Consider the following 67,659-nt stretch of genomic DNA (forward strand, 5'->3'; position numbering starts at 1 on the left):
ACCTACCCTCCCCCAAAACAGTTTTAAAAGGGGTACGGGAAATGGGAAGGAAAGGGAGGTGTACTGTGAAGACCTTCCTCCTCCACCTCCTTTTTCTGGAAGGATATCATTCAGTAGCCCAGGCTGACTTCAAACCCATGATCCTACTGCCTCAGCCTCCTGTCTATGTGCTGGGACTGCAGGTGAGTACCACTCCTGGTGGCTTGTGATACCCTCTGCCTGGACCTATGCAGACTCTAGATGCCTGCAACCCAGGAGATTGGGGCCTCATGGGGATTCGGGCTCTAGAGGTGAAGGAGGAGACCTGAGAGTGTGAGGGAACCTCAAGGCCTTGACTTCCCTCAGAAACGTTTTATTAAAACCCGGGGTCTAGGGTGTAGCTCCATAGTAGCTCACGAGCAGAGCAAGGCCCTGGGTTCTAGTCTAGAAGATTGAACATGCAAGGAAAGCTATTAGAAATCCCCCCAGAGCACAGTGGTGGGTCTCTAAATGCTTATTTAGTTTCTGCTCTTGTCTATGTTCAAAAGGACTCGTGATTTAAAAGCGCTTTTTAAAGAACAGCCGTTCTAACTCTTGACCTGCCAGCTGGCTACCCGGGTCCTTTTATGACAGTTCTGTACACGGCACTTTTGTTCCGTGTTTTTCTTTATGGATGTGCCATTTCCAAGTTTTTGTTTTGTTTTTCATTTCCAAGTTTTGAAACATTAAAAAAAAAAAATGAGTAGGAAGGAGGCTGAGGTCAGAAAAGCAGCCGGGGGGGTTTGGGAGTGAGGGGGTTTGGGGGAAGGGAGGTTTGGGGGAGGGAGGTTGGGGGTGGAGAAGCTGCAGCAACACAGAGGCCTGGGAGCTGTAGGTGTTGAGTGTGAGAATGTGAATGCGTGGCCCCTGAAGGTGCCTCCATCCCTGTGGCTGTCCCCTGTCCCCACAGTGTTGAGTGAGGTACTGGCACTGAGGGCATAGGACTGGCAGCCCTACTTCAGTCCTGGCCGGAGGGGAGCTGACAGGTTTAAATTACCAGAGTGGTTTAACCAGTGCCTGGGTTGGTGATAAGAGATGGGCATTGTGACCTACAGGTGGTGGGAATTATGAGCCTGGCACTCCTGGATCTCGCTCTGTAGACCAGGCTGGCCTCGAACTCACAGAGATCTGCCTGCCTCTGCCTCCCGAGTGCTGGGATTAAAGGCGTGCGCCACCACCATTGCCCAGCTGAGCCTGGCACTTCTGATCAGAGGGGATGACTGTGCTCACATGGGCGCTCAGCTCTGGCAGCAGCGGCCTCATGACTCACCTGGGGACAGAGGGCAAGCATGCCCCAGCCCAGCTGCCAGTCCTCTGCCAATTCAAAGGTCTGCTTCAAGGCTTAAGCAAAGCTGGAGGAGATCAATGCCTTGGGGGTTAATGGGGAAGCGGAGGTTTTCCCAGACAGCAAACAGTAAACTTCAACCCAAGAGGCCACAGCAGAGTGTACTGTGTGTCTGTGGTCTTTCTGAGGCAGTGACAAGAAAGTGAACCCGCATGGGCCTTTTACACACGTAGAGGGAAGGGGCCCTGACATGAGGGGGGTAGTGACTCTTTCTGATAAATGAAATTGTTAAGCAAACTTTCAGATACTAAACAACTTAGAAAGATTGTCTCAGACCAAGAAATAAAACACCGAGGATGTAATTGCAGCCCTTTTAACTTCCCTGGAAACTCCCACCCAGCGCCAGCCCCTAGACACACCCCATTTCCTCCTTTACTGAGAGCCAGCACCTGCTTTTAGTCTGTGGGGCGTGTCTCTGTCCCACAACCCCCCCCCCCCCCCCAGGCTTTCCCTAGCCTGAGTTGTGTGACTTTTCCGGGGTACGTGAACAAACACCTACTCACCTCAGACAGGACACTGACAGGCCAAAGGAATGACTCCACCCAAGTCTGCCCTGGTGAACTCCGGAGTTTATTGGGGTTACTTGCAGGAGCATGGTGACTCAGAGTCAGCTGTGCCACCAGAATCCCATCCCAGTACGGCTGATGACTCACCCAGGCTGCATCCCCAAAGTTACCTACGGAATAGTAGGTGACTCCATGTAACTTTGGGGAGGGGCCTTGTGAGTTCCGTTAGTCTCTGAGCTTCCAGAGTCTTCCACATGTTCTGAGGTTCCCCGGCCTCCTAAGTTTCATAGTTTCCTATACCTGTGAAGCTTCACTGTGGGAGGGAATGTTCCTCTTGGGAGGAAACAGCACAGTAGCAAACTCTAGAGCAGCATTTCTCAACCTGGGGTCATGACCCCTCTGGGGGTCAAATGACCCTTTCACATGGGTTGCCTAAGGCCATTGAAAAACACAGATATTTACACTATGGTTCATAACAGCAGCAAAATTATAGTTATGAAGTAGCCATGAAAATAATTTTATGGTTGGGAGTCACCACAGCACAAAGAACTATATTAAAGGGTCGCAGCATCAGGAAGGTTGAGAACTATAGGATCATTTCCCATTATTATTATTTTCTTTTTTGTTTGGTTTCTTGAGACAGGGTTTCTCTGTGTAGCCCTGGCTGTCCTGGAACTCACTCTGTAGACCAGGCTGGCCTTAAACTCAAAGATCCACCTGCCTCTGCCTCCAAAATGCTGGGACTGAAGGTGTGCACCACCACCACCTGGCTCATTTCACATTATTTTATACTTATTTATTAATAAGTGTGTGTGTGTGTGTGTGTGTGTGTGTGTGTGTGTGTGTGTATGGCTACAGGTGTCACAGTCCAGTTTGGAGGTCAGAGGACAACTTGCAGGAGTTGGTTCTCTCCTTCCACTGTATGAATCCTGGGGATTGAACTCAGATCATCAGGCTTAAGAATAAGTGCCTTTAAGCTGGGCGGTGGTGGCGCACGCCTTTAATCCCAGCACTTGGGAGGCAGAGCCAGGCGGATCTCTGTGAGTTCGAGGCCAGCCTGGGCTACCAAGTGAGTTCCAGGAGAGGCGCAAAGCTACACAGAGAAACCCTGTCTCGAAAAACCAAAAAAAAAAAAAAAAAAAAAAAAAAGAATAAGTGCCTTTACCCTCATCTCATCCACACACATTATTTTTTTTATTTAATATATTTTCAAGCCTCCTATAAATAATTGTCTGCATGCGCTCTATGTCTAGACTGAGTAGAGACATGCTCCACACTCTAAAGTCTTTCCAAGTCTACTCATTCAGGTGTATATCTTTCCTTGTTTGGTCCTTTTCTCAATAGTTTTATTGAGAAATACCATATACTCTGCTCACTTAAGGTGCCCAGTTCAGAGTTGGATATAGTGGTAGCACATGCCTTTGATCCTAACACTTGCCAGGCAGAGGCAGGTGGAGCTCTGGGAGTTCCAGCCTAGCCTGGTCTACAGAGCCAGTCCAGGACAGCCAGGACTACATAAAGAGACCTTGTCTCAAAGAGACAAAAAGTATTTGGGAACTGGAGATATGGGTCAGCCCTCTTCTGACCTCTGTGGGCACCAGGCATACACAGGGTGATACACATGCATACATGTGGACAAAACATTCGTGCACATAAAATAAAATAAATCTGAAAAAAATGGGGCTGGAGACTTGGCTCAGTGGTTAAGAGCACTTGTTGCTCTTGCAGAGGACATAGGTTCCATTCCCAGCACCCATACAGTGGCTCACTATCTATAACTCCAGTCCCCGTGTGTTCAAAGCCCTCTTCTGACCTTTGCAGGACCCAGGCACACATGTGATACACATACATACATATAGGCAAAACACTCATTCACATAAAATAAATAAATTTTGAAAATTGAAAAAGTCCAATGTTGTGGAATATTATTTTAAGATGTGTTATGTTTGTTTATACTGTGGAACATTTGTTTAATGATGCAAAGATGTGTTACATTCTTTTATGTTGCATTTGTTTAGCTCTGTGAAGCTGTGTTACTGTGCCTGTCTAAAACACCTGATTGGTCTAATAAAGAGCTGAACAGCCAATAGCAAGGCAGGAGAAAGGACAGGCAAGGCTGGCAGGCAGAGAGAATAATTAGGAGGAGGAACCTGGGAAGGGAAGATGAAGGGGTGAGAAAAGAAGGGGCCAGCCACCCAGACGCACAGCCAGACATAGAATAAGAAGGGAGGAAAAGATATACAGAAATAGAGAAAGGTAAAAGCCCAGAGGCAAAAGGTAGATGGGATAATTTAAGTTAAGAAAAGCTGGCAAGAAACAAGTCAAGCTCAGGCCGGGCATTTGTAAGTAAGAACATGCCTCAGTGTGTATTTATTTGGGAGCTGGGTGGCAGGTCTCCCAAAGAGACAAAGAGTAAAACAACCAACTACACCCCAATCTAGTGGCTTTTAGTCTAGTCAGAGTTGTACGTGTGTCACCACAGTTATAGAAGATTGCTATCACCAAGATGTAAACCCATACCCTTCTCCCCTTACCCTCCAAGCCCGTGTACTCTCAGAGCTAGGCAACCACTGATATGTCGTCCGTCTCTACAGATAAGCCTGTCTGGAACATTATGTGAAATCCTGCTTTCAGCTAAGATGGAATTAAAGAGATCATATTTATCTTCCTTCCTGGAATGAACAAACAAACAAACAATTAGAAAACCTGTAAAAATGTATGAAACAACACTTCTAAACACACCTAGTGTTAGGCAACCAAGGCCAGTGTTATCTAAGAGATCAGAAACAACCCATGGTCACCCCAGTCTCAGTGCTTATCAGTGGTCTCAGGCTGTGAACAGGGAAGGGGGACCACATACAGTAGTGTAGATCTCCCAAGAAAAGGATACATTTGGACATCCAGGAGGCAAACATGGATGCAGACCCAGGAACACGACCACAGTGACCTCACTGTGGAGACAAGAGAGATAAGCCGAGATACCTGTAGAGGCCACGCTTCAAATCCTCAGCTGAGAATACTACCTGGTACCAGGGAAGAGAGTCATCTGAAGGAATTGGGACAATCCTGAGACCTCACATGGGCCTGGGAGTGGAGCCTGATGCAGCATCCAGACTGGAAAGCCTCATAGTTTAGGGGTCATAGTGTATTATACCCAGAGAAGTTTTGCTACAGTAGCAGAATAAAAGTTAACTCTAGACTAGATATTGTTGTAGTCCTACCTAATAAAACTTAGAAGCAAAACCCAAAGGAGCCATTGGTTTCCAAGAAATTTAAGCATATTGTAGAATGAAGTTTAAGAATATCTATGGAACTAGAAAACAAACCATTCAAAGTCAGGCGTGGTGGCACATGCCTTTAATCCCATCTCTTGAGAGGCAGAGGCAGGTGGATCTCTAAGTTTGAGACCAACCTGGTCTACAGAGCTAGTTCCAGGACAGGCAGGGCTACACAGAGAAACCCTGTCTTTAAGAACAAAGAAAAATAAAGAAAGGAAGGAAAGAACAAAGGAAAGAAAGAAAGAAAGGAAGGAAGGAAGAAAGAAAGGAAGAAAGAAAGAAAAAGAAGAAAGAAATGCAGGCAGGCAGGAGAGAGATAGAGAGAGGAAGAGAGAGAGAAAGGAAGAGAGGAAGAGAGAGAGAGAAAGGAAGGAAGAAGAACGAACGAATGAACGAACCAAACATTTGAATAGTTGGATGTGATGACTCCCATCTGTAATCCTAGCACTTGGAGGCAGAGGCAGGGAGATCACAAGCCTTTTAAGGTTAGTCTAGTCTACATAGCAGGTTCCTGGCCAAGAACTACATGGTGAGAATGCACTCATTCAACAATTATTCAACACTCAATAAGATAAAATTGACAATGTATGGCATCCATTAAGAATTTGCCAGGTTCCAGGATGTAGGCACATACCTATATCCCAGCACTAGGAGATGGAAACAAGAGGGTCCCAGTTTGGGGTCATCTTTGACTACAAAGGGAGCTGGAGGCCAGCCTGGGCTACATGAGATCCTGTCTTAAAAAAAAAAAAAAAGAGTTAAAGCCAAAGAAAAATTATTCCAGATGGAAACAGGAATCTACACAAAGACTGGAAACGATGATTTCATAGATGATGGACTAATAGTGTAGCTTCAGTGAAGTCTTACCTAGAACTGCACAGGCAAGCCCCAGAGGTCACATGGCATGACATGACATTATAATGTACATGCCATCACTGTTGGAACACTGTACACAAGCCGTAAAACTGTTTCTGTGCAGCTTAGTCAGACAGTCCTTAGTAGCACATCTGTGTGTCACTCTCCCACCCACAGTCATGAAGTCTTCTCAGATTGATCCATCAACATATTGCTCTTCTTTTTTGTAGCTACCCACTTTATTGAGTAGCCATTTATGTGGCCTCTGCCCTGTGCAAAACAACATGCCCCAGTATAAGAAGAAAAGCAAGCTGATCCAGAAACGTCCCCAAGCATTCAGTATTTCACAGTCTACAACACTTCACTCTAAGGCGTGGTTCTCACCCTTCCTAATGCTGCTACCCTTTAACACAGTTCCTCATGTGGTGGTGACCTCCACCCCCAACCATAAAATCACTTTGTTGCTACTTCATAACTGTAAATTCGATACTGTTATGAATCGTTACGTAAATATACGATATGCAGGATGTCTGATACTCGACCCTCCCAAAGGAGTCAAAACCCACAGGTTGAAAACCACTTCTCAAAAGGAAGCTGAGAAACACAGAGGAGTGGGAGAGAGCTCTCCCCAGCAGAGACTGGCAGCCCTCACGTGTGATAATTTAGAAGTATGTAGCTGCGATGCTGAAGTCTTATTGACACCCTCGGTGGGATTTACAATCACTCAAGATCAACCTCTGGGCACACCTGTAAGGGTGTTTCTATAAAGAGTTAACCGAGAAGGGAAGACCCACTCTGAGGGAGGGTGGCGCCATTCCATGGGTCTGAGAGACTCAGGCGAGAAGGAGAAAGTGAGCTGAGCACAAGCACGCATCTCTCTTTGCATTTGACCGCAGATCCAATGGAACCAGCCACCTCATGTTCCTCCCACCATGCCTTCCCCTCTCTGACGGACTGAACCATCAGAATGAAACCTTCCTTTGGTTTGTTAATGAGAGAAGGAATGACTTTTTTTTTTTTTGAGACAGGGTTTCTCTGTGTAGCTTTGCGCCTTTCCTGGAACTCACTTTGTAGACCAGGCTGGCCTCGAACTCACAGAGATCCGCCTGCCTCTGCCTCCCGAGTGCTGGGATTAAAGGCGTGCACCACCACCGCCCGGCTAGGAATGAAATTGTTAAGGTAGGCTGTCTCCCAGGTTTTCATCATTGACAACTTTGAATTAAAATATTTAATTTCTTTTTTAAATATTAAAAGTTTTCCATCCTATCACCTGTCACTCTGTCATGTTTGGAACTGCAGGAAAGAGAGAGAGAGAGAGAGAGAGAGAGAGAGAGAGAGAGAGAGAGAGAGAGAGAGAGAGAGAGAGAGAGAGAATGAGAATGAAGAGATTTTATGCAACCAAAATGTACATTAATCTGGAAATTAGGACCCCATTTTGGGCTAGCATGCAGATTTCTCAGGTGGGATGTGTGTACATGGAAAGACTCTTTTTGGAAGGTTTAAGAATGTGTGGAGGGCTGGAGAGATGGCTCAGTGGTTGAGCACTAGCTGCTTTTCCAGAGGTCCTGAGAAGACTCACAACCATCTATAATGAGATTGGGTTCCCTCTTCTGGCATGCAGGCATACATGCAGGAAGAACACTGTCTACATAATAAATAAATCTTTATAAAAATGTATGGAAAATCCAGTTAATGTTATACTTAAGATATTCCACAGCTTTATTTCCTTTTGATTCATTTTTTATTTTCTCTTGGCTTAGTAGACGTCTTTTCAGAAGTTTCATCTTGTTGTCTGTGCTAGAGAATGCTGCAAACCAGATGTGGTGGAGCACTTTTATCATCCCAGCATTTTAGGGGTGGAGGCAGGAGGATGAGGAGTTGAAAGTCATCGTCTGCTTCATTAGACAATTTGAGACCAGCCTGGGCTATACGAGCCCCTGTCTCAACAAACAAGCAATCAAGTGCAGCGAGGCATTGTCTTAGACCTGCATTGTCCTGTCACAGATGGGAAACTGCATTGTCCTCATCAGCCAGATTCAGAGGGTTGTTGGCCTGGAGGACAGGAACTGTTCATCTGTTTGTCTGTGGCTTTCCTCTGTGCAGGGCCTGGAGATTGGATTGGCTGGATGGACCTGGGGTGTAGCTCAGTGGTAAACGGTTGCCTACCGTGTACAAGGCTCTGGTTCTATCTAGAGAACTGGGGGAAAAATAGTTCAGAGCGGGGGAAGCAATCTGCTTTTGAAGAAGCAAAACTGGTAGTTTCTTCAATCTTTTCAGATGTGTTTAGACTCTAAATTATTAAGGTTATCTGGGATGGAACATAAATTTGATAATTTATTCAATAATCACTTATCTTATGCAAAGTCATATATGTGTATATTATATATATAGTTTCATTTTTTTAAAAAAAGATTTATTTTAATTACTTTTAATTATGTGTGTGTGTGTGTGTGTGTATCTGTGTGTAGGTGCCCACAAAGGCCAAGCACATGTGTACAGGTGTCCACAGAAGCCAAGTCCATCTGTACAGGTGCCTACAGAAGCCAAGCATGTGTGTACAGGTGTCCACAGAGACCAAGGGCATTGAATTTCCTTATACGTGGAGTTACAGGTGATTTTGAGCCATCTGATGTAGGTGCTGGCAGCTGAACCCACATCCTCAGGAAGAGCACCGAAATATCCCTCCAGCTTCTTTATTTTTTTAAATTCAAAATTATTATTTATATGTGTTCATGCCCAGGATGTGTGTGTGTGTGTGTGTGTGTGTGTGTGTGTGTGTGTATGCACGTGTGACACATGTGTGGAGGTCAGAGAACAACTTTCCAGAGTATGTTCTCTCCTTCTACCTTTCCATGGGTTCTCGGGACTGAATCGTGGGTAGCAAGTGCCTTTACCCACTCAGGTATCTCACCAGCCCTGACATTCTTTTAATGATCATGTGTCATTAAAACAATTCTCAAAGCCGGGTATGGATTATACTACTGTAATTTCAGCACTTGGGAGCTGGAGGCAAGAGGATTTCCATAAATATACAGCTCAGATTACATAGTGAAACCCTGACTCAAATATAAAACAAAACAAAGTCAATCTCCTCAAAATAAACAAAACAAAAAAACAATTTTCAATAGGTTTAGGTCACACGAAACATGTTTTCTGACCACATGGCATTAAATGGTGGACAGTATAGGCAGATCTCTGGAAAGTCACCAAATATTTGTCACCTTAAATAATATAATGCAAATAATCCCTGAATAAAGGAAGAGATAAAAGTAAGAGTTCCTAGGGTAGATGCAGCTAAAGTAGCATAGGTTAGATCATGTCTTAGTTAGGGTTTCTATTGCTGTGAAGAGACACCTGACCACAGCAACTCTTATGAAGGAAAGCATTTAATTGGGGTGGCTCATTTACAGTTCAGAGGTTCAGTCCATTATCATCATGGCGGGGAGCATGGTGACATGCAGGCAGACATGGTGCTGCCTACATCTTGATCAGAAGGCAACAGGAAGTGGACTCCCAGACACTGGGATGTATCTTGAGCATAGGAAACCTCAAAGCCTGCCCCTGTAGTGACACACTTCCTCCAACATGGCCATACCTACTCCAACAAAGCCTCACCTGCTAATAGTGCCACTCCCTATGAACTTTGGGGAGGGTGGTTACATTCAAACTACCACAGATAAGAAGAACAAATCCCCTGAACAACGCATTGCAAAAACTTACCCAGGGAGAGGTAAATAGCCCAGGTAGTCCTGCAGCTGTGAAAACCATTAGGAAACTGGGTTCTGGGTTTTGTTTTGTTTTGTTTTTGGTTCTGGGGATTAGACCTAAGGCCTCATGCATTCAAGGCAAGTGCTCTGTCACTGAGCTACAAACCCCAGGCTGAAATTAGAGAATTCTTTCAAAGCATTCAAAGTAAGGTGTGCTCACTTTACTTTGAGGTACATACATTAAAAATGGAATGCTCCAGAGAAGATTAGAGTGGCTGGATAACATGAAAATTTATGAAGCATCTACATCTTCCTCAGAAAGACAAATAGCACATTTTCTCTTGTATGTAGAATCGTGTGTATGTATGCGTGTGTGTGTATGTGTGTGTGTGTGTGTGTGTGTGTGTGTGTGAAATGAAAGCAAAAGCTGGATTGTTTGCTGCAAGTTAGTGGACCAGTGTTGGAAGCAGGAAGAGTTAAAGGAGAATGATATGATCAAATGATAATGATCTACAAACGTTATGATCAATATCATAATGAAATCCACTGTTTTGTGAGTTTTGTTTAAATATTTATTTATTTATTTATTTATTTATTTTGGTTTTTCGAGACGGGGTTTCTCTGTGTAGCTTTGTGCCTTTCCTGGGACTCACTTGGTAGTCCAGGCTGGCCTCGAACTCACAGAGATCCACCTGGCTCTGCCTCCCGAGTGCTGGGATTAAAGGCGTGCGCCACCACCGCCCGGCTAAATATTTATTTTATCTTTTGCGTGTGTGAGTATTTTACCAGCATGTATTTCTTTGCACCATGTGCACGGAGTGTCTGTGGAGGCCAGGAGAAGGCATTGGATTCCCTGAGACTAGAGTTATAGCTGGGCGTGAGCCGCTGTGTGGTTGCTGGGAATTTAACCTCCATTATTTTCTATATGAACTAAAGAATGTAATCATTTTAAAAATTAAGTAAGGGATAATACCAAGACTACAATTAAGTGATGTAAAGGGTTATTTTTTAAACTACATTTTTTAGAGTAGAAAGCAGTATTTTCCTGAATATACATACAAATTACATACATATGTAATTTTTAAAATTTATTTTTGTGTGTGACTGCTCTACTGACTTTATGCCAGAAGAGGGCGCCAGATCCCACTACTGATGGTTGTGAGCCACTATGTGATTGCTGGGAATTGAAATCAGGACCTCTGGAAGAACAGCCAGTGAGTGCTCTCAATCTCTGAGCCATCTCTCCAGCCATATATGTAATTTCTTTTAGAGAGAGAGTTCTCATTATGTAGGTCACACCAACGTTGAGTTCAGATCTTACCTCACCCTCCAGAGTGCCAAGATCACAGGTGTGTCACTGAGGCAGGCTTGCTTGTTTGTTTAATGTTCGTCTTTCACGTTTATTTCTAGTAGTAGTAGTAGTAGCAGTAGTAGTAGTAGTAGTAGTAGTAGTAGTAGTAGTAGTAGTAGTAGTATTGTGTGTGTGTTATGTATGATGTGTGTAGGGGGTCCAAGAATGTCATGCGGTGTGTATATACAGGCCAGAGGACAACTTTGGAGACTCCGTGGGATCCAGGGATCAAACTCAGGTTATCAGGTTAGCTCAACAAAGGCTGTTCTTGTCTAGGCCAAAGGCCAACTTTCAGAGTGGGTTCTTTCCTTTTCTCATGTTGATCCCAGGGACAGAATTCAAGTCATCAAGCACAGTGGCACATGTCTTTCCCTGCCAAGCCATCGTGCCAACCCTCTGATGGTGCCGTCGCCTTTTATGGTCTCAGAGGTATTAAGTCTTCACAGATGGGGTTACATCTTGACTCCTCTGTGGCCATTTTCCACCATTCCAATGTTTAATAGAACTAATTTTACACAGAGGACAGCTATGGGCCAGTGCTCTTATCGAAGCCAGATACTTACGGCTCAACACATTCTCAGGCTAGAGGCTTACTGCTCTGGGGTAGTCTACTGGGCTCAGCACTTGACAACTACCATCCAGCCCTTCCTACAGCAGATACAACAGAGCCAGCAGCACCTTCTAGTGTCCCAGCTCTGGTACGGCCCTGTTTTTACCTTTACTTTTATTTATGTATTGATTTTTCAAGACAGGGTTTCTATTTGTTTATTGATTGATTGATTTTTTTTAAAAAAAGATTTATTATGTATGCAGTGTTCTGCTTGCATGTGTCCCTGCAGGCCAGAAGAGGGCGCCAGATCTCATCACAGATGGTTGTGAGCCACCATGAGGTTGTTGGGAATTGAACTCAGGACCTCTGGAAGGAGTTCTGGAAGAACAGCCAGTGCTCTTAACCACTGAGCCATCTCTCTAGCCCTAATTGGTTGATTTCTTTTTGAGATAAGGTTTCTCTGTGTAATAGCCCTGGCTGACCCGGAACTCTCTGTGTAGGCTGGCCTCAAGCTCACAGAGATCCACTTGCCTCTGCCTCCCCAGTGCTGGGATTAAAGGGATGGGCCACCATACCAGGCCTAATTTTACTTTTAAAATAGCCATTGTAACAGAGACGAAAGTCTCTGGTGGCTTGGATTTGCATTTTCCTAGTAACTGGCAATGGTGAACATTTCTTTTCTGTGCTTCTCGGCCACCGTGAACTTTTAGTATTGTTGAAGTCTACCTGCTGCCCTGATTTGCCCAGTTCTAGAATTACAAATGCATGGCATGACACCATGCTAGCAAAATCTGCATGAAACTGCAAGGTAAACGGGAATCCCCCAGAGTCAAGGTAGGCCTGGGACAAGCAGCTTTAAGGCTCTCATCAGAAGCCTGGAATTCAATGTCTTCTTGTTCTTGGTTGAGGACCCAAGAAAACAAGGCTTGCTTGGAATCTCAGAGTTGTGGGTGCAGGAGCCAGGGCTGGACTCTGGGTTGCTCATCTGGGAGTCTCTTCTTGCTTTTGCTCTACGGGTCAGCATATTCATACTATGAGATCAGGTGGATCCAAGGGCTGTGGTCCTCTAAGGGAGGGAGTGTCTTGTGTGTAAGGGAAGTACAGTCCCTTCTGGTAGGTGGGGGATTTGCCTGAGGCCACCCAGGATGGACTCCCCATTCCCATATGATTGGCATCTCTATTCCCTGCACCAAGGCCCCATCTCCCAGCCTCAGTCTGCTTGTGTACATCCTCTACGCAAACTGGGTGTTTGGTTTTTCCTAAATAGGGTGCTCCTGCAGCAGGCCCCACCCCCTTCTCCCATCCTCCCGTCACTCATTCTCATCCAAACCAGGCTCTACCTTCAGACTTCGCTTCAATCCCCCCTCCTCAAGAAGTTTCCGCCGGCAGGGCGGTGGTGGCGTTCGGGAGGCAGAGGCAGGCGGATCTCTGTGAGTTCGAGGCCAGTCTGGGCTACAGAGTGAGTTCCAGGACAGGCACCAAAACTACACAGAGAAACCCTATTTCGGAAAAAAAAAAAAAGTTTCCGCCAAACCCTTTCCTACGGTCAAGCTCCCTCCCCCCACTGTCTGGTGCAAACTTTTGTTTCTTGTGACCAAACTGACAACTGACTATTGCTTTCCTTAGCTTGGCCTGGATAGGAAACTGAGAAGAAAGTGGAAGAGACTGCTGAGGAACTGAGAGTTTGGGGCCAGGACACAGAGCAGAGACTGCAGGCGGGGGAGGGGGGGAGGGGGGGCGGGCGGAGGTGGACTGGGGGTGGGAGCTCACTCACAGCCTTGCCTGGATGCTAGGATTCATTCCCAGGTAGGAGTTGGAGAGTGGTTCTGTCAGCTTCTAGAAGATTCCCTGGGCTTGTGTTGTGTGTGGGAAGTGTCAAGAGACAGCTGGGGTCTGAGGAGATTGCTCAGTGGGTACAGCACTTGCTAGGCAAACATGAGAACCTGAGTTCAGATTCCCGGAACCCATAGTAAAGCAGGCAGGCGTCTGTAATACCAGTGGTCCTGTGGAGAAACCGCGGGTGGAGACACTCGCTAGAAGCCAGATTCCAGAGGTTGTCCTCTGGCTTCCACAAAAATGCCTACACACACCTTTTTTTTTTTTTTTTTTTAAGCTTTCTGGGTGTGGTGGCATAATCCTTTAATCCCTGGGAGGCAGAGGCCCGAAAATCTTTGTGAGTTCAAGGCCGGTCTGGACTACATAGTGAGACACTGTGGAGAGGTTTGCCCCGTTGGGGAGAGCTGTAGGTCTGGAGACTGGAGACCTCAAACAAGGACTTCTCTTCAGAGGAAACAAGTAAATGGCTTATTCTGAGGCAGATAAGAATTCGAATGGCTGGAGAGATGGCTCAGTGGTTAAGAGCACTGACTGCTCTTCCAGAGGTCCTGAGTTCAATTCCCAGCACCCACATGGTGGCTCATAACCACCTAATGAGATCTGGCGCCCTCTTCTGGTGTGCAGGCATACATGCAGACAGAACACTGTTTATATAATAAATAAATAAATCTTAAAAAAAAAAAAGAATTCGAATGGGCCGGGCGGCGGCGGTGGTGGTGGTGGTGGTGGTGGTGGTGGTGGTGGTGGTGGTACACACCTTTAGTCCCAGCACTCGGGAGGCAGAGCCAGTGGATCTCTGTGAGTTCAAGGCCAGCCTGGGCTACAGAGCGAGTTCCAGGAAAGGCACAAAGCTACACAGAGAAACCCTGGTTTGAAAAAAAACCCAAAAACCAAAAAAAGAATTCAAATTATTTTTTTTTTTGTTCTGTTTTGCTTTTTTATGGTGTTTGGAGTCAAGATCACATGATATAGCCCAGGCTAGCCTTAAACTTAAGATCTTCTTGCCTCAGCCACCTGGATGCTCCGATTACTTTAAATAATGTGTTCCACCATGGAGGAAAAAATGTCCACAGACACAGAACAAAAAGAAGTCATAAACCCAGGCTGGAGAGATGACTCAGCTGTTAAGAGCACGGGCTGCTCTTCCAGAAGACCTGGGTTCAATTCCCAGCGCCTACATGGCAACTCATAACTGTCTGTAACTCTAATTCCAGGAGATTTGACACCTTCACACCAATGAACATAAAATAAATGTTTAAAAAAAAAAAAGAAGTCATAAGCCAGTACATGAAGCAAGGTTGTAGGTAGGAAGCAGCAGGCTACTGGCTGCTAGAGAAACCTCTCTCAAAAATTTCAGATGCAGGGGTTGGGGATTTAGCTCAGTGGTCGAGCGCTTGCCTAGCAAGCGCAAGGCCCTGGGTTTGATCCTCGGCTCCAAAAAAAAAAAAAATTCAGATGCAATCTAGTATTCTTAGCTTTAGGGTGGGTCAGGGCCAGAGGCCTGCTCCGGGCAGTGCTGCATTCTTAGCAGTTTGCCTGTTAGTCACAAGAATGTTAGATCAGATGCCGAAGTTTAGTTAGATAGCTGTTAAAGGGCCCAGGGCGGAAGAGGAGCTCAGGGTAACTTCGTTCCGCTGCTTTTTGTTTATTTCGGATTTTTGGTTTTTTTTGAGACTGGGTTTGTCTGTGTAGCAGGTTTCTCTGCACAGCTCTGATTGTCCTAGAACTTGCCCTGCAGACCAGGCTGGCCTCAAACTCAGAGCTCTCAGAGATGGACCTGCCTCTGCCTCCTGAGTGCTGGATTTAAAGGCGTGCCCAGCTGGTAACTTTGTTTCTCTTTTGTTTATTTGATTTTTGTTTTTTTGGAGACAAGGTTTCTCTGTATAACAGCCCTAGCTGTCCTGGAACTAGCTCTGTAGACCAGGCTGGCCTTGAACTCACAGAGATCCACCTGCCTCTACCTCCCAAGTACTAGGATTAAAGATTTAAAGGTGAGTGGTGTTGGTTTTCAGTCTTTTGGACATACAGTAGAGATGGAGATTTCTAGAATTTAAAGTGTGAGATACGGATATTTTGTTGTTGTTAAAACTCTGTCAAATGCCCTTCCTCTATGAAAATATGCAGAAAACATTTATTGAGTATGGTCAGGTCTGAAGTCATTGCAGGGGACGTGATCCATGTACAACTCTGTGGACAGAGTCTCACATTTGAGTCTAAGAAGGAGATGGAGGTAGAAATGGACTTTTAGGTACTGATTTTGGAAATGATTGCTGTTTGGTAGTTAGGGCCTGGATGAAGAATGGGATCTGGGCTTCCTTCTGCCCTGGGTCTGCATCTGTTAGGGGTGGTCCGTGTGTGTCTGGTGTGTGTGGGGGGGTGTGGAGGAGTGCACGCACATGCATGTACTGGTGTACTCACCTGCAAGGGTACACGTGGAGGCCCACAGTTGGTGTCACGTGTCTTCTACAATCCCTTCTCCCCCTTACTTTTTGAGACGGTCTCTCACCGAAACGGAAGTTGTCATTTAAACTAGAATGGCTGGCCAGGAGACCTCTGGGACCTGCCATCCCGCTCCCTAGTGCTGCGTTAGACACACACCGCCTGGCTTTCATGTGGAGTCTGGGGTCTGAGGTCCTCATGCTCACACAGCAGGCACTTTACCCAACCAAGCTGTCTCCCCAGCCTCCCACTTCGTGTTTGAAGACTCTGCCCTCTCCATTTCAACCCCAGACACGTTCCCCTTTCTCTTAAACCTCAAGTTCCAGACTGCTCTTGGCTTGTGAGGAAATGGGCGAACCTAGAGATGCCAGACTTGGGGACTGCCATTTGGCCACGTGACAGGCTCCAAAATTCCTATCTAGAAGCCACATCCTTTGTTCTCATCCACGCCTCTCGCCCACTGCACCCCCGTGACCCTTCCCTCCCCTTCCCCCTGTTAATTCTCACTTCTGCTTTTCTATTACGTCAATTCCATTATCTCCTCTAGTTCCCACCCTCCCTTAAGAGCTCTTCCACTCTAGGGTCCCTTTTCTAGCTCATTGACCTATAAACACACATCTGAATATATATATATATATATATATATATATATATATATATATATATATATATGTGTGTGTGTGTGTGTGTGTGTGTGTGTGTGTGTGTGTGTGAATATATATGTGTGTGTATGTATGTATATGTGTATATATATATATATATATATATATATATATATATATATATATGCACACGAATTTAAACTCAGTTTCCACACACAGGAGCATGCAGTGTCTCTTCCTGAACACTCAGGCCTCTGAGGTAAAGTCGCCGTCTTCTTCAGTCAGCTATGCCTGCTTTTGGGGCCTGCCTGTTGGAGGCGGGAGGGATGGTCACTGGACCCCCACCTGGAAGTCTGGCCACACCCAATTGTGCTCCTTGAAGTATTCTGTATGCAATTCTGTCCTAACTGCACATACCTAAAGGGTAGGTGCTGGAGCATATAGGTGGGGGTTGACAGGAGGGAAGGAAACTCTATGTGGCTACAGGCAAGCCATCATTCATGTTGGATGAAGGCTGTTTGGGGTTCCGAACGCTCCTCCCAGCAAACCCTTTGGGTTTTTCATGATAGGGTCTCTCTGTGTAGCCCAGGCTGTCCTGGAGCTCAGAGATTCACCTGCCTCTGCCTCCTGAGTGCTAGGATTAAAGGCTTGTGTGCCTGCTTCTATTTTAAAATTTATTTTTATTTTATGTGCATTGGTGTTTTACCTGAACGTATGTCTATGTGAGGGTGTCAGATCCCCTGGAACTGGAGGTATAGACAGGTTGGAGCTGCTATGTGGGTGCTGGAAATTGAACCCAGGTCCTCTGGAAGGGCAGCCAGTGCTCTTAACCACTGAGCCTTCTCTCCAGCTCCCAGTTTTTTTTCCTATTCTCCCTTTTCTCCTTCACTGGCTCTCACAGATGTGGCTGCTAGCCTCCATTGTGTTTTATTATGCAGCCAGAGCCTAAGACTGGCATTCCTGTGGCTTTGGATTCCTCCCTACTTCTGGACATTATCAGCCCAGCTTTGCAGTCAGCAGTGTGGATCCCAGCCGTGAGGGTGGTAGGTAAAGGACACATGTTTCCCATTCAGAGATGATAAAAAATGTTATACAACTTGATGAGTTGTAAAAAAAACCATTGACTTATAGTTTGAAAGGGTGACTTGTATAGCATGTCACTAGATCTCAATACACATGACAGGGCTGTGTTAATAACAGTCATCATGCCTAACAACCAAGCATGCTGGGCAGCTTCCTGAATTCTGGGCCTGACTCATATTGCAGACAGCCCCATGTCTGTAATCACAGGAAACCTGGTGCTAAAGGCTGCTTGCCTTGAATGAGCTGCTAGGAAAAGCAACCTCTTTGAGCCCTTCTCTGTCTGACAATGCACTAATGGTATTAATTAATGCCTCTTACTTCATCTTCCCAGTGGCCGAAGGAAGCTGTCATTATTTAACAGATGAGGCAGCAGGAGCCCTGGAGGTGGGGCTCCACAGACCTGTTCCTCCTGAGTTGTGATGTGGAAGCTTTGTGAGGGCCCCCTGCTCTGCCACCTGTGCAGCTGGAGGCTTAGAAACGAGCCAGGTCACAGGGCCTGACATCACATGGCCTGGCTGTGTGGTGGTGTGGAGGACAGGAGCTGTGCTCCCTTCTGCCTGCTGCAGGAGGCTCTCACTGCTGTAGAAGTCAGACTTGGGGCCTTTGTGCAGCCTGGAACCTTGGCCCTGAGTAGGCCCAGGAGCTACAAGGATGCCTCCATGCTCCGTCCAGGCTTCTTACCTTCCCAGGGACTGAAGGAGGAGTGCAGGGTTCCCCAGACTCTCAAGGCCTAAGAGTCTGGGATTCCAGCACACTCTGGAATCCTCCACAGCCAAAAAGCAGCAGCAATTTCACTCACTCCTCAGAGCCCCTGGGTCCCTAAAGGTCATGGTTTCCTGAGTCTTTGATGTTGTAGGACTGGATCTAAGTGACTGTGCCACAGGCCTTGGGAACTCTGCTAGCCTGCTCCCTCCCCAGGCACCTGCCTGCCTGCTCCAGCTCTACTCCTTGGAGAGCGTGTGGGCCTTGGAGAGGCCGGGCAGCTGAAGATGAGGGAAGCATCCCCTCCTGTCTCCGCTTTGGAAGTCAAGTGTTCCCCCGACCCCACCCCTTGCTGGCCTAGGGACTGAATCCAGAGCCTTACACAAGCTAGCAAGTGGTCTAGCCACTCCTACCTGCTCCTCAAAGCTATCTATATCCAAGTCTGCTCTCACTGTACTTGACAGCTGGCACAGGCACCTATGAAATCCATTCTCAGAGCCCTGCACCAGCTCAAGCCCTAGCACCTCCAGTTCTCATCCGTCTGCCTTGCATTAGTTAATCCTGCTCAAACCCTTCAGCTCACAGTAGGTGGAGGCTAAGCAGAGCCTCCTAGGTCCTACAGCGGAGTGTACTTGTCCCATTTTGCTCTTGGAAACATCTTTACGTGGGCCTGGAACCTCTAGAGAGCTCAGCAACTTTGCAGACACACACACGGGCACTAAGCTGTAGGCTGCTCCTCCAGGACAAGGACTTCTACATAAGGCTGACTGCATAGCTTCTCCTTTAAGGAGGCCACAGGGACAAAAAAGGTAAGAGCCACAAAAAAACAAAGTTGTACTTGGTTTACTTTCCACATTAGACCAAGAGGCATGTCTTTTGAGACACACCTCTAAAATGCTATCTTGTAGTAAGGAATAAATAAAATATATGCATACAAAGTACTGGAGGTGTTCAGTAATGCGACTATCACCTCCATCACCTGCTGGGAGCAGTTGCTGCCCAGAGCTCAGGACACGATGCCTTCCCTAGTCTCCTTCCTCAGATTCCTATGCAGGGCGTGTGCTTAGCACTGTAGTACCACAGATGACCACCAGGTGGTGACCAAGCACCCCGGACTTCTGGTTTTAAGGTTTACTGGTTTTTGTTGTTGTTATGAACTATATAAGAAAAAAACACTGTAATTATGTCAGGGCTCCAAACTCTTGGCTGAGAAGCAGCCCTTTCCCACTATCCTTCAGTTGTCGCAGGCAGGGAGATGGCTTGCCTGCTTTTCTCGCTAAAGACGTTTTTCTGATATGTGGGGCTCAAGGCCTCCCTCCCAGGGTTCACCCTGAACCCAGTCACCCACTGAGAAGTCCCAGTCATCTCCCTGAGACCTACTTTCCCTGTTGTTTCTGGAGTTGGTGCCACACAGCCCCCAGCACAGCCAGATCTGGCCAAGCAGCTTACTAGCTGATCAGTTTGACCAGCTTCCTCTGCCCAGACTCAAGGGCAGACAAGGGCACAGCTCTACAAATGTGCCTCATCCTCCCCAAGGGCATGGAGTATTAACCAGGGAGCCTACCAGTGGCTCATGTCCCCCAAAAGGACAAAGACTAGGAACAAATGAGTCTTTCCACTCCAAGTTCTGACAGCAGAGTTGCAGGACCTTAGGGGACATGAGGAGGCTATGAAGGATCCAGGAAAGTTACTGGCTAAATGGCAGGGTGCAGTCAGTGTCTCCTGGCTGTGGCTGGCAGGGAGCAGTTGTAGAAGCTGGACAGGGGAAGGTGATTCCTGGGGACACCAGATCCCGACCCCAAGCCGAGAGCACCAACTGTCTCCCTCTCCCTTTATCCGTCCCACAACCTGCACTGGATATGTTCACAAAGAGAAAAAAATGGTCTCAGGGTTCATTTTTCTCAAAACATATATTTACGTCTTGTTGTCTCCTCTCAGTACATCTTTGAGCACCTTGCCAGAACCTCGCAGGAATGTGCAGCTCCCCCACCCAGCACCCCATGCCCTCCTAGCCCTTGGTGACAAGGCCCTTCACAGCCTGCACAATGGCATCCTTGTCAATACCAAACATCTTCAGCAGCTCAGCTGGCTTCCCACTTCTTGGTACCTGGCCAACAGCCAGGCGGGTGACAGTGACTCCAGGTTCACCCACTACTGCAGCAGACACAGCCTCACCTATGCCACCTGAGAAAGGAAAGTCAGGTAAGTCTTAGTCTGAGCCCAAATGTCAAAGATTGCATATGCTCCACTCCCCTTGCCAGAGCAGACATCACTAATCCATCACAGTAATAGAATAAGTAATCCATTACTTAGAATGTGCACTCTTACTCTATTCTTTTTTTTTTTTTTCTTGAGATAGCTCAGGATGGCCTCAAACTGACTGTAGTCTAGGATGACCTTGCTGTGGAATATTATTATTTTAAAACATATTTATTTATTTATTATTTTTAACATATGAGTGCTCTGTCTACCTGTATGCCTGAGTGCCAGAAGAGGGCATCAATCCCATTATAGATGGTTGTGAATCACTATATGGTTGCTGGAAATTGAACTCAGGACCTCTGGAAGAGCAGCCAGGGCTCTTAACCACTGAGCCATCTCTCTAGCCTCTGTGGAATATTATTTTAACTATAAAAAGATATGTTACATTTGTTTATGATGTGGAACATTACTTTAACTGTGTTGATGTGTGTTATATTTATTTATGCTGCATTTGTTTAATGATGTAAGGATGTAAAGATATGTTACATTTGTTTATGCTGTGGAATATTACTTTAACTGTGTTGAGGCATGTTATATTTATTTATGCTGCGTTTGACGTAAGGATGTGTGTTTAATTATGTAAAGATGTGTTGCATTTGTCTCACCTTGCCTGTCTAAGGCATCTAATTGGTCTAATAAAGAGCTAAACGGCCAATAGCTAGGCAGAGAAGGGATAGGCGGGGCTGGCAGGCAGGAAGAATAAGAAGGAGAAAAGAACGAGGGAGGACGAGAATGAGGAGAAAAAGGGGAACACTCCGGGGGCAGGAAGCCAGAGCTGCCAGCCAGCCAGATATGAGAGGCAGTGAAAGTAAGATATACATATAAGGAAAGAAAAGTAAAAAGCCCAGAGGCCAAAGGTAGATAAAGAGAAACAGGTTCATCTAAGTTAAAAAAGCTAGCCAGACACGAGCCTAAGCTAGGCCGAGCCTTCAAAACTAATAATAAGTCTCTGTGTCATGATTTGGGAGCTGGTTGGTGGCCTAAAAGAAAAAGCCTGATCCATGATCCTGAGCTTCTGATTCTTTTAATTCTTCCTCCAGAATGTTGGGGTTCTGTGTGTGAGCCACCTGCCCGATTATGCAGTGCTGGGGGTAGAAATCAGGACTTCCTGCACCCTAGGCAAGGACTCTACCACCTGAGCCAGGCCCGCATCCATTCTTCTTTGTAGCTTTGGCTGGTCTATGTAGATCAAGGTGACCTTGAATTCACAGACATTCACCTCCCTTTGCCTCCTGAGTGCTGGGATGTTGCCATGACACTTAACTTTATGTAATTAAAATATTTTTAATGTGCCTGTGGAACATTTTATTTTTTTTTAAATTGGTCCCCTGGAATAGGAGTCATAGATGCTTTAAACTGCTATGTTAGTGACAGGGATTGAACCAAGGCCCTCTGGAAGACTGCTGAGCCTTTCCAGCTCCTCCATTTATTTCTTTATTTAGTATGTGTGTGCACACATGTGCGGTACAGGTGGAGGTCAGCTTGACCCCAAGTTGTGCACTAGACCTTAGAAGCTCATGTCTTCCTCAGAGACTTCTCTAAGAAAGAAGTGGCATGTACTTGTAGAAGATGCTTTGAAAGGATTAAAAAAGACATTCTGCATGTAGCCAGAAAACCCACAGCCCTATGTCAGTACAGTCGGGACTCGGCCTCTTATGAGGCTTAGGCTTTGGCTTAGGGACCCGGCTAACTCACAGCTGCTGGCTGAGATCCACGAGCCCCGTCAGTGCTGAGTGGCAAAGGCAGACTGCCCTCAGAGGAATTCCGAGCCCTGTCTACACCTTGGCTCCCGGGCCCCTGCTCCTTTCTCTAGCCTTCCCGACCCAGTCTGGTACAGCCCAATTACCTTCATAGTAGTGATCCTCCACCGTGAGAATCCTGCCTTTGGTTGTACGCGCACAGTCAAGAATGAGCTTTCTGTCCAGGGGCTTGATGGTGAAGGGGTCCAGCACTCGGATGCTGATCTTCTCTGTGAGGGAAGACCAGAACACGGCTAAGAGAAAGGCTGCATGCTGTGCCCTGCCCTGTGGTGGCACTTCAGCGGCCCCTTATCCTGAATGGGGTGTCTTGGAGACTGTCTCATAGCTGTGGGCCAAGGAAGAACTACTCTCTGGGGGCTGGCTGTCGAGACTTTGCTTGCCAACGCCCTCTGGGAGATCCTGGTCAGCTGTGTGCCCTGTGGACTGTCCAAGGACAGATTGGTATGTGGGGGTCCTCATCCTCCTATGCCTTTGAGGATAAAGGGGGGCTTCAGATGTCTGATCTAAGACAAAGGTTTATGGAGTGATAGGAAGAAGAGCTGTAGCCAGCGACCCTCTCGGAGAAAAGCTCGATGCTCACCACGCCCGGCCGCCCAGCCTGGGAGGGGCTTTCTGGACCTCTCTCAGGCCTGGCTTGCTACAGCCTCAGGCCTGTTTGCCCCCATACCGCACAGGCCACTCTGAAGTCACCAAACCAAGCTACTACCCTTCGCTTCCTGGTGCTCACAGCATGAGATGTGGCATGTCTGGTGATCCTATGGAGAGGAGCTTCATGTCTGCCCTACGATATCATTAGCTAACATTAATACCTGTAATAATGGTGTTAATGCAAAGTCACACCTAAGTCCTCAGGACAGTCATAAAGGTTAAGAACCAGTTTACAGACGGGGAAACAGAGGCACAATGATGGCCAGTAATTTATTTAACTAGAGCCCAGCTGAGCTGTGACTCCAGCCTCACTGTCGGGCTCCAAGGCCTCTGATATGATGTACTGGGACCACAGGTTGGGACTAAAGTCATCAGATGTCCCAGAACTTGCTAGACATGGTGTAATGACTCAAAGGGTGGCTTCAGGGTCACCCTTTAACTAGATAAGAGTCTGTGTAACATGTAGACATCGCTCAGTCCGTGGCCTTCCTGGTCCCTTCCTCCTTACCTTTCTTCAGCAGCTCAGCAGCGGCCAAGGCCTCATGCAGAGTCACACCAGCCCCGATCACTGTCACCTGGTCGTCTTTGCTCTTCAGAACCACCTGGGGGTGACATGGGGACAGTGAAGTTCAGACTAGGGGCCAGGGTAGGGTCTGGTAGTGAGAGTAGCAGCAGGGTCGGCGTCTTTCTGGGGTTCTCTCAGACACGAAGCACACTGACCTTGGCTTGGCCAACCTGGAAATCCTCATTGTTGCTGTAGATGATGGCATTTTCTGGGCGGCTGGTCCGGATGAAACAGATGCCCTGAGATTGGAACAGATAAACTGAGAAATACAGGACAGCACTTAGATCTGTCCTGTGACAGAGGGCGGAGTCTTCTAGATGGCCACTCTTCCCAGGTGCAAGACTCTGCCAGCCATCAATTAATTATAAACTACAGTCATTGCGTCCCAGCTGCCACAGCAAGGAGATGGGACTTGTTCCCTGTGGCTGGCACCTCTGAACACATGAGGAGCATTCCCAGCTTGGCTAATCTCAGACTGGAAGCAAGAAAGTAGACTGATTGGCCTGACTTCTCGGTGGGGCTAGTCTCCAGAATGCCTCAGTAAGGCCGGGCCCTGCTCTCAGGCAAGAAACAGGAAGCTCTATATGCTACTCTGTGGCAGGGCAGCTCTTGATCTGAACCATTTACTCTGTTCTTCAACTCAAGCAGGGCAAATATTGTCCACTGTCCAACTGGATGCCATGATGTACTAAGAATGGTATGTTTGGTTCTTCCTAGTCTCGCTATACAAACACCACAACAAGGTCAGGAAATGCCTCCCTGGGCATCCAGTGACCAACTCTGCCTCTGTGTTGGCCTCCTCTTCTGCCTCTTTACGGAAGAGCTAGCTTCAAAAAGAACAGCTGCATGACTAACCTTCGTATTGGCTGCTAATTCCACCGCCTTCTCTGTGGCAACTCCATCGCTCGGGTAAAAGACGGTTGACATGGGGACTGACCGAAACATGGCCAGGTCTTCCAGGGCCATCTGTGAGGGCCCATCTTCCCCTGGGGTATTGAAAAGATGAAGAAGATGATGATTGGCTCCCTGGTCCCAACCCCTCCCACATCCACCGCTCTGAGGAAGGTAGTGGGTGCTAGCATCCGGTCTAAACTCACCAATGGACACGCCACAGTGGGAGCCACAGAGGTTGATGTTGCTCTCCGAGATTGCTGCCATGCGAATCTGGTCGAAGGCCCGAGTAAAGAAGGCCGCGAACGTGCTGCAGAAGGGCACCGTCCTGTCGCGGGTAGCACAGCCTACAGCAATGCTCACCTGGGGACAGGAAGGGCGGGTCAGCCCTGAAGAAGCAGGGAGCCCAGAACCCTCCTGAGGCCACACGTGGGAAGTGGAAGAGCCTATGATCCTAGCACGCTAATTCACGCGAGACCTCTGTAGATCTGTAACCTGTTTCCCAACCCCAGACTCCTATGACTAGAAATAATCACCTCAAAACTTCTCCCAAGATCATTTTCCTTTGATACCAGGTATGGTAGCCGTCTGTAATCCTAGCACTTGGGATATAGCAGGATCAGGAATTCAAGGCTAGCCTTAGCTACACACTGAAATCTAGGGCAGCCTGGGATACATGAGAGTCCAATTAAAAAAAAAAAAAGGTTCTATGGGCCAGCAGGTCCCCTTTACCACCACACCTGTCCTACATGCAAGCTCCTCCCACATGTAACTGTCCCTTGGGAATAATCACCCCCAAAGTGGCCATTCAAGGTCAAAGGTCAGTGTGGGGTCCTAGTTGCTCCTGTGGTTTCTCTGAGCTGGCCCATGGCTGACACTTGGCATTGCCAATATGGTTGCCCCAGGGAGGAAGAGGGCATCAGCCTGCCGCTGCCCCATCATGGTGGTTCTGCAGCTGTGGCTGGCTGTGCCTCTCAGCCTACCTACCATGTTTTGCTCGGCAATGTAGCACTCAATGAAACGGTCTGGGTGCTCCTTTTTGAAGAGCTCCGAGAAGGTGGAATTTTTGGTGTCCCCGTCCAGGGCAATGATGCGGTCACTGGCATGGCCCAGCTTGGCGAGGGCCTGTCCATAGGCCTTCCGGGTGGCTATCTGTAGGGAGGAACAAAGGCTCTGAGTACCACCGAGGCATGTGTAGGGCTGAGGCCTGGAGTCTTGTCTGAAGCTTCTGAGGGGCTATAAACATGGAAACGGAGGCTGGGCCTAGGAGTAGCACATGCTTGTAACGCCAGCACTAGGGGCAAAGGCAAGAGTTTGTTCCATTTGAGGCCAAACTTGGGATACACGGTGAAACTTGGCATCAAGAAACTCAAAACAACAACATAAAAAGGGAAACAGAAAAAAAAAATGAGCCCAGTGGGACCTGGAAACTGCCAAAACACAAGAAGACCAAGGGCCTGGGGTCAGAAAGCTTTACTCAGAGAAAAGCATAGACCAAGACCGCTCCACCTAGCCTTTACCAGACCACGAAGGAGCCCTGAACTCCAATCTTTTAAACTAGAAGCTTACTATGTGATCAAGTCCCTTGCGCTCTCTGAGCCTCTACGGGCACGTAACTCCGGCATCAGGAGCAGACAAGGAGCCTCAGCTTCCCTGTTTGCCATAGACTCATTCCTTTCCAGAAGGCCTAGACCCCGGGAAACCAGAGAACCAGCCCCATCCCGGTTCAATCCATCACTAAAGAGCCAACTAGGTACCTTGTCCCCCACTTTGTAGCTAGGTGGGGTGGGCATGCGGATGTTGGCAATGTCCACTGAAGGGGCATCCTCCTGAGGGGGCGTGGCCAGGATCTTCTTTTTGCTCTGGACCTGACTGTAAATCTCCTGGATAATCTGCTCAGCCATGTTTTTGGGGAGGGGCTTCCCATGCCATGAATCCTTGTCTTCAATCCCTGCGGGTATTGGAGAAGACAGAAGGTCAGGTAGGAATATCCACAGAGGGAAATCATGGGAATGGCGGTGTCACGGAAAAGAAGAACCCGGCACTATTAGGGACAGGAAAAGAGGGTCACAGAAGAGAACTTCTGCATGCCCGCCCACCACTCGGGGAAATGGCTCAGATGAACAGGAGGAGAAGGAGCCACGTGTGGGCAGATGTGTGTCCCCTTTGCCACTGTCCCCGCAGGCCCTTGCCCCAGACTCTGCAGCCCATGCTAGAGAACTCAGACTCAGTTTTGGGGGGAGTTGGGAGGAACCCCTGCCGGAAAACGAAGCGGACGACCAGAAGGAGAGAGAACTACTAAGTTTATCCAACACATTTGTGAGCAGAGTGAGGTCTTCCCATCCCTTCAGAGCTTCACCGTCTGGGGACCAGTGAGGCTTAACACCCTCTGAGGTCACCTTATGTCACTGTAGCCTAAGCAGATCCAAGAACAGACAGACCAACCCTCCCAGTCAGTACCAGGCAGTCTGAGGCACCTCCAAACCTAAATCTCAATGTTGGTTCCAAGGATGAACTCAAATCATCCCGTTTGGCAGCAACCACTTTTACCTACCACGCCATCTTGCCAGTCCCTCTTTCCTTTTGAGACACAGCCTCACATAACCAGGTTGGCTTAAAACTTGTTAAGTAGCCGGGCGTTGGTGGTGCACGCCTTTAATCCCAGCACTCGGGAGGCAGAGCCAGGAGGATCTCTGTGAGTTCGAGGCCAGCCTGGTCTACCGAGTGAGTTCCAGGAGAGGCGCAAAGCTACACAGAGAAACCCTGTCTCGAAAAACCAAAAAAAAAAAAACCAAAAAAAAAAAAAACCAAAAAAAAAAAAAACAAACAAACAAACAAAAAAAACAAACAAAAAAACAAAACTCGTTAAGTAGCCGAGGGTCACCCTGTTCTCTTCTGCCTCCACCAGCCGAGTGCTGGGGTCACAGGCATGTGCCTCATACCCCCGGTTCCATTTTCTGTCTTTTTTTTATCACAACCATTAGAACTGGGGTGAGATTTCTCGTTGTCTCTGATCACTTACAGCTTGATCCTTCCATTTATCCTCAAGGGATCTGGAGTTCAGCCGTGGGTGTCGGGGAGGGACTATTCCTGCCTGCTTCACTCTCAAGCAGGGAACCATTGTCGGAGGCCTGGGGAAGGTCTCTGCCAGGCACTACCCCAGGGCCCTGCTTCCTTGGGGGAGAATTCAGGTCTTTCCAGGAGCTTCGGGGCTGCACAGTGCCACGTTACACTGGAACCCAGGGCAGATGGCTGAAGCTGGCAGGGACAGTCCATTGAGTGACACCATATACTAAGGGGCTGTTTCACTCAGGAAGCGTCTGCCTGTCTATACAGCTCAGTTGAGACCAGTCAGTCACTCTAGGAAAATGACAGGCATTTCTCCAGGCACAAGGGTCTCTGTGGGGATGGGGAAACACACAGACCTGTGATCCCACGGCCCTTGAAGGTCTTGGCGATGATGGCTGTTGGTTGGTGCTTGGCCTGGCCAAAGGCCTTGCACAGCTCCTCCACGCTGTGACCATCCACGATGATGGCATGCCAACTGGGGACAGAGGTGGCACAGGGTCAGGGGCAGCCAGGTGCCAGAGGACCCTGAAAAGCCCCCAGGGAAAGATGGGGCCCAGCATCTGGGAGCTTGCCTGCATGCCACCCCATGGCCGAACTCCAGCTGGAAAGTCTAAGACACGACTGTTTCCAATCTGGACTTTCTTCCTTTCTCCTACATTATTCTGCTTCCTTTGCTTAGTTTTAATTTCCCTCCTTTCAAATAATTCAAAGCTTAGTTCATGCCCCGTCCTTTCGTCCTGATCCACTCATTTCCTAAGAGATGTTTTGGAGACCATGCACCGAGCTTGGAGCCCACGTGTTATTAGATTCATAAAATGTTTGGCTCAGTGTGCACCTGATTCCTCCATAGATACTGTAGACTTTTATACGCTCAACCATGTTATCTAACCTCTGTCAAGGAGCTGGGACAGCCCTGTGAACCCTAACACTCTACTCCACCCCACCACCATTGGGGATTGAACCCAGAGCCTTGTACATGCTAGGCAAGGGCTTTACCACTGAGCTAGGCCCTCACCACCACCTTTTTGGGTATATTAATATACATACACACCCAAAGGCCTCACAGCGCTTCTGGTAGATGTCCACCTGGTGCTGCAGGGGAGCTGGGTCGCTCTGGCCCAGCCGGTTGATGTCAAAAATGGCAACGAGGTTGTCCAGCTTGTAAATGCCGGCAAAGGCCATGGCCTCCCAGACAGAGCCCTCGGACACTTCCCCGTCTCCCAGCATGCAGTAGACTCGGTAGCTGTGGACAAAAGCTCATGGGAGGGCTGGTCCCTCTCTCCTGGGAGAGTGAGGCCCTCAACACCACCCTCCCAAGAAACCCGGACAGAGGTGCAGCCAGCCACATATGGCCATGTAGAGCAGGCAGCAGGGACACGACAAGGTCAATGTCATCACTGGGACCCTAAGGCCAGCCCACACTCCACAAGCAAGCTGCCAGGAGCCTCAGGACCGGCTGCTGAGATAATGGGGATCTGGCCAGTATGAATCAGAGTTGGGGCTGTTGAAACAAGAGTTAGAAGTAAGAGAGGTTGAAGGACTTGGGGGGTTGGCACCCCTCCCCAACAAAGACTGGATAGACGGGACCTTGGGAACCTGGGCTCAGTCAACCTGGGGGAAGAGACGAGGCAGAGCTGCTCAGCACAGGGACCAGGTAGGGCCTCACAGGGAGGCTCTTTGCAAGTTCCTCCAGCACAGCTTTCTCCCCTCCACACCGGCAAGGGCGGTCTTCTCAAAGCAGGGTGTCAAGGTACAAGTATGAAATCAGGGTACATTACTGAGAGAGCAGAGCTTTTGTTGGAGGGTGGGGTAAAAGGAGGTGAGGATCTGGAGGTCTTGTAGCAGTAGCCAAGAGTAACTGCCTCCATCATGGGCCCGCCCCATGGTTGGTGCTGGGCCCTGAGCCGAGTGACCTCCTTGAGAGGAATTCCCCAAATCCACAGAGGCCAAGAAAACACTCAGATCAGTCAAAGGACTTGTGTCTGAAGTTACATATCGGACTGTGTCCTGGACTGTCAGCTCCTTGCTGTATAGAAATGCACAGGGAGGGAGGGGTGTCAGGATGGGGAGGTGGGTACCCCTACACCTTGCCCAGTATTCAGCTGTGTGGTTCTGCCTGGCCGGGCTCACAGAGAAAGGCCCTCCAACTGACTACAGGCCCATAGCTAGGCAGCTGGAGTTGTCAGCATGACTCAGCACTTCCACAGGCCCAGGCCACAGAACTTCCTGCATGTTTCCCTGCCTGGGCCTTTTCTTGTGAGGTGTCTACTAGGTGGGGCCACTGGTACCCTGGATGGGAGGGCCCACATTTCAGACACACGCTTTTCTGGAACATGGTTTTCCTCAAGCCATCTTCTCTCTTCCTAAGGCTACTAGGGCCCAGACACCCCAAAGGAGCTCTGGTCTGACACAGCAGCTCCCCAAAAGGACCTCCATGATAAGAGCCAGAGAGATAGGCATGTGGGGATCCTGACCTCCAGAGCTTCTAGGGAGGTGGAATGGCTGTGTCCCATGTCCAATCCACTTCCACAAAGTCAGACTGGAACCAAGCTGGGTTACAACATAGCCTTGTACTTCAGATCAGAGACAGGGCTGGTCCCACAGGGTCAAAATACTAAGGAGAGGAGAGCATCCTAAGGTCCTGAGACGCTGGGAATGAGGCTGTGAATAGATGCGGGGGCCTAGAGAAGCCCGGGCTAACCCTAGCTGGAGATGCCAGATGTCAAATGTTAGGGACTGGCACTACACTATGATCCACTTAAGTACCTGTCAGCATGGCTCTCCAGAGGCTGTGAATTAAGAAGGCACCCGGTAGTCAATGACAGCATTGTCAATACTAGACTTACTCTGTACATCAGGGTTCAAAAAAATTCAAAGATGTTGGGGCTGGGGGAGTAGCTCAGTGGAAGAATGCTAACCCAGTATAGACAAGGCCTTCACTCTGCCTGCAAAAAAACCCAAAGATGTGAGACGTGCTGAAAAATCACAAAGACGTAGGCCAGTCTTTAAAAACTTGTTAGTTTCAGGTAGAGGTGCCTGCCTAATGTGTGTGATTCATTTTTTTGTAGTTAAGACAGGGTCTCACTATGCAGCCTTGTCTCACAGAGATCCACATGCTTTGCCTCCTGAGTGCAGGGATCAAAGGCATGCACTGTCCAGCATGCCAGCTTAATGTTAACCGGGATAGATTCCGTTTACTCCATTCCTTAGACCACAGAAATGAAAGCTCTACAGGATTAGAAGGAAACAATAAACAAGGGCCGGGGGCTGTAAGGTGGCGTCGGGAACTAAGAGAAAGGCCCGCGCTCACGGGAACCATCTTGCACGTCCAACAAAAGACTGGCTAAGTGACACAGGGTACCCACAGGACAGGACATTAGAGACACTAAAGCATCTCTTGTTAGTTTAACCCTGAGGAAATGGCCATGGTAGACTGTTTAGATGTTTAGGGCTCAGCAGGTACCCGATGCCACGCCTGACCACCGAAGTCCAGCTCCCCAAGTCCCTTATTGTCCTCAAGTTATCCACTGACCTCCACACCTCGCCACGGCATATGCACATTCGCCTCCTCACTATGACAAACCGGGGTGGGGGGTGGGGTGCGGGGTGGGGTAGGGGTTGAGGGGAAAGGTTAGCGTTTTAAAAAGCAGAATGTGAACTTACATTAGGGTTACAAATTTGTAAATCCTTTTATGAAGACTTAATGTGGAAGAAACATATTATTAGATTTCAATTAGGGAAAGGGGTTAAGAATCAAGAAAAGGGAGCCAGACTTGCTGATGCGTGCCTGTAATTCCAGCCACTTGTGAAAGAAACTGAGGCAAGGGGACCACAAACTGAAGGTTAGCCACAGCAGTGAGAACTACAAATGATAAATAAGGAAAGGAGAGCTAAGGCCATGCACACACTCTTTCTTTCTTTCTTTCTTTCTTTCTTTCTTTCTTTCTTTCTTTCTTTCTTTCTCTCTCTCTCTCTCTCTCTCTCTCTCTCTCTCTCTCTCTCTCTCCCCCTCCCTCCCTCCCTCCCTCTCTCTCTCTTTCTCTCTTTCTTTCTTTCTTTCTTTCTTTCTTCCTTTCTTCCTTCCTTCCTTCCTTCCTTTCCCTGCTCTGTAACTCAGTGCTAAGTAGGCAGTGTCCACATGTAACCGCACAGTGGCTGTTATCTTCTAGGGGACCTGAATTTTAAATTTTGTTTTCCATGGACTATCTCTCTAGGATGTGTTCTTTTCTAACTGCTACTAAACTTAGTGTATTTTATTCTTGTAAACAAGAATTTTAGCAACTCAAATAACAAGAGCATGAAGACTGTTAGACATACGTCTAAAATATAATTTTGAAAACCCTGGGACATTGATTTACTGTCCCTGAATCTCAAAGAGCAACATACCAGCAATTAGAAAACACTGAGAAACTTTTTTTTTTTAAATTGTATCATTGTTGATGAATAAATGTACTTTAAAACAAAACAAAACAAAAAACTTTTAAAAGAGCTTACAGGGAGAGTATGCCAGCAACCCATTTGGCTCCATCAGCATGCTAGCTCTGGGTGCCTGGATGGGCCCGATAATCTCCTGGTGCCCTGGCCCTTCACCCCCCACAACCCCACCCCTACACGGTACTGTCTGAGGGCCCAGGCTTCAGCTAACCCTGGCTCTAAGCCACCACAGCCTCTGGGAACCCACTAAAGCCCTTCTCCCTACACTGGTTTGCTCTATTATGTTGAGGTCAGAAAACGATCCTTCACAGGGAATTATTTCAAGCAGCTGTAGGGAATAATTAACTCACATCCCTGGTTCTAGGCCAGATAAAATGTTCTTAAGCATACACCTCATCCTCTGCGACACTTCTTCTCAGAGTGAATCATTTCTGGGTGTAGCTTTGCTCGCCCTAAAGCTCAGTCAGGAACTGCGGCCAAGGCTGTGCTGGGGGTGACCCTGGACTGAGGGGCTGGGTCTCTCCAGAGAGCTGATCCAGAAGCCCCACGCCCAAGAACTTCCTGCGAACAGCAGGTGCTTCCCGGTATGGGGGCGGGGCAGTCAGGCTTCCTACAGCCACCTGTGCCCAGAGGGACCTGGCTGTGGCCTCTCTTCAGCAGGGCTGGCCTACAGGGAAGTGATGTTCCTGGCTGTAGGCCATTCCCCTCCAGCCCTCCTAGGAAACTCCCTGCCCTCAGGGCACCTGGGGACGATGGGTGTGCCTCTGGACACTCAGACCAGAAGATCTAGGTAAGTATTCTTCCTAGTGACCCCTCACACCCCTCCCCTCAGTGGGGCTTCTCCAGGTGAAACCCAGCACTCAGTCTTGCTCCCACACGGTGGACTGGAGGAACTGTTCGGACCAGTGGTTACTCCTAGCAGCCTGTTCACTCTGCTTCTTAGGCGCAACCTGTCCACAGCAGATCAAGTGGCTGAAATCTGTCCCAAGGGCACTGGGAGTTCGAAAAACCTCCTGAGGCCAGAATAGCTAAGCTATCCACCAGGCTGTACCCACCCACCCACCTCAGTCTCTACACTAGCTGATGGGAGGTGCCTCGAGGACCCTGCCCTCCAGAACATAATTTAATCCTCTTCATACACAAAGGCAAGTCGCCCCGGCCAAGCTTCCCGGTACCCAGTCAGACATGGGGGTGGGGAGGCAGGCTGCTCTGACACTTTCAGGAGCCGGGCACCAGACTGAGGGCACGTGGTAGCACCATGTACTCAGGATGCAAACCTGACCAGACAGCCAGACTCTGGGAGGGTCCTTTATGTCTGAGTTGGTCTCATCTGAAAGGAGGTGCTGGCCACTTCACCATCTCAGGGCTTTGAGGGCAGAAGGGGGCACATGTTGTTGATTTTACTCAGCCCCAGTCAGGCAAGAAGAGGAGCCGGGGCAATGTAGGAGGGGCTAAGCCTGGGCCACTGAGGAACCCCCTCAAAAAATTACCAAGGGTAGGAGTGGGGAGCATTGGGTTACCTGGCTTTGTCGAAGTATTTGCCTGTGTATGCCATTCCACAAGCAGCTCCCAGGCCCTGGCCCAGGGAGCCAGTGGCCACATCGGTGAAGGCTTGTTTCTGTCGTAACAGAGATCCACAGTTATTCAAGGGGCCAGGAAAGAGCGTTTCCAACTCACCCCCTAGGGTCTTGGCTTCTCTGGCCATGGCAGCCAGGGCAGCATCCCCACCCAAAGCCAGTGAAGGGCCCCTGCAGAAGGTCCTTCTGGAGACTGAGTTCTTATTCGGACAGCAAAGTCACTCTGGGAGTGGGTTCAGTTCTAAACCCTGCCCTCTAGTGAACTGTGTGACCTCAGGGTGGGAACTAAACCTCTCTGGGCCTCAACTGCCTCCTCTGTAAACACAGCTGATCACATAAAGCAGCTAGAGATGGGTAACAGGGATTATAACAGATAATAGAGAGTGTTTGGCTCTCGTGAACACCTAGACCACAGTGTGCCTGTGATACATCAGTATGTGCTGGGATCAACCTGGCACCAAGGGACAAAGCACTTCCTTCCCTAGGTAGGTACCACTAGCACTCTGCCATCACCTCCTGACTGGCTCTCCACGGACCTCTCTCTTTTCCTTCCTCATCATAGTCGGCTCCTCTGCCTTTCCCCTCTCCCTCGTGCCTAGGAAAGAGGGAGACGAGGCAGAGGCCCAGGAGGCTCCCTGCTGGGTGACTTACCGGGACAGGATGCCCATCCAAATCAGAGCTGATCTTCCTCAGGTTCAGCAGCTCTGCCTCAGGCAGGAAGCCAGCTTCAGCCCAGACTGCATACAGGATGGGAGCTGCATGGCCCTGTGGGGAGGGGCACAAGGAGGTCAGAGGCAGAACTGCAGGGACCGTTTCCACTGCACATGCTGCTCCCGGCCTTGGCCGAGCTGGCCAGCCAGGATATCCATTTCAGATGAGGAAGCCAGTGAAGGCTACTTCTCCCCTTTCAACCCTCTCCAGACGCTTGGTTTTCAGCCCAAAGTTCCCACAGTCCAAAGTGGGTAGGCACCATGACAGGTGCAGGGGGCACAGCTGTGCAGCTGGACAAGTCCAAAACCCCAGCAGGCAGCCGCCACCCTAATCCCGGTTGCTGGCATGGGACAGACTTGGACAGACTTCTAAGCCTCACAGCCTGCCCCGGGAAACCAGAGGCTGCTGAGCCAGGCCAGAGGACAGGTGGATTTCGGGCAGTTGTGGTATGGTTGGCGGCTGTGATTTTTACTAGAAGAGGAAACACGGGGTGTCGGCCCTCCCCAACTGTAGTGGACTGTCACTCACAAGGAGAGCAAGCTTTGGCCCTCAGAATGCTGGCACAACACAGAGAGGCTCAGGCGGAAGGCGACACAGGATCTCCAGACCTGGATTTCAGTGTTGCCTGTCAGCATCAAAACTGAGCACACACCCAGCAGAGAAGCGCAGGTCCTTCTGCCCCCTACCCCGCTTTGTGAAGTCTCTGATGTACCAGGCTACCGTACCTGTTCATTTTGGTCCCTTAGCTCAAGTTCAACTTGTCAGTTCAGCACAAGGCACAGAGCGGGGAGTAGGCTGAGCAGGTAGGGAAGGAAGGGTGGGCTGGGGCTGGGCTACCGCTCACCACCATTCCAGGGAACCCACAGGGCCCGGCCCCAGGTAGGTGTGGCTAGCAGCAGGGCTCTTACCTTGGAGAGCACAAAGCGATCATTGTGAGGGTTTCGGGGATCCAGGGCCTTGTAGCGCATGGTATGGAAAAACAGGACAGCCATGATCTCGGCAGCGCTACAGCATGATGTGGGGTGGCTGTGGCCAAGGAGAGAAGACAGGCATGAGCATCCTGGCCACAGACCCTGGCCTACAACATCCACTCTGGCACGTGTCGGGGCCTGGGGATGCCTGTTCTGAGGAGAACACACACAGGCAGGGCTCATCGGAGGGAGCCATGGGCTCCCACTACTTAGAAACAAAGTATATGTTTCAAGGAGGCTACTGTTGGTAGCTTAGGATCTAGACTGGCTTGGGTACCAGGGACTGCCATCCCATGCCAAGAGTACCCAGTATGGGGGGTGGAGCTTAGTCCCTACCTAGGAGTTCCTAGAGGGCTTAACTGGTCAAGGAGCCACACCCCAAAGAGACTGCCCAGAAGCCACCTGCTTATAAGGAGCAGTCTGCCCACTCCGGGGTCCACTGGGGCCACGGGCAGAGGGGTAAGGGAAGGTTTGCAAACTGAAACATCGGACTTTAGTTTTCTGGTTGTTTTTTGAATGGACACTCTGAAGGCTAGCATACAGAAACGTGCAACACACAAGCTCATCTCCACAAAGGCTATCATTATAAAAATAACAAACCCCTCCTGCCTGCCGGTAGATAAGAGCTGAGGTGGGGTTGGCAAAAGCAGGAAGCTGCCCTTCCAGTTCTGGAGTGGTAGGGTCTCTATTTCAGAGTCTTATTTTGACAACTGAATGGTTTTAGAAAGCACGAGGATTATATCCTAGAGGCTATGTGAGTCCAGGCTTCACAGGATCACTTGATTAACCCGGTCCCTACCCCGGAACGAGGCCAGAGGCTGTCGCTCCGGCCAGTTGCAGTCTGCCTAGCCACACTGTATTAAGGTCGGCCTCCCACACATGCAGCTCGGCTCAGCCCTGACGCTGTTGCTCGAGGCGCTTCACACTAAAACATGCCAATACCAAGCCCAAGGGCACATGCAACCCTGGGTGGGATTCACACCAGCAGCCTCCTCCCCTCTGGGGGCTCCCCATCAAGTTAGCCGTAAATCGCTCCCAGCAATAGACAGGTTAGTAGAGGAATCCAGAACTGTCCATGCTGGTTTAGTTCCCACGTTCCCAACACACGATAGCCTCATACTTCACCATCTCTATGAACTCCTGGTCATGGGGGAAAGACACTACACCTGAAAAGAGGGAGGTGAGGACATGTCAAAGAGAGACTCTTGTCAGTCTCAGCGGGACCCTCACCCCTTGCCCCCAGCTCCCACTTCTGTTGAGAACACCCAGGCCAACTGCCCTTCCTACCCTCTGAGTACAGCCCCAGTCCTAAGACGACTCAGCAGTTAAATGCTCTTGCAGAAGATCCAAGTTCTGATCCCAGCACCCACATGAGGAGCTGCCTGTAACTAACCCCAGCTCCAGGGGTCTGACACCTTCTGGCCTCCACAGGCACCCGCACTCACATATGCATACCCATATCCACACAACTAAAAATAAAATAAATCTTTTTAAAAAATGAATGCAATAAAATTTCGGGGGGTAGGGAACGGGAAATGGCATGGCTTGTTATGAGAAAGCCCCAGTCGGGAAGGAAGGGCCCCAAGAAGAGAGATAAGGACGGGGACTCTGCCTATTGACCAAGGGGTGACACTCTGGCATGGCCATAACTAAGGAGGACACCCAGAGAAATTGTATGGCGGAGTGACGTCTGTGGCAGAGGAGTGCCCAAGCTCACACACAGCAGACATGGAGGAAGGTGAGGAGTTACAGGAGATCCCATAAGTTGATATGTGGAACAAACTATTGATTTATGCTTTCCTTGCTAGGCCCCTGAAGAGGGTACCTACAACACATCTGGCCAGCTGCTGATGTAGTCTTCATACCCACTAAGTGCTTTCTCAGCGGGGGCGGGATGTGTGGATATGGGCTGCATCATGTGGGATATGTGACTTAGCTCATCTCCAGGAGGCTCTGCTTCTTTGTTTATGAATGGGGATGCTGTGAAGGGATCTCGGGGAACCAGTGAGAGCCAATGCAAAGGTACAAAGTGGATTGGCCACTGCCACTAGTGGCTTATTTTAAGATTGGGTTACTTTTGTTTATGTTGCATTTGTTTAACTCTGTGAAGCTGTGTTATTGTGCCTGTCTAAAACACCTGATGGTCTAATAAAGAACTGGTCAAAAGCGAGGCAGGAGAAAGGATAGGTAGGGCTGACAGGCAGAGAGAATATATAGAGGGAGAAATCTGGGAGGAGAGGAAGATCTAGGAGCCAGAGAAGGAGGAAGACTCCAGGGTCCAGCCACCCAGCTACACAGCAAGCCACAGATTAAGAGTGAGATACAGAAGTAAGAGAATGGGAAAAGGCCAGAGGCAAAAGGATAATTTAAGTTAAGAAAAGGTGGCTAGAAACTAAGCCAAGCTAAGGCCAGGCACTCATAAGTAAGAAGAAGCCTCCATGTGTGTGATTTATTTGGGAGCTGGGTGGAGGATCCCCCAAAAGACCAAAGACCAACCAGCAACAATAGTGGCTGAAGGCACAAGGTGCCAAACCTCTCAGGGCCTTCAACTGCTCACCTACAGACCAGGACTCTGGTTCGCCCATCACTCCAGGCAAGAGAGAAGCAATGAGCCAAAGATCGAGAGAGGATCTTTGCTGTAAACTGTGAAGTGCTGAGCACCGAGGAGACATGGCCACTCTTAAGCCCAAATTTCTAGAACACCTGTGGGGCCAGAAGCACAGGGACCTGTGGCTTCAAGACCGAACTGTCCTTGCAATCCAGCCTGCCCGAATCAGATACCTGTGGGTGCCATGGAAAACATAGCTGAAGATGCATCTGAGCAGAGGTGGCGTGAGGGGTGGGGATAGTCACCCTACTGCCTGTTCTGTGTGCTGCACAGGAGTTACAAGTACACTCGGCTGCTTGTTAAACAAATAACTCTGCCTTGGCCCAAGGGGCCATTTACAATCTCAATCAGTTCAGTCTACCCAGAAAGAGTGCAGTTTGGAACCAGGTCCCAATAATGTCTCTCCCACCACCACACACACACACACACACACACACACACACACACACACACACACTGGCCTTCTCCAGATCACACACAAGCTTCCTTGGTCCCCTCTCCAGGAGGGCGTCCACCCCTATAACATTCATTCCTACTCTTGGGCTTCCCAGTAGAAAAAGGCCAGAGAAGATCCCCCAAGGGGCCTCAAGGTGAATGAACAAACCAGAGAGGCCAAGCACTCATGGCCTCACCATGGCAGCCTCCAATGCTTAAATCTACAAAAGAAAAGACTCGGGCACCCAAGGGGGTACTAAAACAAACAAACAAACAAACAAACAAACAAAAAAACTGGACTGAACTTAAAGAGAGCAGAAAAAAGATGTGTTCAGGTACACATGTGTGTGCATGAAGGAGCCAAGGTATGGTCTTGGTGGTCTTTCCTCAGGTGCTGTGACCTTGGTTGATTTTTATTATTTTTTTATTTTTTACTTTTCAGTTCTTCAAGACAGGGTTTCTCTGTGTAACATCTCAGGCTGGCCTGGAACTCACTCTGTAGACCAGGTTGGCCTCGAACTCACAGAGATCCACCTGCCTCTGGCTTCCGAGTGCTGGGATTAAAGGTGTGCGCCACCACCGCCGGTCCTTGGTTGATTTTTGAGACAATCTCATTGGCCTGGGACTCACCAATTAAGCTAGACTGGGTGGCCACTGAGCCCCATGATCCACTTGTCTCTGCCTCACTTGCACTGGATTATGAGCATACACCACCACGTCCACAGGCTCTGAGGGGTTCTCAGGTCCTAAAGCTTGTAAGGTATGAACTAACACTCCAGCCCAGAAAAAAAAAATTAAAAATAAAGCAAAAGCTGAAGAGGTGGCTCAGAGCAAGAGCACTCACAGCTCTTCCAGAGGATCCAGGTTCAATTCCCAGCACTCACAATGGAGGCTGACAATTATCTGCAACCCCAGGGATCCAACACCCTCTTCTGGCCTCTGTCGGCACCACATGCATGTGGTGCACAGACATACAGGCAAAACATTCATACACGTAAAACAACAAAATAAATAAAAACCCTAGAATTTCATGAAACAGTAAGAAAATATGGGGCTGGAGAGATGGCTCAGTGGTTAAGAGCACCGACTGCTCTTCCAGAGGTCCTGAGTTCAATTCCCAGCAACCACATGGTGGCTCACAACCACTTGTAATGAGATCTGGTGCCCTCTTCTGGCCTGCAGGGATACGTGCAGACAGAACACTGTATACATAATAAATAAATAAATCTTAAAAAAAAAAAAAGAAAAGAAAAGAAAATACATACTATAAAGAACCAGAGCCCAGAGCTAGTTCTTTCTAAATTATTATTTTTGGCAGGGCCAGTTCCGGGATCAAACCCAAGGCTGCCAAGGAGAACAAGCCCTCTGACAGCACACTACATACACCTCTAGACCAAAAGCTAGTTCACAAGGGTGGTGTGAGGAGTGGGGAGACACCGAAAATCTAGCCAACTTGTGACTCATTTTCTTATGAGAAGAGCAGTATCAGACACAGCAGTGAGAGCAAGGCGTGGTGACATATGCCTGTAACCCTAGCACTCCGGAGCCCAAGGCAGGCAGGCAGACGGCCATTTCAAAGCCTGGGCTCCAGTAAAGACCCTGTTTTTGTTTGTTTTGTTTTTTTGTTCTTTTGTTGTTGTTGTTCTTTTTTTTTTTTTTTTTTATTTTGTTTTTTCGAGACAGGGTTTCTCTGTGTAGCTTTGTGCCTTTCCTGGAACTCACTTGGTAGCTCAGGCTGGCCTCGAACTCACAGAGATCCGCCTGGCTCTGCCTCCTGAGTGCTGGGATTAAAGGCGTGTGCCACCACTGTCCCGCTTGTTTTTTTGTTCTTAATAGGACTCAAGGCACAAATATATGGTGACTATTCTGACCTACCTGATATAAAAAGATTTGAAAACAAAACAGTTCTGGGGAAATGTAGTTTACCCAAATGTACCCGGAAAAAAAGATAGAAAACGTGAGCCACTTTGACCACATAGAAAGACTGTGTCAGAGAGGCCTGTTCCCCGAGACCCAGCAAGCCTACACACACAGGAACACACGGAAGAACGCAAACATACGTTCCATGTGTACCCTGGGGGACAAACAAGAAGGCTCCCATGTTAAACAGCAAGAAATGGTCTGGAACCAATGCTGCATGCATCAACAGGACAGATGAATGAAACACAAGGGAACACAGATAGCAGAGGTAACGAGGGACCTACCCTTTACAGACCCAACATCAACGTTACCTCACAAACACAGCATGTGAGAAAAGCACACCAGAGACATGACAGAGACGACCACATTGTTTGTGAATACATACAAATGCAGTGTATACACACTATAAAACAGAATAAAGGGGCATTTGGGGTGTTTTTATGGGAGAATGGGAGATAAGGAAAAGGACAAAGAAATCGCCTCCCTCCATCGATCCCATCTTATTTTTTGAGACAGGGTCTCTCATTGAATCTACAACCCACCGACTAGCTAAACGGGATGGTCAGTGAGCCCTTGGGGTCCTCCAAACGGAGCTGGGATTACAGGTGTGTATTGCCACACTTGGTTAATTTGTGCACATGTTCCCCTCCCCTTATATTTGGTAAATTGAGTGTGGTGCACACATCTGTAACCTCAGCACTTGGGAGGTAGAGGCAAGACTGTTTCCCATGAGTTCAAGGCCAGCTTGCTCTACAAAGTGAGTTTCAGGCCAGCCTTGTTTCTAATAAATTCAGGGTATCAGATGGAAGTCCGTCAACAGTGAGCTGATTCCCACCCAGAATGAATCTGATCCTGGACCTCAGACCATTCCTTCAGATCTTTGTCTGACGACACCTCTCCTGAGCCAGTTAATATCTATATTGACATTATCACATATCAGGTCTAACATGCTTCTCATTTTAGGGTTGGGACTGTCAGGGTCCTCAGAAGTCAAGTGACCTGTCCAGAGACCCAGTGCCAGTCACCAGCAGGGGTAGGACAAAAGCAAGAAAATGTGTGACATACAAGGGAAGCTGTAAAAAGAAATGAAGCATGAAAAGCCATGCTACCATGTGAACAAATCTACATATTATGCCATGTGAAAGAAGCCAGACCCAAAAGACCTCATTCTGTCCAATTCCATTATGATAAAATATCCAGAAGAATTAAATTTACAGAGACAGGAAAGCTGAGCCAGTGTGGGAAGGGAGGAAACTGCAGATGGGCAGAGAGGTCTTTCAGAGGCTGGGGCATGTCCTAAAATTAAAGGTAATAAATTCACTAAAATTACCATAGATATAAAAAAAAATCTTAGCTGGGCAGTGGTGGCGAATGCCTTTAACCCAGCACTCAGGAGGCAGAGGCAGGCGGATCTGAGTTCAAGGTCAGCCTGGTCTACAGAGTGAGTTCCAGGGCAGCCAGGGATACGGAGAGAAACCCTGTCTTGAAAAACAAACAACAACAACAACAAAATCTCAGAATTAGCTGAGAATACAATTCAGCGGTAGAGAGTACATGCCTGGCTCTGGGTCCACTCCCTAATACCACAAAAACAAAACAAGTCAGACGTGTACATTCAAAACCTTTCACTCTGCAAAGTGTCCCTCCACGGGGCAGTTACTGATCTGTCTCTGGAAGGAGGGCAGTGCTGAGAAAGGCCAGTGGAGGAAGTTCTCGGGTGTCTGTACTTCCCAGACGAGTTGTACCGCCTTCAGCCATCACACGCTTCTCCATGCAGGGATGCAGCCAACTTCTACGCAAGAGACGCCACTGTGAGCTCTGCTCGACCTCACCTCTAGATACGACAGCCCCAGCTCTGTCCAGGTCCCTGGTCTCAGGGGTGTCCTGGACACCCTGGGGAAGAGAACTGCTCCTGATTCCATGGGACCAGGCTCTGGAGACAAGAGGCCAACTCTAGGAGTCGGTTTGAGTTCACAGGAAGCCACGAGGTGATCTCCAGCAGACCCCAATTAGCGCCCGCCCCTTTGTTCCCAGGTTTAAGGAATACTGGCCGTTAGCTTTGCTGATTCAGGGCTCACCCAGGCAAAGAGCCCAGTAGTTCAAGAGCTGCCAGGTGTCTTCACCCTGAATTGAGAAACATGGCTGCTGCTGCTGCTGGTAATGGTGGGGCAATCTCAACCGCTTCGCTCTTGCCTCAGTCAGAGCCAGGAGGGGCAGGAGGAGTCAGATGTCCCCAGGCAGCCTAAAAGAAGCTGGCCCTTGGGAGCCCTGTTCTGCCCCATGAGGCTGAAGCCACACAGGGGGCTAGAGTCTTGAGAGGGTCCTCTGCACATCTGGTCAAAATGCCCCTGAATGCCGGAGTTGGGGGACAGGAAAAGCTCCAGCCACTTCAAGAGCAGGCAGTGAGACCCCAGGGTCTGCTCACCCCAAACCCTCAGCCTCACTCCTAAGGGACCTGATTTGAAAATCATGGTTTGGATGCTATTTATGTGTTACATGTTGGAGGTTTGGACCGGGGTGCAGAGGTGGTATGGAACACTGGAAGGTCCTTGGGGGAGCAGAGGGTGTATGCTCTTCGACTTCCTGCTTAGCTGTGTTTCTTCTTCTCTCATATTCCCACCATGAGCCTTACCCTCACGTGTTTGGACTCTCTCCATCTAAAATTACAAGTTTAAACAACAACAACAACAAACCAAAAAAACCAACAACCTTTTCTTTGGGCTGGAGAGCAGACTTAGGGGTTAGAACTACTTTATTGCTCTTGCCAGGCATCTAGGTTCAATTCCTGGCACCCACCCAATGGCTCACAATCACCCATAAACTCCTCTTCCAAGGGATCCAATGTTCTCTTTCTGACTTTCATAGACACCAGACATGTACATGTACACATACATACATGCAGGCAAAACACACACACACACACACACACACACACACACACACACACACACACATACAAAATAAGTCTAAAACCAAAATAAAACCAAAATAAACAAATTTTAAAACCAAAATAAATGAAAAAAATTTCTTTGCAAAGTTAGAGTGCCTCATGTATCTTATTACAGTTTAAAAAAAAAAAAAAAAAAGACTAACCAGCTTTCTATGATCCCATCATTTAAAGATGGAGAAACTGAGGCACTGAGAACAGTAGGGTCTTCCTGACAAGGACATCACTGCTCAGAACAGAGAAGGATTAGATCTATTTCCTCGTGCTCACAAGCCGGGTCTGGGCCTACCCTATCCTCCCAGGTACTCTCTCCAAAGCTGTGGAGTCAGAAACACTAAGGGACTCCCTGAAAGCACAGACTACTTCCCCTGTAAGTCAGGCCTGACTGGGGTGCTCCTGCAGATGACACTTGGCTGCAATTGGCTAACACAGTCTAGCCCTGCAAGGTGAGGGCTGAGAACTTTCACCACTAAACTCAGCAACCCGGCCACTTCTGACAAGGCCTTTGGAGTTTCCTTTTGTTAAAGCTTGGATGAGTTGGACCCCTGCCACAGCGGCATCGGCACGTGGAAGATGACCCCAGCGAGTCCAGCCACTGTGGGTGCTGCCTCAACAGAAAGGCCTCTGTGATGTTCCACCCACCCCACTCCCCACACAGAGGCCAGTGTGCTGACTTTCTGTGGCCTGATGAGGCCTGCTGCTCACAGGGCTGATGAGACAATACGGTCCACTCAGGACCGCTTGCCATTCTGAAATCAGCAACCTGGACCCTAACTGATAGGATGTCCAGCCTCAGTGGGTGGCCATTGAAGACTGGACCAAAGTGTTCTCTCTCTACCAGATCCCAAATTGTCCCAGAAAATGGGACATATCGATTGGGTGGTCAGTTTGGCTATCTGCTCCTGACTGGGTCAGAACTTCAGTACTGAACCTGCCTTGATGGAACTCACTCACTGCAGTGAGCCTCCAAATAAACATTCAGGAGCCAGAACACACTCATATCAAGCCTTCCTGGAATATTTTCTGTACACACATACCCTCTTTGCACACACATTTCAAAATCATTCTTGTGACAGGGCTTGAGGAGCAATGTTACTTCCTGCTGAAAAAACATTTTCCCAAGTAGTACTTTTCTGCACCTAAAATATACCCAAACATGCAAACACACACCACATACACACACACACACACACACACACACACACACACATCGTATTTTACATACCCACCTCTGTCATTTTGCACATGGATACTTTCAGAGTCCAGGGAATTCCTAAGGCTACAATGTAAAACATTGGTGTAACTCTGTAGCCACCTGCAACACTTTCCCCTGGAGACCACCCCTGCTTTGGAAGTAAGCCCTATTACAGCTGAAAATGTTACTTAATTTCTCTCCAAGCTATACCTGACTTTCCTCTGCCCCTTCATTCATTCTCCAGCCTGCTATCCGCCCTGCGCCCAAGAGAACTTTCTGAGAAGCCAGCCCCATGCCAGGCCATACTAAGTAGCCACTGACTACCAGTTTGGGCAAATGACGTAACACACTCCTTTTCAGCGTCTTCATGTGTAAACTGATTATCAGGAAGGAATCAAGGATGCTGTGTTACTCCAGGAATTCCCGCCTAGCTGCTCCCTGATCTTGGCAAGGTCTGAATGCTTATCAGTTTTGTAGAATGTGCAGCTGCAGAGGTAGCAGTTAGTTAACTGCTCCGCCTCTCTGGCTAGACTTCAGACCTGAAGGGAATCGTAGGGGCCAGTAGAGAACAAGCAATATAGGACACGAAGACCTACTCTGTGCTAAGCTAAGGAGAAGATCGTGTTGAAAGGAAGTCAGTTCTCTACTTGGGCAGGGAACACCCTACACCACAGTCAGCGATCTAAACCCAAGAGAGATAACGGGTCCAAAGTATGCATGGGAAGTACAGTGGCAAAGGGCTCCCAGCCCAAACCTTCTGAGAACACCCCGTCTCAAAAGCACGAAGGGTAAGTAGGAACCCACGCTAAAAGGCCAGAGAGATTAATTCTAATAATATATCCTGTATGGAACTGGCCAGAATCCAGAATTCTGGTCTTTGTTCTAAGCTCACAGCTTAGTTGGGTTTCTGAACACTCCCAACCCAGTCCCCCCAAACCATTCCGCGAAGCCCACACCTCCTTGTCTCAGTGGTCTCACACCAAATCCGACAGAAACCTCAGAATTTCTTGAAACCACCCAGTGTGGAAACACCGTTACCCCAGAACTTCCCTTTCCGTGTGGGCCCCGCGCCTTCATTCTACAAGCTTGGCAAACCTCCTTCTCCCGGCCTCGCCCTCCAACCTCCTGGCTCGGGTCTGATCTTAGTCTCCCTTCTTCCTTCTCATGCCCAGGGTGTTGCGAACACGAGTCACCTCCCCGCCCCCACCCTGAAGTCCTCAGCGGCGCCGGGATCCAAAGCAGGACCCCAACCCACAGAAGGTAGGGGTAGGAATAAGTGTCGAGGAGGAGAGCATGGTTAGAGATGCGGGGAAGGGTGGGCCCCGAGTCTCCTGCAAAATGGTGGGCTCTACACACATTCTCCGCTTACAGTGCAAGGGCTGAAATGCCAGCTTTCGCTGTGACCTTGAACAACTGATATAAATCCGGAACCTCAGTTTCCCCCTCTGCAAGTCAGTGGAGCCAACAGGTTGGTGGAGAGGGATGGGGCCCCCACGTGCGCCAGGCTCTCCCGCCAGCAGTCATGGTGGCCTCCGGGTGCAGCCGCGGAGCTCGGAGGCGCGCTGGGGTGCAGGGGGAGCCGGGAACCCGGGCCGGCTGGAGGCGCTCGCGAGGCCGAGGCCCACGCGGCGGAACCCGGCCGCTCCGGTGCAGCGGAAGACTCCGCCATCTGACCGCGCCCCCGCCGCCGCCCTCGTGGCGACATCGTGCAGCGCGACACGGAGCCAGCGCGACCGTGGGACCCGGCTCCCCGCCCCGCCAGATCCGTGCGCTCACCCGGAGCCTGCCGCGGTAGTGGCCTGGATGGAGCTGATGCGCAGGCGATTGGCCGTGTCCTTCAAGGCCTGCAGCTTCTGCTGATCTGGCTTGTGGTAACCTTCCATGGCGCGATCCGGCGAGGACGAGGACTCTGGGGATAGAGACGCAGAGCCGGTGGCGGCTCAGGCGGTGACAAGCAGCGGCCGAGGCCCGGTGAGGCGGGCGGGCGCGTTAAGACTCCTTAGGACCCGCCCCAGGGGGCGGGGCGGGGGCGGGGCGGGGCGCCGGATCACCCCAGGCCGACGAGTGGCCTTCAGCCCCGCCCCGCACTTTCTGGACAACAAGCTGCCAGGCCTGGGGTGTCTGTCTGGGCACAGGGCTCTGTTGGAATTAACCACCGACGCTAACAATTTCAACAAAGTAACTTCACCACTACTCCAGGTTCTAAGCGTGGCTCAGAGCTCGCCGGCTGTTTTGGGAGAAGAGAGATACTCATCGGTAATTACACTTTCCTAAGGAAAAGACTTGGCAAGGTCGATTAAAGTCACAGAGCTGGTGGGTAGCTGGTCTGCAGCAACAGACTGTCTCAGCTCCAAAAGAGCCCAGGGCTTTAGGAACCTGTACAGGGCATGAGAATGATTATACACTGCCAGCAATGGTAATACTGAGAAATCACTAGAGCAGGCTGGTCTCACACTAGTATGGCCTACGGTTGAGATTAGTGGGTTTGCCTCTAGGTCCTAGGGACAGGAGCACCTACTGCTCTTACCAGACCTGCTGGGCCTTGGAGGAATGATCCCAGAGTGGAGGTAATCGAAAGCATTGCCATCCCGGTCTCATTGGATCTCTCTCACACTCAGGTCAGTACTGTTTCCGGAGGAGGAAGCTGCATTTTACAGAGAGGAAATAAAGGCAAGCCTGTGAATGCGTGCTGGGCAGAGGCAGTGGCCACCAGTACAGCCTCAGGCCAGGTCCTCTCTGTGTCCTCCACATAGCTCAAATTCACAGTCATGAAACAATGGGTCCTGTGCTGGTGAGCACCCCGCCCCCAAGTGCTCCCTCTCTGGCCTGTTTCCCAGGTGTCCCAATCAGACTGAGTGTGGTGTTATAGCTTCTGGCTTCTGCTGGCCCTGCCCATAGAGTCTGGCTCTCCTGGTTCCTGTCTGCTGAGGACTGGACCTGGGACTGGAGTGATGTGGCCTCAGAGTGTTCCACCGTCAGAGCCTTGGCAAGTGCCACCTCTATCTTCAGGCTGCTAACTGGTCAAGGAGGCAAACCTTGGAACCCTTTGGGCCTGCCAACCCTGTGGCCCTGAGGGCAGTGATTCCCAGCCCAGCTCTCCATTTCTCCACCTCTTCAATGGCACAGCGGGGACTCATCTTCATCATCTTCTTCTTTTCAATGGAAAATTATCGCTATCTATTTGGGAATGGTAAAATAAGTTAGAGAGGTATATGTTTTTATTTCTGAATGTTCATTTCTGTATATCTGAATGTCTTTTTTTAAGATTATAATATAATTACAACATTTCTCCCCTTTCCTCCCTCCAAACTCTCCCATATATCTCTCCTTGCTCTCTTTCAACACTACTTAAAGATCTACAGGCAGGCTGGAGAGATGGCTCAGAGGTTAAGAGCACTGCTTGCTCTTCCAAAGGTCCTGAGTTCAATTCCCAGCAACTACATGGTGGCTCACAACCATCTGTAATAAGATCTGGTGCCCTCTTCTGGCGTGCAGGTGTACATGCAGGCAGAACACTGTATACATAATAAATAAATAAATCTTTAAAAAAAAAAAAAAGATCTACAAGCAACTAACCCTGAAAACACTCATTCGAGTAACATTCTAACCAATTAGGTTATATTTCGGAATACATATTTATACTTGTATGTGATAACAATTAATGAAAGGATGCTAATTTCTATGTATCCACTCTAGTGAAATGCTCCTACCTCCACTCTGGGAATCTAGGATCTTGGCCATCATTGGCTTCTAAGATCTTGTTTCATCCTGCAGTTCTACATTAATTGGGTTCAATTCATCCTGGATTTCAGCCATTTGGTCTTCCCCAAGGCCAGCTTTGTAATCGGAATCTTGGGCTGGCTGTTGCCAGTGTCCTGTTTGTTGGGGTAGATCTGCTGTCCATGGGTATGGGTCTTTATTCAGAGACATCTCAGCAAGACCTTGGATTCCACCTGGCTTCCAGCTCCCTTCTTGCTCCCCTGTTCCTCTTACACCCCAGATTCTTTGAGCCTCCTATTCACATTCCTTGTGGTTGCCAGAGAAAACTTCTGTTGCTTCCTCAGTGATCTCCCTCCACGGTTGGAATAAAATTCAGCCCATACACCCCCTAGCCTCCCTCCCATTCTCTTGTTTTTGTGGCATCCACCCCTGTCTATTTTAGCACATTAGCGCCTTGCCTTGTATCTTAGTTAGGGTGTCTACTGATGTGGAGAGACACCATGACCACAGCAACTCTTATAAAGGAAAACATTTAATTGGGGCTGGCTTACAGTTTAGAAGTTTAGTCCATTGTCATCATGGTGAAACATGGTGGTGTACAGACAGACATGGTGCTGGAGAAGGAGCTAAGAGTCCCACATCTTGATCCGCAGGCAACAGGAAGTGAACTGTTTTCCACACTGGGTGTAGCTTGAGCATAGGAGACCTCAAAGCCCACCCACAGTGACACACTTCCTCCAACAAGGCCACACCTACTCCAACAAAGCCACGCCTCCTAGTAGTGCTACTCCCTATGGGGACCTTTTTTTTCTTCAAACCACCACACCTTGCTTTAAGAACATTAAGATCCAGGATAGAGAGATGGCTCTGTTGTTAAGAGTACTGCTGTTGTTTTCAGGGGACCCAAGTATGAGAACCTAGATTTATTTAGCCTGGTGTGGTCTCATGTGACTTTGAAATCAGAACACTGGGAAGGCAGACAGTTGGCTTCAGGCTGCTCACTGGCCAGCTAGTGCAGCCGGCCTACTTACAAGCTCCTGGTTCATGATACTGTCTCAAAAAATAAAATTAAATTAAAAACAGATGGACAGCACAGGATGCATGAAACCTGAAGTTGTTCTCTGGCCTGCACACATGTGCATATACATGTGCACGTACACTCACAGAAGCACACACACAACAACATGAAACTCAGTTGTGCATGCTGGTGTACACCTTAATCCCAGCATTGGGAAAGCTGAGCCAGGAGGACTGGGGCCAGCCTAGGCTACGTAAGGCACTTCTGTGTCAAAAACAAAAACCCACCAAACCCATTCCCACCTAGAGAAATGTCCCTGCTATACCCTGAGCCAGTAAAGCCCTTCTCTGGCTCTCTCTTGGTGTTTCTCATTGCCAGGGTCTGAAGAAAGACTGCTTTCTAGCTTCATTTTCTCTCTCTCTCTGTCTCTCTGTCTCCGTCTCTGTCTCTGTCTCTCTTTCTTTCTAGATAGGGTCTTACTATATGTAGCCTCAACTGGCCTGTAACTCACTATGTAGACCAGGCTGGCCTCAAACTCACAGAGATTCACTAGCCTCTGCCTCCAGAGTGCTGGGATTAAAGGCGTGCACCACCAAATTACCTTATGTCAGTTATTCCAGTAGAATAGAGGAGGAGAGCTCCAGCCTCTGGCTCTAACCCTTCGGACTCCAGTGACCTCTTGTACATAATAGGGGCCCAATAAATGCCGGTGAAATGGAAGCATCACTGTCCAGTGTCTGAGATAACACAGCCAGCCAGTGTCATAGCTGCACCCAAAGAGAGGTGTCAGGAAGATGTCACCGGAGGGAATCTGGTCCTCCAGCTCACGCCCTCCATTCTAACCTGTTCACCTTGAGACACAAAGGTGCTCTGTTGGAAGGTAGGAAGTGGCACAGATGTCCTGTTGCCAGCGTCAGGTGACAGCAGAGGTCATGGCAACCCAAGAGCAGAGCCACACACTGAAGTGAGCTGTCCCTCAGCACCCACACAGGATCTCCTGCAAAGGGCAGGCACCCTTAGGGTGCAAGTGCTCATAGTCCAGTCCCCCCCCCCCAGCTGGCTCCAGGGACATCACAACCACTAGGATGTACTTGGAGGCTACTAGGGGTGCTGAGTGGGCAGCATGCACCCTGGTGTTGTTATTGGGATGGCTATAGGAGACATTGCTTGACAGTGATGATGGATCAGAAAGGTTGATGAGATGTGGAGAACAGAACTCTGAATTCACCCCAGCAGGAAAGGCCAGCATTGCTCATCTAGGCTGTACAGGGCAGCTAGTTGGGGGAGAATATCACACTTGGAGCAGGCTGGAGGAAGCCTAGGTCTGAGATTGTCTGACACACTTACTCTCTCTCCCACTCCCACACACTTACTCTCACATGCTCTGTCACATAGACACACTTTCTATGCTCTCACTCTCTTTCACTCCCATTCTCCGGCACTGTCAAATGCTGGCTCACGCTCACCCCCTGCCCTCTTTCACGTACACCCCGGCAGGACGCACAACCCACTAGCCAGCTGTAACTGTGTCTCTGATGCGGTCTGGTACCTCTTCTGTTGGCCTCCTCTCCTGTTGGCCCCCTAACTTGCTCTTCCCTGAACAGTGCTTGTGGTATTACCGTGGCATTTTCCTGGCCTCCTACAAAGCCTCTGCCTTGGCCGAGGCCCTGGGTGAAGCCAGAGTCCAGCCTTCCTGCTATCGGCCTGAACTGGAATCTCAGACATGGAGGCTCAGGCTTCCCAGCCCAGACCTGGCAGAGCTCATGCTCACTGACCCAGAACTATGCCAAGAGGTGGTCCTGAGGGATGCTTCCCCTGTACGGGCATCTGTGGTGATACAGGGCAGGGACTGAGGCCAAAGGGAAGACCAAATCTCTAAAGTTGTTTCTTTTTAAAAACAGGGTCTTAGTATGTAGCCCAGGCTGGCCTTTAAACCCCCAAACCTCCTGAGTGCTAGGGTTATAGGCACGTTTGCCTGGCTCCAAATCTCTTGAGAGAAGGAGTCTTTCTAAGGCATGTGGACTGGGGAGTAGAAAGTAAGACCCATAGGGAAATGTTGCTCCATGGTGGCTCCAGAAGATGTGACAGTCCTCTGCTTGGCATCACATCCAACTTTCTGACCTGTCTCTACAGAGCTGGGCCTAGGACTTTGCATTGGTAACAAGACCCTCAGGCAATAGTATTGGGGTCCTGGGATTCGGACAGGAAGACATAGGGTGGTAGAACTGGGTACTCCTGGACACAGTGCTTTGCTGGGTTCAGAGGGCTGGCACCCACACAATCTCATCACTTATGAAGTTGAGACAGAGGGATGGGGGTTCTGTGCCAGACTGGGTTACCTAGGTTAAAAAAAAAAAAAAAAAGCTGAGATGTCCATTGCACGCTTTTACCTGAATAAAGTCAAGGGACAGAAAAACAGGTAGATATCTGTCACAAACAAGGGGCTGGGTGTGGTGGACACACCTTTCATCCCAGGACCTGAGACAAGCAGGTGGATCTTTGTGTGGTGGAGGCCAGCCTGGTCTACACAGTGAGTTCAGGACAAGCAGGCTGCATAGTGAGACTCTGTGTCAAAATCAAATCAGATCTTTTTTAAAAAGCATTTACAGGGATGAGGGAGGCTGGAGAGCTGACTAAGTGGAAAAAGGAAAACCTGACAATCTGAATTTGAGGCCTAGGACCCACACGGTGGAAGGAGAGAGAATTGTTTTCCTGCAAGCTGCTCTCTGACCTCTAAATCACTCACACACACACACACACACATACACACACACATGCACACACATATACATACACACACACATACACATGCACACACACACACACACACACACATGCACACATGCACACATACACACTAAAAAAATGAAGCATGCATGCGTGTGCACATGTATGTGTGTGTGTGTGTGCCATGTTCACACCCATTCATATGGACTCAGCAGAAATCAGAAAGGCTAGAAAGATTTGGAAGGGTGAGACTGAGAGAGATGTATAGTTTCTTCTTTGCCCGTTACTTTTTTTTTTTCTTCAGGGATTTGGTGGCAATGGCCACAACTGGCTTTTATAATCAGAAGAAAGCAAAAGAAAATTCCATCTTGAAAAAACCTAGTGCTGAGGCTGGGGGCCTTGGTAACCATCCGTCTCCATTCCTCAGGATTATGTAAAGCTGCGACTGTGTTTCATAAGTCAGGCTGCTGCCTAGGATGTTTGGGGTTGAGAGTACAGCCTTAGGCTGTGGATGTGCCCCTGCCCTTGTTCGGTTGTCCGGATGCAGCTCAGGGTGAAGCTACCCTGATGTGCTCCGACACATCTGCCGCTCACCATCCACCATCTACTGAGTGGGCACCGATGGGGCGTGAATGGCCTCTAGCAGCTGCGTTCCTGAGTGACAGCGTTGGCATTGCTCTGGCAGCCCTGGGCCCGTGTGCACTCCTGGGGCATGCCTCAGCTGGGTGCTGGGAGCCCCAAGCCAGCACAGGCCTTGTACTGAAGCCAATCTCCATGGCTATGGCCTTGGGACACTTCCTTTGACTCCTAGCCAGGGCTCCGGGCCAGCATGGCCCTGGGATGAGTCTTTCTGGGATAAGTGCCTAGCACTGCCCCCCACAGTGCCTCACAGAGAGCACCTGACTGAGGCTGTAGACTGACTTATAAATCTACTGTCCCCCCAATACCAGAATTTCCTTCCAGAGGATTTTTGTGATCTCTCTCTCTTAAAAAAAAAAAAAAAAGAAGTTTTACTTATTTTTATTTTATGCGTATGAGTGTTTTACCTGTGGGTATGTATGCATGTGTACCATGTGTGTGCCTGGTGTCTGAGGAGACCAGAAGAAGGAATTGGGATCCCCTGGAACTGGAGTTACAGATGGTTGTGAGCCACCAGATGGGTGCTGAGAACTGAACTTGGGTCTTCTGCAAGAGCAGTGAATGCTCTTAACCACTGAGCCTCTCTCTTCAGCTCTGGAATACCCCTTTTGATAAGGGGCCCCAGGAAGGAGACCACTTCTAATTTCTCTTGGATGGAATTATGCTTTAAAAAAAAAAACCCAAAGACAAAACCAATCAACCAACAAACAAAACACTTCAAATTTCTGATTATAAAAGTCAGATATTCTTGCTGTAAAAACCTGAAAAATGAACCAGGCAGGCCTGTAATTCCAGATGGTTGAGGCCTTCTTGGTCCACACATTGCGTTCAAGTCCAGCCTGCGCAACTTAGTAAGGCCTTGACTCACGAGAAAAAATTATTATTATCATCCTCATTATTATTTTGAGATAGTGTCTCATACAACTCAAGCAAGCCTCAACCTCACCATATGGCTGAGGGTGACCTTGAACGCTTCATCATCCTGCCTTTATCTCTTAAGTGCTGCATTACAGATGTGTAACAGCAAAAAAAAAAAAAAAAAAAAAAAAAAAAAAAAAAAAAAATTAAGGGTAAAGAGCCATGAATGACGGTAGATACCTACAGCCCCAGCACTTGGAGGATGAGGTGAGAGGATTATAGGAAGTTTAAGGCCAGCCTGTGCTGTGTAGTGAGTTCTAGGCCACTCTGTGCTACATAGTGAGACCCCGTCACAAAGAAATAAAAGAAAGTTGGAGGCCATTCTGGCCTAAAAACAATTTTTTTAAGGCTGTGTTTGTAGCTCAGATAGAGTGCTTACTTAGTCCTCACAAGACCCTGGGTTCAATCCCAGCACATTACAGAAAATGAAACCATGCATATACCCAGAAAATACAGAAAATTCATCATAAGTAAACTAAAATAATGTATAATTTCATTCAAAGAGGACCACTGTTAGCCTGTTCATTTGACAAATAAAATATCGATTTTTAGGTTGTGCTAAGGAATTACTGCAGAATAGAGTTGGGGTACCTATGCACCTCAGATGGCCATGCAAAGCTGAAAATGGGTAGTGACTGTTCTGTGTGCATTTGCTATTGCGGCTCTTTAAAAATATTATCAAGGCCAGGCGGTGGTGACACACACCTTTAATCCCAGCACTCAGGAGGCAGAGGCAGGCAGATCTCTGTGAGTTCAAGGCCAGTCTGGTCTACAGAGTGAGATCCAGGACAGGCACCAAAACTACACGAAGAAACCCTGTCTCGAAAAAAAAACAAAAACAAAAACAAAAAAATTATCAAGATCATTAGAACATGTCATCTCTCTTATATTTCCTCCCTGGTATTTAAAAATTCTTCAAAGACATGATAAAATTTTAAAGTATGTTAATAAATTAATTTAATTAATTTGGTGTGTGCAGGAGGGGCACATACATGCCACAGTAGAGGTCAAAGGACTTGCAGGAGTCAGTGCTCTCCTGCTACCCTGTGAACCCCAGGGGTCAAACTCAGGTGGTCAGGTTTGGTGGCAAGCACCTTTACCAGCCAAGTCTTTTATGTCACTAGCCACAAAGATATTACATTAAGTGGGCGTGTGCTATCCAATCACGAGGCTGTGTCCATGTCAGGGATGTTTGGACTGTTTTCCACTTTTCACCATGACGGGTACATATGTACATCTTTGTCTGGGTGGCATGCCTTATCTTATGGACTAGAGCCCTGCCCAAGAAACTACTGGGTCAAAGGGTGGTGATCCTTCTAGAGCTCTGGATGTATTTGGCAAAGAGCTCTCCAGAAAAGCTGGTTCTGCTAGCTCGATCACCTTTGCCTTTAACTGGTGAGGTCCCATCCTGGGTGGGAAGAGTTCTCAAAGAGAGTGAAGACCGAAAGCCTACTCCGTGTTGCATGGCTCTTTGGCCATCACTGGGTGTCAGAGTCTTCGCATCTGTAAGATGGGTATTCCTCACAATGCTCATTGTAGCAAAGGTTGGGTTCCCCTTTTGTGTCAGGTCCTGTGGGCTGGCTCAGAGCCTTGGGGGACCAGTCTCTATCTGGCAGAAGCAAATACCACCAGGCCGTGATGTCTGAAACCTGCCAGCAAGTTCAGTCAATGCTCTTCTCAAGCAGTGGGATGTAGGTGTGGGGAAGTTGTTGGAGTCACATCCTTCTTAAGTTTCTGTTGCTGTGTTAAAGACCATGACCAAAAAGCAACTTGGGGAGGAAAGGGTTTATGTGGCTTACGCTTTCTGATCACAGTCAGTTATGGAGGGAAGCAGAGGCAGGATTCAAAGCAAGAACGTGGAAGCAGGAACGAAACAGAGGCCATGGAGGAGCACTGCCTGCAAGCTTGCTCTCCATGGCTTGCTCCCCAGGCTTGTTCAGTTTGGCTTTCTTACACCGTCCAGGACCACTTGCTCAGAGATGATGGTGCTGCCCACAGTGGACCAATCATTAATTAAAAAGAAATTTACCATTAACCAAAAGTTACCTACACCAATCGTTAATTTAAAAAAATATATCCCACAGATATGTCCACAGGCCATGTAGTGGAGGCATTTTCTCAATGAAGGTTCCTTCTCCCCCAATGACTACAGTTTGTGTCAAGCTAACAGAATTAACTAGCCCATGCCACGTGGCCAGAAACAACCAGGAACACTTTACAGATGTCTGGTTCTAGGACCTCTGCAGGCTCTGGGCCCTGGGCAGCAGCCAGGCCAGTCCCCGTGAGAGGAAGGCAAGGGCCGGGAAAAGGAACCTGGACATGGCCGAGAGTTGCTGCAGCTCCTTGACTTGGCAGGGAGCCAGCTCACCCAGGCACATACGGTTTTCTCATTTTCTCCTCATTCATTTGTTGACTCTTTCTGATGTTTCGTCTAAACCACAGTCTCACTGTGGTATAGCAAACGCACCATGGAAGTCACCCTTTGATGTTTATTTTGTTTCTAAAGACAGGTTTTCACACAGCCCAGGCTGGCCTTGAGTTTACTATGTAGCCGAGGGTGTACATTTCAGTGATTTGGAGTATTAAACACTGGGGGGAGAATCCAAGCAAAGCGTTTTCCTATCCCCAGACTTCCTCCCATGCTTCTGTGGCCGCTGCTTACTAAGATGTATGAGGATTTCTTCCCACCAGCAATGCTGCTCACTAAGATGTGTGAGGATTTCTTCCCACCAGCAATCCAGCCGTGCTCACCAGCTGGAATCCTCCAATTCAATCAGTTTCGACTCATCTACCTAGGGGTAGTGTCTGAACTCACAGGTTCAGTCCCAGGCCACTCCGTTCACAGGTCTGGATTTCCAGAACTTCTGACCAACCAGCAATGATTTGAGGTTCCCACAAACCCCTTCAGGGGATGGATTAATTTACTAGGATAGCTCACAGACTCAAGGGAACACTTTTCTTCCATTTGTCCAAAGGATACTGATGGACACCAGATGGGGGGATGGATAGGGCAAGGTGAGGAGTTGGGGTGCGAAGGTCCCACGCCCCCTCTAGGAGACACCACTTTCAGCATCCATATGTTCAGCAACCCAGAAACTCATCAAATCTTGTTCAAGGATGTTTATTTAAAATTTTATTCAAGTTTACTTTTGGGGGGAGTGTTTTGAGACAGGGTTTCACTGTATAGCCCAGGCTGTCCCAGAACTTTCTCTGTAGACCAGATTGGCCTCAAACTCACAGAGATCCTCCTGCCTCTGCCTCCCAAGTGCTCAAGTTTACTTTTTTAAAAAATGTACTTTATTAAGTAGCATGTTCCTATGCACTGTGTGTATGTGTGCATACCTGAAGGCCAATGGAGAGGTCAGAGGACAACTTTTGTGGAGCTGAAACAACCTTCATGTGGGTTCTGGGGATGGAACTCAGATCGCTGGGCCGTGGTAAGTGCCTTTACCCACTGAACCATCTCACGGTCCCTGTTGAATTTTGTTTGAGGGAGGGTCTCAGGTAGCCCAGGCCGGCTTCAACTTCTCTGTGTAGTCAAGGATGATCTTGGTTTTCTGCTTTCTTGCCTCTACCTCCAGAACACAGCACCGAGCCTGGCTTATGGGGTGCTGGGGTTCACAATCAGGGATTTCATGCATGCCAGGGAAGCACTCTACCAACTGAGCTACACACCCAGCCCTCCAGGGTATTCAGGCAAAGCCAGGCATGGTGGTGCAGCACTCAGGAGGCAGAGGTGGACGGACGGATGAGTTTGAGGCCAGTCTGGTCTACATAGTGAGTTCTAGGACAGCCAGGACTATTTGGAGAGACGCTATCTTAAAGAATAAAACAACCAGGTGATGGTAGAACACGGCTTTGATCCCAGCCCTCAGGAGGCAGAGGCAGGTGTATCTCTGTGAGTTCAAGGCCAGCCCAGTCTACAAAGTGAGTTCAGCCAGGGCTACACAATAAAACCCTGTCTCGAAAAACCAAAACAACAACACACAAATAAATAAAAACCAAAAAAAAAGTATTCATGAAGATATTTTTGAGTTCAAGGCCAGGGTGGTCTGTCTAGATTGTTCCAGGTCAGCTAAAGCTATAGAGAGAGATTCTGGATTTTTTAAGAGTATTATTTATTGCTGTGCTGCTGGGGATATACCCTAGGACCTCATGAATGGCAGGCCAGCACTGTCACTGAACTGTATCACCTCAGCACCTGAGAGAGGTGGTAGAGCTTGGTCTCCAGCCTCCTCTCCACTTCCAAGAGGAGAGGTGGATGAGGGCGGAAGTTCTAACACTTAACCTTGTAATCATTTGTTCCCCAAACCCGACGTTATCTGGGGCTCCACCCTGAGACACCTCACTACAATAAACTCAGCTGTTATTGGAGGATCTTTATTTTTTAAATTAGGATAAAAATGTATGTTTATTTATTTGTGTGTGTGTATGCGGGGTGGGGGTGGGGGCTGGTTCTCGGCTTCCACCGTTGTCTTCCACTATGTGGGCTCCGAGATGGAATCCAGGAGCTAGGCTTGTGTGCCAAACGTCTCTACCCACTTCACCATTTTGCTGGATCCAAAGGAAGTGTTTAAGAATAGTGCTCACAGGCTGGAGAGATGGCTCAGTGGTTAAGAGCACTGGCTACTCTTCTAGAGGACGCAGGTTCAGTTCCCAGCACCCACATGGCAGCTCACAACTGTCTGTAACTCCAAATCAGGGAGATTAGCATGGCCCTTATTTATGCAAGGATGATGTGAAAATTCACAAAGCATTCTATATTTTTCAAAAATAATAATGATAGCTATTCTTTTTAAAAATCTTTTAGTTTATTTTTATATTTTATGTATGAGTGTTCTGCATGTATACCTTCATGCCAGAAGGGGGCATCAGATTCCACTATAGATGGTGGTGAGCCACCATGTGGGTGCTGGGAACTGAACTCAGGACCTCTGGAAGAGCAGCCAGTGCTCTTAACCGCTGAGCCATCTCTCCAGCCCCAATGATAGTTGTTCTTATCCATCAACAAATTCCAGTGGCTTTTGTTATTATTTTTTTAATTTTAAAAATTGTTACATTTATGAGAGGGGATGTGTATGCTGTGGTGCATGTGTGGAGGTCAGAAGACAACTTTGGGATCCATTTCTCTCATCCCACCTCGTGGTTCCCACGGATCAACCCAGGTTGCCAGGCTTGGCAGCAAGCGCCTTTCCCAGCTGTCTGTCCCATTGGCCCTCCAGTGGTTTTAGCTGTAAGGAACAGAACTGGGAACAGACACCAGCTAGATTTCATGTCCCTCAGGTACGTTCATGGAGCTGTGCGACCATCATCTTTACTCTCTAAGATGCTTTTATACTCCCTCCCCACAAAGCTCTGGGCCCATCAGCAGCCATTCTCTATTTTTTTTTCTTCTCTCCACCCCAGGCCTCCGTGGCCATCATCTTTTCCATCTCTATTCTGAACATTTTATGCAAAGAAGACACACGACGTGTCTGGCTTCTTTCACTCAGAGTGATGCTATCAAGGTCCATCCACAGCACAGCACGTGTTTGTACCCTCCTCCTTTTCACGGATGTGTAATATTCTACAGTGTGGCGAGGCCACATCTGGCTTATCCAGCCACACGCTGAGCGCCCCGCGTGCTGTTTCGTATCCACCAATGACGACTTGGATGGTGGTGGGAAGATGTGTGTGTGGCTGTGTCCAGTTCCCGTGGGTGGACACCGAGGACTGAAATCACTGAGTCATACAGCCCTTGTACTTTCTTTTTCTCAGACTTGAACTGATTTCCTTGCTCTCACCCTTCCAGTGCTGAGGTTATAGGGGTGTACACTCCCCGAAACCAGGCTGCCATTGTAGCTTTTAACTATTAGAAAGACTGCCCAACTGTTTTCCAAAGCGGCTACTATTTTATAATTTCACGGATGGTGGATGAGGATCCCGAGTTCTTTGTCTCCTTCCCTTCTTGACTTGCCCCACCCCCCTCAGGCCGGAGCTCGAACCCTGAGCTCTGTGCATGCTGGATAAGCATTCTGCCACTGAGCTGCAAGCCCAGCCCTTAAGCATCCCAGTTTCTTCAGGACCTCAGCAACCCTTGCCACAGCACCCTCTTTGCGGAGTGTGTGCAGAGGGGGAACCTCAGGGAGGTTTTTGACATTTCTTGCTTTTTTATATTTTTGGGGTCCAGGGATCAGACTCAAGACTTTGGGGATTCTAGGTAAGAGTTCTACCCTTGAGCTACAGTCATATCCTTCATTGTTTAAAAATAAAGTTTTATTGGAACCAGAGAGATGGAGCAGGAGGTGAAGGAGGTGTCACCAAGCCTGATGCTTGTTTTCAGTCTCCAGGACTCACAAGGTGGAGGGTGGGAATGACCCCAGCAAGTTGCTCTTGACTTTTATATGTGTGCTGTGGCATGTATATGCATGCACGAGATAAATAAATGTAATTTTTAAAGTCGAATGCAAGTGTGTGTGTGTGTTCCTGCATGCGCACGTGTGTGTTCATGTGACTATTCACACGTGCCGGTGCGTGTGCCTGGGTGCATGTCTATGTGTGCATGTGTGAGTATGTTTATACGTGGTCTGTTTCCCTGTTATTCAATGAAACACTAACTTAACTTAGCCTCTGTCTGTCATGTAGATGTGATTAAATAAAGGAGAGATCCCAGAAGATCTGCTGACTCTGACTTGTTTGGGTGAGAGGACCTCTGTGGAGACGAGCTTCGGTGCGGAGAGGCCAGCAGCCTCACAGATTTCCAGCTCCTCACAGATTTCCAGCTCCTCACAGATTTCTAGCTCCTCACAGATTTCCAGCTCGCCAGCCAGCCTTCAGGTGCATTGGGTCTCCTTTCTGCAACAAATCTGTTAGAGTCCATTTCCTGTAGGGTCTGTTTTTGAGACAGGGTCTTGTTACATATCCCAGGCTAGCCTTGAATTCACAATCCTCCTGCCTCAGCCTCCTGAGTGCTGGGCATAGAAACCTGTGTTCCCAAGCTGCCCCTTTGCTCTCTGCTCCTGGGTTACTCCTGGTACAGAGGAAGATCAACCATCCGCTTCCCATTGGGTAAACTTCTGTAGGGATTTTATGCCTGTAACACATGCGCTCTTGACACACACAACACACACACACACACACACACACACACACACACACACACACACACACACACACGTACATGCTGGCTGCAGGGTGAGGGGCTGTACAGACAGGATCTTGCATGTCCAGACTGTGTGGCTGACCCTCTGAGTCATTCCCGTAAGCCCAGCCCAGTACTGCTGGCCTTGCTTCCTTGAATGTACAGAAAAGGTGCCAAGTCATTCTAACTTGTAATTTCAGAAGCCGAGTCCTGCCCGGCATTGCCCCAGGCATGGGTATCTCCCTGGGTGGAGGGCAGGCAGCTTCTGTGGGCTCTGCCCAGGGCGCCATGCTACACAAGGCTTGGCTGGGGATCAGCGGTGCTACCCAGGGCACTTTTAAAGGGAGGTTGGGCTGTAACAGTAGAGAGGATTTTCTTCCTTGTCATTTCCGATAGCTCCTGATTACCCTGTGCAGGAAGAGGTGACGGAAGTATTCGTAATGTTCCCATGGATAGAAAAGTGAGTTTTGTTGGGGGCTGGAGAGATGGCTCCGTGGTTAAGAACACTTGTTGCCCTTGCAGAGGACCCGAGTTCAGTTCCCAACACCAGCGTAGTGGCTCACAACCATCCCTAACTCCAGTTCCAGGGAATCAGATACTGTCTTCTGACCTTTGGGCACATTAGGCACACATGTGGTATATAGATATACATGCAGGCCAAACACTCATACACACAAAATAAAATAAACAAATCTAAAAAATGTATTTAAAAATGAATTTTGGCTGGGCGGTGGTGGCGCACACCTTTAATCCCAGCACTCGGGAGGCAGAGCCAGCCTGGGCTACAGAGTGAGATCCAGGAAAGGCACAAAGCTACACAGAGAAACCTTGTCTCGAAAAACCAAAAAAAAAAAAAAAAAAAAAGAATTTTGTTTTGTTTTATAGGTGGATCTTCTCCTGGGCTGGTTTTTGAACAGCTGACCCAGCATGGCTACTTCGGGCTGTGCCAAAAAGCTTGGGAAAGAGTCAGGAAGGGGGGCTCAACTGCTCCGACCCACAAGCACCCCTGGGACACTTGGAAGCCACTGACTGTATCTTATTCGTAACGTTGGGGCAGGAACAGTAAGGAGAGACATCAAGTTCCAAGCTCAGGTTCTTTGTCCCACCATCCGGAATCCTAACCTCCACCTCTAGGTCCGGCAACGGCATTCCGCCAGCCTCCAACTAGGACCAGGTACAAGCATTTGCCAGGTGCCACTGTGAGCCACAGAAGAGTGCTGCTGAAGCTGGCCACCCAAGCAGGATCGCGACACGGGCCTGCCATTACTGTCCCTTTGATTTCCGACTCAGGAACTCACTTCCCAAGGTCTGTGTGCAAAGTGCCTGCCACATGCTTAAGCAGCAGGAGGAGCCTGCCTGGGCTCTGAGCACCGAGCGGGTGCTAGGTCTGCAGAGAGCATGTGTCCAGGCAACATGATGTGGTCTAGAAAGAATTCTTGTTGAGACTGCAGTTTAGGGAAAGCTCCAAGGAGGAGGTGACCATGGCAAGCAAGGTGTTTTTTTTTAATTTTTAAAAATATTATTTATTATGTGTGTGTGTGTGTGTGTGTGTGTGTGTGTGTGTGTGTGTGTGTGCATGTGTGAAGCCCAGCTGTCCTCAAATTCTCAATCTTCCTGCTTTTACGTCTCCAAAATGTGGGATTTCATCACACCTACTCCTTGGCCAGTTCTGAAATAACAACAATAAAATTCCTGCACCCAACTGCACCTATATCCAGCTGTCGTGAGTGAGGAGGGGCTGGGGTAATAAATTCCTTTCAACTATCAAAGTGCTGCATTGGAAAATGGCCAAGGCTATGTATGGCTGAGGGCTGGGTTAGCACCAGTCTCCTGCCCAGGTCTCAGTTTCCCTTCTGGCCCATGTGTCGGCAGGATGCTCTGGCTCAGGGCTGAGAATGCCTCCCAAGAAATACCCCTGTGAGGAATAAGTGGGAATAATTATGACAAGAGAAAAAACAAAACAAAACAAAAACAAACAAACAAACAAACAAACAAAAAAACGGGAGCTGTCATAAATGTAGCCGCAGGGTGCAGAGTGGGGAGAGATGCTTGGATCCTTCCCAGGCGGGCATGCTCATACTGAGCCATGGCTGCAGTCACTTCCCTTTTGTAGGAGTTTATTTCTAATTTATTTATTTAAGATAAAGGGCTTAGCTGAGCATGATGGTACTCAAGAAGCAGGGGAAGGCAGATCTCTGTGAGTTAGAGGCCAGCCTGGTCTATATAGCAAGTTCCAGGACAGCCAGGGCTACATAGTGAGACCCTATCTCAAAAAATAAAAACAAACATATAAGAATAGGGTCTCAGCCGGGCGGTGGTGGCGCACGCCTTTAATCCCAGCACTCGGGAGGCAGAGCCAGGTGGATCTCTGTGAGTTCGAGGCCAGCCTGGGTTACCAAGTGAGTTCCATGAAAGGCACAAAGCTACACAGAGAAACCCTGTCTCGAAAAACCAAAAAAAAAAGAAAAAAAAATAGGGTCTCACAAATGTAATTAATATGAGTGTAATTAATGAATATCATGAGTGTAATTAATATCTTGAATGTAATTCATGCTACTAAATTGTGAACTTAAAAATGGTTACAATTGCAAATATTATGTTCATTTAAAAAAATAAGGTGGAGGGGGCTGGAGAAATGGCTCAGAGGTTAAGAGCACTGGCTGTTCTTCCAGAGGTCCTGAGTTCAATTCCCAGCAACCACATGGTGGCTCACAACCACCTGTAATGAGATCTGGTGCCCTCTTCTGGCCTGCAGTCATACATGCTGTATACATAATAAATAAATAAATTAAAAAAAAATAAGGTGGAATGTAATCACCATATATTATACGTGTGTATGAAATTAAAGACAGCGATGTTCTAAAAAAAAAAAAAAAAGAATAGGGTCTCAATGAATAGCCCAGGTGGACCTGTAACTGACTATGTAGTCCAGGCTGGCCTCAAACTTGCAATCCTCCAGCCTCAGCCTCCGTAGGGCAGGGATGACAGGCCTGAAACACCATGCTCATTTAGGAGTTTATTTTAATTGAGAATTTTGTACTAAACCAACAAAGAAAAAGAAAAAGCACTGGCCCCCACTCTTCTGTATGCTGACGTGTCGCCTTTGGGGGGACAGCAGGGCAGGTAAGAGTGCTCAGCGGGTGGAGGGCGAGCCGTGTGAGCCCTGCAGCTGAGTCGGATCCCCGGAACTCACGGAAGACTTCACAAAATGGCCTGGCACCCATCCCATCACACACATGTACACAGGCACGTGCCTACGGCCCATGTATGTGCACGCACATACATACAAATAAATAAAAATAGGTAAAAAAATTAAGGTGACTGTTCTCTGCTTTGAAACCAATCAAGGAGCGACAAGCAGTGAAGACTGATCATCTTAAGGAGTCAACGTAGGTTGAATCAAAGAGATTTGTGCTTTCTTCCAAATTTTCACTGTAAAATACCCTGGCCTCTTCAATCTAGTGGATCATTTTCTTTCTTTCTTTCTTTTTTTTCCTTTGGTATAGAAACTTGTGTAGTCCAGGCTGGTCTTGAACTCTCTATACAACTAAGGATAACCTTGAACTTCTGATCCTCTTGTCCATACCTTCCCAGTCCTGGGCCTATAGGTGAGAGAGATTTGTGCCTGGTTTATGCAGCGCTGAGCTTGAACCCACGGCTTCCTGAACAGTAGGCAAGCGCTCTTCCAGTGGACTCACCCCCAGCACTCTGCACTCGGGCAGATAGTTCTGCAACTATTATATGGATACAGTGCTGTGGCCCAGGTAACTTGCTCCAGGACTGGTCATTTCATTCTCGGCAAGCTCTTTTAACAGCTCAGCTGGATCCTTTATCTCAGCAACATGTTCATCTCTAAAGAACAAGAGGGGAAATAATCCTTTGAGCCTATATCCATTGACCAGTCAGGAAACAATGCTGCTGTCCTTTAGAGATACGATTCTAGAGACCTCCCTCCAGTGGTTCGCTCATCTGTAAGATGGGCTGACATATCCTGAGCGTGAAGCTCACTCTATTGATACATTCTACCTGGCATCTTTATTCATGTCACCCACAAGAGCAGAGGGGTTCAGGTCTGGTCCTCCATGGAGTGCACAGGCTGATGTGTGTGCATGGGCTAATGGACGAGGTACCAAGCACAGAATGGCTGGCACCTATGATGAAGAGACCAGCGAGCAGCTTCTGTGCGTGTCCACCTGCTTGCCCACTGATCCATTGCATTCTCCAGGACGGAGTCTGGGAAAGTGATCAAAGGTGCTGGGTTTCCAGCCGTCACAGCACGATGTCCATCAGGAAGGACTCCGAAGTCCTCCGGGAGAACTAGTTAATAATCTAATCATCTTGGGCTGGAGTCCAACAGCTTCTCACTCTGCTTTTGGGCAGGAGCCCCAGGTTAGTTTAGGTGATGAGAGACCAAGCCTGGTTTGGGGCTGTATGGGGTGGGGCTCATTGCTAAAATTCCTTCCCCGAGAGAGCCGTAAAGCTGTGTCAACTACTTTTTCCCAAGGTCCCAATGACAAACTGAGGCATGATTCCACCAAAATTCCCTCTGAGGGAACCAGTGAATTGGTTGGTCTTCCTTTACAGGTCCTAGGGGAAGTTACTTACAGAGCTGTGGGCTTGCCTCCTCAGTGGGCTGCACCTGGGAAGCCTTACTCGGGAGGGCTGAGGACTTCCCCGTAGCTGCGTACACGGAGCCCAGTTTTCTCAGGTCTCTTTATGCTCCATGTCCTTTCCCCAGGCAATGTGCAGCCGTGGCAGGTGCTGAGAGCAGCTGGATGCTTGGCCCCCCTATGCCAGGTGGGGGCGAAGGACAAATGTTAACAAGCCCAGCTGGGATGAATTTTTGCAAAGTGGGGTACAGTGAACTCCCCAAGAGGTGCTTGCTTGGGTGAGAGGACAGTTAGCACAGGGGCTGACTTCCCAAGTGTTTTGGGTCCCAGAGAGGTGTAGGTTGAGCAGTGAGCATTTCAGGGAGGGAGGTGTCACAGTGAAGACCTCTAGGAAAATTTCGTGTAACTGCTCAGCCAATGGAATAGTTAATAAAAAAGCATTTGATCATTAAATAACCTTATCACTAAATTAAAAATAGTCTGTGGAGCCATAGGTTGTATTTTCTATGAAGTCCAGGTCAGAATACCAAAGGGGAATGGTTGGATATTTGTTATAAAGGGGGGCGAAGGGCTAGGAGTGGTGGTGCCTGCCTTTTTAGCAGGCAGTACTCTGGAAGACAGAGGCAGGCAGATCTCCAGGAGGCCTGCTTCTTGGCTGCACATACCGTAAGCTGTCTGGAGCCCTATTCAGACTGATGAGCTGATTATCAGTCCGTCCCCACCCCTTCCTGGGGCGCCTCCTTAGGCTGCCCTGGAATAATCAATCATCCCTCAGGGCTGGAGGGGTTGAAGAACAATGCATACCCAGAAAGCACGTACAACAAACATTATTTAAAGATTTCCGTGGAATTAGGTTTTTAAACTTGTTCAAACTCCTTTGAAACAATCCCCCCACCACCACCTAATGGGGCTATCATACTAATCTTGCACTACCTCCTCCCAAATCATTCCACCCAGAGGGGTTTTAAAAACCTGTTAGCAGCTGTCTCTACCTTTGGCTCAATTGGCCAGAGAAGTCAAGAGTGTGTGTGAGGTGTGGAAGGTTCTTGAGGCTCTGGGAGCTGATCCCACCACTGTGTGGACAGCACAGGCTCCGTGGTTCTTTCTGACCATGGCACCTCTCCATTCAGCAAGCTCTCAAGAGGTTTAGAATCCTGACTTCATCAATACAGTTTAGAAGCCTGGTGAGGACTCACACCACACGAACTAAGTAAATTACACTGTCTGAACATGGAAATGTCAGATTCCATGACTTGTGCCGCCCCCTGCCCCCCTTGCTTTTTTGTGTATGGTGTGGGGCGCATGAATGTGTGTGTGGTCATATGTATGTGTAGGCTCAGGACTGAAGTCTGGAGTCCTCCCCAATAGCTCTTCACATTATTCCCTGAGGCAAAGTCTCTCCTCTGAATACAGAGCTCACTGATAGGACTCCATCTTTGCCTTCCAAATACTGGCATTACAAATAGTGGCAAGGGGCAGCCATGCCCACTGATCACCTGGCATCTCTGTGGGTTCTGGGGACATGAACTCTGGTCCTCACCCTTGTGCAGATACTGTTTCCTTGGAGTCCGCTCCCCAGCCCTGACTGCCTCTTGCTGTGCTCCCTGCTTTTACCTGTGGCTCCTCCCTCACCCTACATAACTACACCATCTCCAGCTTCTCCTCTAGTCCAGTCACCCCTGACAGCTCTGACTCAGTGGATTCATGTTCCTCATTCAAACCGGACTCCCAGCAGCACCTAGTCCAACCAAGATCTGCAAACAGTGAGGGAACCGCTCAGAGGTCCCTGACCTCGTCTTGTTCATTTTTTAGCCAGTTTTCCAGCTTATTCAGATTCTGCTGGATTTAGTTTCTCACACAATTTCAAAGAAACCAGTGACTTCAACTCCCACCTAGGTGTCTGTGTGTACATGTGTGTTATCATATATGTGTGGAGGCTAGAGATTGACACCAAGTGTCTTTCTCAATCACTGTCCCACTTTTTTTTAATTACAGGCATATTTGTGTATGTGGGTATGACACACGTGGAGGTCAGAGGTCAATTTGGAGGAGGTGGTTTTCTTTCTGCCATGAAGGTCTAGGGGATTAAACTTCAGATCATCAACAGGTGCTTTACCCACTGAACCATCTGGCTGGTTCTCCAAACTACTTTTGGAGACAGGGTCTCTCACTGAACCTCATCAATCTGGCTAGGCTGGCTGGTTTTAGAGACGTCTCTGTCCCCCACTACCTACACAGTGCTAGGGATCCAGCTGCCATAGGCTTTTACTGGGTACTGGGTCCTCGTTTGTGTCGTAGGCACCTTACCAACTGGGCCATCTCCCCCAGCAACCCCTCCCCATGTCTTGACAGATGAAAAGCAATGGGTGAGCAGAATACTCTAGTTTAGTCTAGCCTGGCCTTGAGCTATGGAGCTTGGGATGACCTTGAACTTCTGATCCTTCTTAATCTATCTCCCAAGTGCTGCAATTAGATGTATCTGCTTTATGTGATGTGGTACTGGGGATAGAACCCAGGCCCGTGTGTGTGTGTGTGTGTGTGTGTGTGTGTGTGTGTGTGTGAAGTAAGTGCTCTATCAGTTAAGCTGCATCTACAACCTAATTCTGTTAATGACTAGCAGCATGAATGACCCAAGAACCTAC

At 48.5% G+C, this 67,659-nt stretch overlaps 1 protein-coding gene across 5 annotated transcripts; it reads right to left on the reverse strand.

The window, feature by feature from the left end:
* Positions 1 to 20,163: 20,163 nt before the first annotated feature.
* Tkt (transketolase) lies at positions 20,164 to 46,253 on the reverse strand. Of its 5 annotated transcripts, none has more exons than XM_059273950.1 (14): positions 46,042 to 46,253; positions 35,098 to 35,215; positions 34,130 to 34,243; positions 33,422 to 33,519; positions 28,519 to 28,710; positions 27,824 to 27,942; positions 26,156 to 26,349; positions 25,386 to 25,550; positions 24,605 to 24,761; positions 24,363 to 24,493; positions 23,663 to 23,746; positions 23,451 to 23,544; positions 22,381 to 22,503; positions 20,164 to 20,456 (listed from the first exon to the last, which is right to left on the reverse strand). In XM_059273950.1, the coding sequence occupies exons 1-14, from the start codon at positions 46,146 to 46,148 to the stop codon at positions 20,281 to 20,283; spliced, it is 1,872 nt and encodes a 623-aa protein (XP_059129933.1). In that variant the 5' UTR covers positions 46,149 to 46,253; the 3' UTR covers positions 20,164 to 20,280. The 5 variants fall into 5 exon arrangements, with proteins under 5 accessions (XP_059129933.1, XP_059129936.1, XP_059129935.1 ...); XM_059273953.1 differs by lacking the exon at positions 46,042 to 46,253 and adding an exon at positions 45,635 to 45,786; XM_059273952.1 differs by lacking the exon at positions 46,042 to 46,253 and adding an exon at positions 45,222 to 45,320.
* Positions 46,254 to 67,659: the final 21,406 nt, after the last annotated feature.

The sequence above is a fragment of the Peromyscus eremicus genome, chromosome 9 (genome assembly GCF_949786415.1).
Source record: "Peromyscus eremicus chromosome 9, PerEre_H2_v1, whole genome shotgun sequence".
NCBI classification, from domain to species: domain Eukaryota; kingdom Metazoa; phylum Chordata; class Mammalia; order Rodentia; family Cricetidae; genus Peromyscus; species Peromyscus eremicus.

Excerpts from the sequence above, each read along its gene's own strand:
- Tkt (XM_059273950.1), bottom strand. The coding sequence starts at position 46,148 with ATGGAAGGTTACCACAAGCCAGATCAGCAGAAGCTGCAGGCCTTGAAG. Across the intron at positions 33,520-34,129 it reads TGGATGGGCATCCTGTCCCG|AAACAAGCCTTCACCGATGT; the intron begins GTAAGTCACCCA and ends CTGTTACGACAG. Across the intron at positions 27,943-28,518 it reads AAGCGCTGTGAGGCCTTTGG|TTGGCATGCCATCATCGTGG; the intron begins GTGTGTATGTAT and ends CTCTGTCCCCAG.